Consider the following 70,969-nt stretch of genomic DNA (forward strand, 5'->3'; position numbering starts at 1 on the left):
ATGCGGGAGATGACAGAAAGTCCATGTTAGGATACATATTCACTCTCGTAGGAGGAGCTATATCGTGGAAAAGCTCAAAGCAAATCATCACTACATCGTCCACAATGTATGCCGAGTTTGTAGCATGTTATGAGGCCACATGGCAAGTGAATTGGCTGAAGAAATTAATGTCCAGCTTGAAAGTGGTAGACGATATACATAAGCCACTCAAGTTATACTACGATAATAATCCCACAGTATGTTATGCTCACAACAATAAGTCAAGTGGTGCTGACAAACACATTGACATAAAATATTATGTTATGAACGATAAAGTCTAGGATCATATAATTAGTCTTGAGCATATAAGAACAGAAAAGATGCTCACGGATCCGCTTACAAAAGGCTTACCACCTAGCGTGTTCAGAGAACACTTAGCCGGCATGGGTTTAAGAAAAAGCCTAAGATTCCTGGACAATACGGGCCTAGTTGAGAATCTGTTTCAAAATAGAGAGGTGCATTATAGCTGTTTAATCTAATGGCAACTGACCGTGACGATGAGGCACGCTTTATGCACCGATCTGTGATGTAATGGGAACAAGATAAAGTAAGTAAGTTAAGTTTAAGTCATAAGGTGAGATCAAGGAGGAGAATGTTAGATTGATCCCACCAGTTGACCCAACGGCCAATTGGGCCTTGATCTATGCCCTGATCGGGGGCGCCTAACCCTAACTATGGTTGGTGGGCCCCCGTCGCATAGCGCCATAAAAAGAGAGGTGGGGGTCGGGGCACATGGCACGAGAATCACCTGCGCCGCCAGACACCCCACCTATAGCTCTAACCCTATGTCGATCTAAGTGAGGGGGCACTGCTAGTGATGGGAAGCACCGTCACCGGCCAACGCCGCCACTACACAGCCGCCTTTCACCGCCACGCCTCCACCGAGCACCGTGATGGCTAGCTCGTCTTCTATGAAGGTGGCCGATGGTTTGCCACCCGCATCCCTCTCTCTCTGTTTTGTTCATATTAGATCACATTCTAGAGTTTGCTATTCATTCAAATGTTAGCATATGTGCTAGATCTATGGCTAATGATCCTATTATGCACCTAACATATCCAACCTAACCATCATATCTTCAACACACACATGTGTGCATACAATAAATGTGGAATGGTCGATGAGACAATGCTTACTTTTAACAAAATGCGTCAGCAAGGATTGGTGCCAGATATAGTCAGCTATGGGATGATAATTGATGGTCTTTGTCAGATAGGACGGCTAGATGATGCAATGCTCCGTTTCTACCAGATGATTGATGATGGATTGTCTCCTGATATCATAATATATAGTACTCTGATTCATGTTTTTTCTATGCACGGCAAATGGGAGAAGGCTAAGGAACTATTTTACGAGATTATGGATAGAGGCATTCCTCCTAGCGTCACTGTCTTCACTACAATGATAGACAAACTATTCAAAGAAGGAAAAGTTACGGAGGCCCAAAAACTCTTTGATTTGATGCCAAGTGCAGGAGTAAAACCTAATGTGGTTTCCTATAATACAATGGTTGAAAGGTCCTAATGGCTAGAGGGGGGTGAATAGCCTATTAAAAATTCCTACAACAACACTTAGCAAACCGGTTAGACAAATATGAGGCGAAGCGAGTGTTGCGCTAGCCTACTAAAAATGCAAGCCACCTACCACAATTCTAGTTTCTATAGTCTCTATCCACACAATGGCTATGTCACTATGCTAAGTTAGTGTGCTCTCAAAGGCTAACTAAAGAGCCACACTAACCAAACTAACAAGCTCTCACGACTAGCTACACTAAAGAGCTTGACAACTAGTTTGCGCTAATATAAAGAGAGAGCAAGATGGTTATACCGCCGTGTCGAGGAATGAACCAATCAATCATAAGAATGAATACCAATGAAGACCAATCACCTCGGAATCAAATAATGACACAATGATTTTTTTTACCGAGGTTCACTTGCTTGCCGGCAAGCTAGTCCTCGTTGTGGCGATTCACTCACTTGGAGGTTCACGCCCTAATTGGCATCACATGCCAAACCCTCATAGGGTGCCGCACAACCAACACAAGAGGATCACACAAGCCACGAGCAATTTACTAGAATACCTTTTGGCTCTCCACCAGAGAAAGGTCAAGAATCCCTCACAATCACCACGATCAGAGCCGAAGATAATCACCAACCTTCACTCGATGATCCTTGCTGCTCCAAGCCGTCTAGGTGGCGGCAACCACCAAGAGTAACAAACCAAACCAGCAATGAAACACGAACACCAAGTGCCTCTAGATGCAAACACTCAAGCAATGACTTGGATTCACTCACAATCTCACAAAGATGATGAATCAATAATGGAGATGAGTGGGAGGGCATTGGTTAAGCTCACAAGGTTGCTATATCAATGCAAAATGGCTAAGAGAGAGAGCTAGAGCCGATCAAACGATATTTATAGACACCCCCAGACAATAAAGCCGTTGGCTCAATTATTAGGCTAACTGCGGGACAACCGGACACACAGGTCGTGTGTACTGGATGCATCCGGTCACTGGGTCCGGTCGCAGCCTGACCGCCATGTGTCCTAGCCGTTTGAAATAGGGACGAAGCTAGGAAAAAAATTAGGAGGGGCTGAACAAAAGTGCTACAACGACTTAGCTCTACTATGACCCCTCACAATAGACAAATATGATAGCCAGAAGTAGTCTTATATTAAAAACATTGGTTAACGATGAAATTCACAAAATACATCATGAAAAATAAAGGAAGCAGTTCATTCATACCGAAAGGCCAAATTACGAAACTAATAGACAGCGCTTGACGTTGACACACATTATTCATCCGAAGTAGCAATCTACACAAATAGACATAATTGATTAGTCAAACATATATGGACCTCCAAATTATGAATTTAGAAGAGAATAGAGCATACCACTAATTTTTTAGGCAATAACATGCGACGCTTTTTCATCTCTTGAAACCGCTTTTTGATCTTTTCATTATCAATCTTTCTAAATATCTCCTTCTCATTATAGCATATCATCAAGTCATTGAGCCAGTCATCACCCATTTTACTACGCAAATCTATCTTTATAATAGACATGGCTGAAAATATCCTCTCAACTGAAGCCATTGTCACCGCTAGTATCAAGGTTAGCTCAATGAGATGATAAACTAATTTATAAGATTCGTGCATTTTAGTCTTCACCATAATTTTAGCAACTTTTCTAAGTTCAGTGCATCCAAGAAATTCTAGAGTTCTTCTAGCACGGTTCACAAACTGTCTAAGTTGATTTGGCAAAACAGCAAGTTCACCAATGTCAAAATCCTCAGCATAAATTTCAGCAAGCCTCACAAGTTTGTCCATATCAAAATTAGAGAAGGAGTTCCTTGGGTTAAAAGCAGCCATACATACTAATAACTCTAAACTAATTTCACAGAACCGATGATTCAACTCAGTCAAGATGGCATCAATGGCGACAAGAAAAATCTCAACATGATAGTAATGCATGTTTGTTACCTTTTGCTTTCTTCGTCTAGATGTCCCTCTAACATTTATTTCCTTACCCATATCTGGCACTTCAATCTCATTCATCTCACAGAATGTTTTCACTTTTTTTTTGAATAATGGCTCCCATCCATTTTCCCTCATATCCTGCAAGCTATCTTTCACATCCGTGATCAAATGGATTGCTTCAACTATGTCTTGATCCTTCCTTTGCAAAGCATGTGACAAAATATCTGTCATGCTCAATAATTCTATCATCAAATGCAGGATGACCACAAAATCAAAGCTCTCTATTTTTTCAATTAAACCTAAAGCTCCACCATTACATGTTGGTTTAATAGAATCTTTCTTCACTATCTCAAGGACATCTATGATAGCCTCCCACATGATCAAAATGCGAAGCAAAGTTTTAAGATGTGAACCCCATCTAGTATCTCCAGGCCTAGCTAGGCTGCTTTCTTGATTTAAACCTCTTCCAGTCATAATCTCACAATTCTTAATTTTTTCTAGCAACACATCATGATGCTTTGTAAGCAAGGCATCTTTTCTCATGCAACTTGCACCCACATTGTTGATTATTAAAGGAATATAGTTAAAGAAATCTGCAATGTCTACACTAGAAGTCGAAACGGTAACAACCACTAGTTACAATTGATGGGCAAAACAATGCACATAGAAAACATAAGGATTTTCATCATGAATTAATTTTTGCACCCCATTAAATTCACCTCTCATATTAGAAGCTCCATCATACCTTTGCCCACGGAGCATAGAGATAGACAAATTGTGACTTGAAAGCATACTAACCAAAGTTTCTTTCAATGCAATAGCTGTACAACTCTGAACATGCTGAAGTCCAAGAAATCTCTCCACCACTTTCCCTTCATCATTGACAAACCTGCACGCCACATTTGTTTGTGTTAGTATAATTATAGAAATAATTATAAAAAATATATGCACAAAATTGCAATTGTAAAGTACTAACCTTAGAATCACTGCCATTTGCTCTTTTATTGATACATCTCGAGACTCATCAATAAGCACCAAGAATTTTCTACCTTGAATCTCATTCATAATGACAGCTGTGACTTCCTCTGCACAAGCTTTTACAAGGTCCTTTTGTATATCAGGAGATAACATTTGGCAATTTTTAGAACCTTTGTCATATGCGTCCTTCACAATATCAACCTTATCTTTATACCAATCAACCATCTCTCTGAATGTACTCTTGTTGAGGGAAGTAGAACTCTCATCATCTCCACGAAAAGGTTGCCCTTGTGATATGAGAAATTTTGCAACATCTAAAGAAGATGTCAAACGAATCTCATATCGTTTTTCTTCCTCCGTGCTTACCTCAACTAATTTTCGACCCACACTTGTCCTTTGGTTCATAAAGTCATCAAACTTCAACCTAGCCTCTACATGAGTCTTGCAAGCACTGTGCTTACTCAAAGTATCCTTAGCTTTTTTCCAATTCACATAACCTTGATGTGCAAAGACAGAACTCCCAAAATTTTTAGGCTTTCCCGAATTAAAGAAGAGATAACAATATAAGCAAAAAAATTGTATCCTTGGACTCACTATATTCTAGCCAATCAAATTCATCAAACCAAGTCTTTTGAAATGATCTCCATTGACCACCAATTCATTTACTAGGAAATTGAAATTCACGAGGTTGGGTTGGACCACTCAAAGCATATGCTCTCTTTACTTGGTCTCTAATTTCAGGTTCATAATCATCAATTGGTTTGCGATTTCCAGGGTCTGCAATCATGTTCGATTGACTAAACTCTGCTCTAGGTTTCTTTGGTTGAGTTGTGCTCTCATTAGTTGATGGACCACTACCACTAGAACTTGAAAAGTAATTGCACAGAGTTCTTTTCGACGACATACTGAAAATTTGAAAATTAAAATCCATCAAGAATCAAACATTCCATCGTTCAATCACAGTCACAGACTTAATTTCATAATTAAAAAATCACCTGCTCCGACGCTGCTCGGCTGCTCCTCACCTGGCCGCTGCTCCCCACCACGGCGCTGATGCGGACTGTGCCGCCTGGCGCCTACAGCCTGCTCACAGCCGCTAGACGCTGTGTTGCTGCTGCCCGCCGCCCCGCACCCCTCGGCCCTCGCTGCGGCGTGCTGGGCCTGGGCGTGCGGCGTGCTGGAGCCGCCGAGGAGCCGCGTAGAAGCAGGCTGCCGCCTCCGGGTCTCGGGAGTCGCTGATTCAGGACTCAGGACCTCGGGCCGTGCCGCGTCAAGCCGCGTCGTGCATCCTCGGACGCCATGACCCGCGCTCGCTCGGATCTAAAGCGTGGAGCGGCAGCGTCGGTCATGGGGGCGGCGGAGCGGTCTTGCGGGAGGCACAGGTTGTTGGGGGCGGCGGCGCTGTCCGCGGGGAGGCGCAGGTTCTGGGGTGGTGGCGTCGGTCCATGGGGAGGCGCTGGGGTGGTGGCGTCGGTCCGTGGGTTTCCTTTCATTTTCATCAATTCGGCTTGGGCTTCTAAGTTCTAACCAGCTGAGCTATTTCCCCTTTCGGCCCAACAAAGAATAGAGGCTTTTTTATCTTCTCTTAACCTTAGCCCCTCCTACCTAATACATATATGTATAAAATTTTAAGGGATTGCTTAGGGGGGGCTCCACGTGCCCGGGATCGATAGGGGGGGTGGGGCTCGAGCCCCTCCAGCCCCATCGTTCCCTCCGTCGCTGGTTTGAAACTATCCGTTGGCGCGCAATGGTTCACTCGCGCGCGCTCACTGACCATCAACCGGACGCTCCTGTTCAATTGACCGGACGCACCACGTGTCAGAGTTTGATCGTTTCCAGAGAGCTCCTAGAGAGGTAAAATTGTGACCGGACGCGTCCGGTCACGCCTGATCGTACTCGCCCAGCGTCCGGTCACTCATCCTCTTCTCTGCGCACCGCCATGTCAGCAGGACCGGACGCTGAACAGTGTTCAGCCAGAGTCCGGTCACTTTTCTTCTTTGAGTCCGGTCATAGGGCAAATCGAGCCCGAGAGCACCACCTTCTTTTTATAATTGACCGGACGCTGGAACCCTGAGTCCAGTCACTTCGAACTCAGTGTCCGGTCAGTGTTTGACAGTGAAAAACACCTCCTTCAATTCACCAACTTCTCCACCCTTGCTCAAATGTGCCAACCACCAAGTGTATCTCCTTGTTCACGTGTGTTAGCATATTTTTACAAACATTTTCAAGGGTGTTAGCTTTCCACTAGATCCTAAATGCATATGCAATGAGTTAGAACATCTAGTGGCACTTTGATAACCGTATTTTGATACGAGTTTCACCTCTCTTAATAGTACGGCTATCGATCCTAAATGTGATCACACTCACTAAGTGTCTCGATCACCAAAACAAAAAAAGCTCCTATCAAGTTTCATCTTTGCCTTGAGCTTTTTGTTTTTCTCTTTCTTTTTTTCTAAGTCCAAGCATTTGATCATCACCATGCCATCACCATCATCATGATCTTCACCATTGCTTCATCACTTGGAGTAGTGCTACCTATTTCATAATCACCTTGATAAACTAGGTTAGCACTTAGGGTTTCATCAATTCACCAAAACCAAACTAGAGCTTTCAATGGTTCATGGATATTTCTTGGCCGGTAAACTGGACAAAGTGATGAAGCTCCTTGATGATATGCTCTCGATTGGTTTGAAACCTGATGTTGTTATCTTTAATACTTTACTTGATGGCATGCTCTCTATTGGCTTGAAACCTGATGTTGCTACCTGTAAGACTTTGATTGATAGCTACTGTGAGGACGGCCGGATAGATGATGTATTAACTCTGTTCAGAGAAATGTTGAGCAAGGCAGCTAAGACTGACACTGTCACGGAAAATATAATTTCGTGAGTGTTATTTTAGATTGGAAGGACTGCCAACTCAGCCTGAAGATGAGGAAAGAGGAAAACAGGTTCTTAATCTTAACTAGGACGCATTATGGTTTCTTATATACCCACTAGTATGTATCTATAGGTCTTGTCTTAGTAAATTTTAGTGTTTGGTTGTTTCAAGCTTGATATTTTGTGAAGTACATGTATGAGGGGATTCCTTGCAATAAGGGTCTATCATCTGTATCCTTAGCCTTTATTTTTGTTAGAACAGTAGCCTTCATTTGTTTGCTGAAGAAACTGTTTTTCGTCTTTGTACTCTTGAGGAGTTGAAGTTCCTTAGTCTTATGATGAAGTAAGCTGATTTTAAAACATGTGTATACCAAGTGTACGCCTCTTGTCACTGTTTCAATGTGCGTTAGAAGTTGTTACACCAGCAGGAGTCAGTTCATACATTTGAGAAAGCATGTCTACAAGGATGCTTACAGCACAAGTTATTATTAATTCAATTTGAGCAGTGCCATTATAATTTTGCAAAGTTAGAGACATGCCATTGGTATCTCACTGACATGTGGGGCTCACACGAGTCAATGACATGTGGGACAGGATGGCATATCTCCAATTTAGTAAAATTATAATGGCAGTCTTCAAATTTTCAAAATCAAATTCAACAGGTTCCAAGAGCTAGTTAAGGGCTTAAGGCAAGACAACTGAAGCATACTAACTGCTACAACAATACAACATGATGACATGACTTTGATGAGCAGAGTTGCGTGCGCAAATTTTAATGAAAAACATCCTTCCACTATTGAATTGCCATCGTTTAGTTTGTCATGGCTCTCAGGCTAATACTGATCGCAACTTGTTGTATGAACAGCTTGAATTGGAAGGGAAGTTATTGGAGGTATGAAATATTTGGTTCCATTTTTTGAGTTATTCATAAGAAACTTGCATTGTGAATTATATTTAATGAGTAGCAGGCTCTGTTAAACCATTGTAGACACCGACGCCTGTGTATTGCTTTTGTTTAGCTCAAAATTGTTATTGTATTAAAGTGACAGGCATGTGCTCCTAATTTGAGTGCCATTTTCAGGAGGTGACTTGGATTTTGCTTTTGAAAGTATTTCAGCCTTCTCAGACAATGGGGAGAATCAGGGGTATATTTTCCTGCTGGAAAGTGTCAAAAACATCAGGTAGGCCGTCTCATTCCTTACAGGAACTGACGAGCTAGTATTCTGTCCCCTGCTTTTATTAGAGCTGCACTTACCTTGCAACCCTTGCAAAAATAGCAGATAACATTTCCCCTTTTTTTAATAATATAGGAATTTGTTCAGTTGTTCTACTCTGGTTTGGTCACTTTCTTTTTTAATGATCTACCCTGACTTGTTGCTTAAGATTCTAAGATTCTAACTAAGGCATCATTTGAGTATTTGACTATTGCGAGTCTGTCTCCTAAAAAAAAGTTCTCAAACATTACGAGTCTGACCTGACTTGGATAACAGACAGTTTATTGGATCATACAGTGTAATGCGACAAGGTTCGCTCAATGTTAGAGCGGATGCTTATCCTGTTATAATAGTTTGTTTTGATCTCTCCATTTATGGATGATTTTCTTTAGTTTTACGACTCAAAACTTGCTCTTAGAGCTGAAGTTTCTGATTTGGAAAAGCAGCTTGCTTCTCTGGAGTGGAAGTTTGATGCACCTACAGCACAAAGCTACCACCATTACCCAGGGAAAGAAGCCCCACTAATCTGCTCATACTAGAGCTAATGGACAGCTTACTGGCTTAGATGAGAAATTTGCTAAGAGAAGTTTGGAGGTAAGGTACCTTGCCTTTGTCCAAAACAAATAGACTATACTACTACACTGCTGTTCTTTATTTTACTGGGATCTATGTTCCATTTTAGTATACACCATGGTACTTATATCTGGTTCAGAACCTGTTATCCATTGTAGTCTTTGGTGATTAACCATGTAGCCTGGCTAGGTCATTAGCTAGTATTTAGCACTTTTCTGAGGGACACTGTTACTATTTTACAAAAGAAAAGACTATCTTGATAGGTGCTGCCTTCTGGCAAATAACATTACTGTACTTCTTCGTCCACAGGTTATTCGTCCATTTTGTGTTATTTTCTTTTGATGTTGTTTTATGTCAATCGGTAACTAGTTGAACTGAAGTTTATGCTTCTTTCTGACAGGAATTCATCCTAACACTTAACAAGAGTATACTTTGCTCTCTATGAATGCAGTTATTGGAAAGCTTCCTGCAACCACCTAGGAGTTGTGTTACAGAAGCTGGTGTTCATGTTCCCCTTAACATGTAAAAATGCAAATAATTTTATCTGGTTGCATTTGCCTACATGGAGAGACATTGTCACCTGATGCTTCCATTTTGACTTGTATTTACATGCAAGTGGAGTTATTGTCTAGCGCACAGCTTACCATATATAACTACATAATGTCTAGTTGTTTAATTTTCTTGTTGATCTTTTGAAACCATAGCATCTTGTTACTGTTCTTATGATGAAGTCATCTGATTTTAAGACATGTGTAGACTAAAGTGTCTGCTTCTTGCTACTGTTCAATGTGATACTTTTGTTCAAAGCTTACGACAGCAGGGGTCAGTCAGTTCATCCATTTGGGAAAGCAAGTCTACAATGCAGCTTACAACACGAGTTATTTTTCAGTAAAAGTGATCTTGCTCTAGGTTCCTGGAACTAATCAAAGCAACCCAGTGAAAGCATATCAACGAGCAAGTAAAGATGAACGGAAGAAATAGTTACAGATAACTCAAGGACAGCAGAAAGCCACTGTCAAGAAGGTTAACAAGCAAAGTTAGGCATGATGCTATCATGCACTCTTGGTTATTCAGTCCTTGTTTCCTAATGATGCTGTGGTAGTGCGGTTTGACATTTCATTCAGTTGTAAATTTGAAGCACCTTATTTGCTTCTGATTTTATGGCTCCTTGATTTAAGTCAATATAATCCACGTGCATTGCCATAGTGGCATGGAAACTTTTTTCTCCGGTGATGTTTGGAAACTGGAATCTTTTTTTCTCCGGTGATGTTTGGAAACTGGAATTGTAAGTCTCTGGTGGATTGTACTAGTCAGTAGTCAAGATATGGCTAGAGTTTTTTTTTTTGCAAGCAATGTACCAACCCACGCAAGCACCTCTTCAAAATTGAGAACTTTATTTCTTTTTTGCCTGAACTGAAGATGCATTTTCTTTTCTTTTTCTGTTTTTTTAAAGCTAAACATCTATTGACTCCTCTTTCCCGTTATAACCAGTACTGTCAGTGACGCTTTAAGCTGGACATGGATATTGCTGCGGAGCTGAAGAAACTGTGAGTTGGACTCCGTCGACAAATGTGTTCATCATGACATCATCCTCGTTTTTCAACTTTGGCATAAAGAGAAAGGGCATTTGGTTGCTCACTACACCTATACCAACCTACCAACACCCGGCCCAATTCCTTGTCGGTTCCAAGAAAACAACAGTCAGTCGTCACACACCTTGCACTTGGGTGTTGCTTGCTCTGTTGTCTGCCTGTCGTTGAGTCGATCAACGATCAATACGCACTGACTGACAATACAAAACTTCCCCAGGTGAAGTTTTAAGGCAGAACGAGAACGTCCCTCCATCTCTGCTGCACACTCGCCCATACACTGATACACCCACCAGACACCGTGTGCATACGCAGTGTACAAAACTACACGAACGTGACACGAACTTGGCCACCTGCAAAGAATAATGTATAGAAAGCAGGCTATTATCATGGGCTCAGATATAGCAACAAGAACTTTGCGTTTAGGCTACCTCTCTCCCTCTGCGAAGTGCTTGAGGAGGCACCGAGCGTTTCAGACTTTCAGAGGCGTTGTCGATCACTAGGCAGATTCGCGCGCTCCGCTGCGCGCGCGTAGAGGCAGGAACGAAAAAGGTTGAACAGTACCAAACAGCGGCCGAAGCCTGGAGGAGAAAAAGAAAAAGAAAAAGGAGAAACCAAAAACAAAAATAAAAATAAAAGGTGGACAGTAACCGAACTTGGGAAAAGGCTAACTGAACAGTGCCAGACGCAAGTAATGAAAAGGGGAAAAAAAGGGAAACGGAAAAGGAGAAAAAAAGAAAAGGAAAAAAGAAAAATGAACTGTGCCAGAAGCAAGGAGGCAAGGACCCGGACGGTAAAAAGAGCAGGGGGGAATTACTTGGGTGCCGTTAAAAAAGATCGCAATACCGTGTGTGTTTTTGAAAAAGTTCAGTGGTTTTCAGCGTCACTGTTCCAACTTTTTTGTGCCCTCCATGCCACTGCCGTCAGTTTGGGCTCTAACGCCGTCAAACTGCAGGTATGAAAAGTCGAAAATACCCTTAAGTCTAAATATGTCATTAATTTTTTTTGAGCATCTTAACAACTTCGAATGAAAAAACTCAAAACTAGAAAGTTGTAGATCTCGTTGAGATCTATAATTTTCATATAAAAATTATCTTCATTTAATTCCGCAAAAAAATATGATTTGATATGATTAATATATCTTAGAAAAATCATATCTTTTTTTGCGAAATTAAATGAAAATAATTTTTATATGAAAATTATAAATCTCGACGAGATCTACAATTTTTTTAGTTTTGAGTTTTTTCATTTGAAGTCGTTAAGATGCTCAAAAAAAATAATGATATATTTAGACTTAAGGGTATTTTCGACTTTTCACACCTGCAGTTTGACGGCATTATAGCCCAAACTGACGGCAGTGGCATAGAGGGCACAAAAAAGTTGGAGCAGTGACGCTGAAGACCGTTGAACTTTTTCAGGGACACACAAGGTATTACGATCTTTTTTAATGACACATAAGGAATTCCCCAAAGAGTAGTTATGAGGCAGCTAGCTCGTCGGTCGTCGCATTGTGAGAATTAAATTGGGTAGACTCTAGGTGCACCCAATTTCTATGCACCCTATGGTGGATGGTTGACACGTTTATATGTAACTAAATCATACGTCTAGCAAAATTTACAACACCTTGAGTCTCTGTATGTTGTCATTGGCTTTCTAAATTTAGCCTCCATTCATGTTGCCTGGTGCCCGTGTGATATTCTGTTCTTCCACGTGTCGATCGTCCATCGTGGGGGTGCACAGAAATTGGGTGCACATAGGGTCCACCCAATTTAATTTCCGTACTTAGGCCAGTCTCAGTGTGACTTTCACGTGAGTTTCATTTACATTAAATAAGTTGCCACATAGACCTTTTTTTTTATGATATGGCAGTGTATTTAAGAAGAGAGAAAAAAAATTAAGAGTTGGCGTTTCATCCAAGTTTTATTGTCTTAGAAACACCGTCATAAAAACTATCTACTTATACTGGTCTTAATAAAAAGCTAAAATTGCTCCTCATAGGGTCATTCATCGAGAAACACGGACATTAGCCAAAAAATTTTTTTTTGATTGGTCCACGATCATATCAGTGTAGGGTCCATGTGTCATCGGGAAACCGCCTAACCAGTCCGTGGAAACGTATCTCGTCAACGGTCAACCCCCCGCACCAGGGCCCCGCCACCAGCCAGCCAAGCCCTCTCCCACCCCTTTGTAAACTTCCATCCGACCCCTCCATTTCCCCCTCGCGTCCCCACTCGACCCCCACGCCGCCGCGCCGGCGATGAGCGCGAAGCAGCTCCGCGACGCCCTGGCCGCCGCGGGGTTCGACGGCGACGACCCCCTCGACGCGGAAAGCTTCGAGTGGGCGTTTCTCCAGGGGGAGGACTCCCGCCGGATGCTCGCGTGGGTCTGCGCCCGCCTCCGCCCCGGCAATGTCCTCTCCGCCACCGACCTCGATCTGTACGCACCGATCCCCGCCGAAACCCTCGCGCCTTCGTTAATTCCATGATATGATATGATCGCAGTTGAATGCGCGTTGCGCGGGGGCATTTTTTCTTTTTTTGGTTGCGAAATTAGTCTGGGCCCTGGGGACTGAATTGGCGGAGACGGGGCTTCCAGATTTCGAATGTGCGATGCGGGAGGTATTAGGGCGTGGCTGGGCTTTGGTTTAGAATTTTGAATTGATCGAAATTATCTTGACAAATTAGTGGTTACGTTGCAAAAATGCTTGGAGGGAGTATGATGTGAAACTTGGGGAAGTGACGGGCTTGCATGAGAAGGCTCACACACTTTGCATACGCATGCTTTGATAACCGTGCATGATTAAGCTAATACGGATCTATCAGAATGTGCTGGCATAACTTATAGTGACCAAAGTTGCGCGTGAAAGTATTAAACGAAAACATCATTTTGCTATTGAATCGTCCATTGTTGAGTCTGTAATGGCTCTCAGGCTAATACCAGTTGCAACTGTTGCATGAACTGCAGGTACGAGCAGCTTGAAATGGAAGGGAAGTTATTGGAGGTATGGGTATTTTGGTTTCATTTTTTTGGGTTATTTCATAAGGCACTTGCATTGTGAATTATATGTTATGAGTAGCGAGATCCATTAAAACCATTGTAGATAGTAGATTCAGAAGCCCGTGCATTGCTTTTCAGTTAACTCAAACTGTTAGCTCTATAAAGCGAGACATACCTGCTCCTGATTTGGTTGCCATTTTCAGGGGGAAGACTTGGATTTTGCTTTCGATCGTATTTCGGCTTTCTCAGACATTGGGGAGAATCAGGAATACAAATTCTTGACGGAAGAAAGTCTTGAAGACATCCGGTAGGCTGTCTCGTTCGTTAGAGGAATTGACGAGCTACCATTATGTCCCTGCTTCTTAGAGCTGCACTTTCCTTACGACCCTTGCAATTTGCAAATATATCCAAATACAGCTTTTCTTATAAGAACTTGCTGTCTAAGTTCCTAACTTAGGCAACAGTTGAGTATTTGACTAACGTTACGAGTCTGACCTCCCCCCCCCCACCAACAAAAAAAAAAAAAAAAAACATTACGAGTCTGACCTGGCTTGGATACCAGACAATTTAGTGGGTCATATAGTAATAGTGTGACAAGGGTTGCTATGTTGGAAGATTTTATCTTGTTAGCAGTTTGTTTTGATCTCTCCATTTATGGATGATTTTCTTTATTCTTCTAGTGAGTCAAAGCTTGCTCTTAGAGCTGAAGTTTCTGATTTGGAAAAGCAGCTTGCTTCTCTGGAGTGGAAGCTTGATATACTTACAGCACAAGCTACCACCATTAACCAGGGAAAGAAGTCCCGCTCATCTGCTAATATTAGAGCTAATGGACAACTTACTGGCTTAGATGAGATATTTGCTAAGAGAAGTTTAGAGGTAATGTTCCTTGGCTTTTGTCCAAAATAAGTAAAACCACACTACTATGCTGCCCAAACCGTACCTAATTTCATTAGATGTTACTGGGATCTCTGTTCCATATTATACCACAGTAATCATATCTGGCTTAGAACCTGTCATCCATTGCCTGCTCTATAATCATGGAAACATTGCAATCTGTGTTGATTATCCATGTCACATTCCTAGGCTACTAGATAGTATTTTGCGATTTTATGAGGGCTGAGGACTATTTCTATCCACTAAAAAACAGGCTATCTTGATAGGTGCTGACAAATAACAGGGTTTATTGGACTGTTTGGTCCACATGTTATTTATCCATTTTGTGTTGTTTTCTTTTGATGTTTTATGTCAGTTCCTAACTAGATGAACCAAAGTTTATGATTCTTTCTGACATGTTCTGTTCTTTCCTATAGAATTCATTCTAGCAATTAACAAGAGAAGACCTTGCTCTCTGTTCTGACTTTTTTAGAACTCTCTGATAGATGAATGCAATACTTGGAAAACTTACTGCAACCTCGCAGGAGTTGTCTTACTATCACTCAGAAGCTGGTATTCTTCTTTCTCTTAACATGTACAATGCAAATAATTTCATCTGATTGCATTTGCTGACATGCATTAATCACCTGGTACTTCCATTTTGACTTGTATATACATGCTTGCGGTCATTGTCTAGTGCGCAGCTTGTCAGATATAAGTGTATACTGGCTGATTGTTTAAATTCTTGTCAATCTTTTGAATGCACAGCATTTTTTTTGTCCTTGCAGATATCGGGGTCTACCTATCATACTGTGACTTCCAGCCTTATGTGAGCAGTGTCCTGGCTTGTACCAAGGAACTAAACAAATGGTTCTCTAAGAAGTTTGAGAAGGTATTTTTTCTTTCGTGATCTCGCCATTCCTATATTAACTGGATTTATGTTTAGAAACTTGAATTTACGATTAAAAGAAAATCCTATTTGACCATACACATACAATGGATACCGATCTACATGATCTGGTGCATATGTGAAGCTATTGAAGCTGGAACAACTATGTGCTCCAGCCCATATTTTGATTGCTATTAAAATGAATTCCAAGTTCAAATTTTTCAAGTAATTATTTTTTTAAAGACAATCACATTTTTACTAAATAGTCTATTGTGAATATTATATTGTCATTTTATATTATATATTGTTGTTTCTCTCGAACGACGCAAGAGAACTGTGTATCATTCCATTAAGTAAAGAAAAAAGAACCAAAGGAGAGGCAGAGCATATATTTGTCATTCTGCAATAGTTTCCTGCACTACTATAGTTTATGCGAATAAGAAATAAGTATAATGGGAAACTACAATAGATTATCACCTTATAAACAAATTACTGGTATTGTATCTAGAGTAAACTAAATTATCGAGGACAAATTTGTTTTTAGTTTGAATAATTTTTCCACCTGCTTGCTGACCAAACTTTTCTTGGCGGTATGGTAGGGACCACTCCAACTTGTTGTTCAAGATGACAAGTTAAGAGGTGAGTCTAGCTCCAGACATACTCTCAGTCTTTATTTTGCCAGCAGGAGCAGCTGAAGTTATTGATGTGTCTCGTTTTTTGCTTCATGTCTTCTATTGGTGAATCCTTTTTGCATACTGCACTCTGTAGATTTCCTTAGCAGTCATACTGTATGCATCTCAGTTACATTTAGTCTTGGATTTGATCTTCAACATGAAATCATGCCTAGTAATTCATATTCCTATGTTCTTTCACATGTGGTTTAACAATTTATGCCAAAGTGGTATTAGACCATTAAGCAATTTATCCTCCCTTCTGCGCAGGAGATTCAGTAAACTCCCACCATTTTGTTGTCGAACTGAGCCGAATTAACTCCATGTAAGTACTTTTTGGTCTGTCAGTGTGGAAATTTTTGGATTACTACAGATCATTGCACCTTCATTTTTCTTTTGAAATGTCTTAATTTTTTTACCATCAGAAAATTTGCGTAGTATTACTGCCAGGGCCTGCTTCCGCCAAAGGATAAATTTTGATGAATCTTAGTTTTGGCAGATGGTGTTGATAGGAAATCAATTTAAAGTTTAATTAACTTCATCTTTTACAGGGAACAAGCGGTATTTAGTTGAGTTTTGGAAGGAACTTTCGCATTGATTCAGCTTATTAGTTTGTTTTCTTCAGCTTGACATTAACCTCAAACATCTCTGTGTAGTGTGGAGTCTTTTATAGATTAGTTTGGCTACTGGTAGGGTGCCATCTATTTCTGGCCTCCCCTATATTCTATATAATCAACCATCCCAGTTAACCCTGTCGCTACTAGTTTCATCACTTCACTGGAAAACTCACAAATAAACTATGCCACAATAAAAAAATACTTGATTTTTTTCATGACATTACCTCAGAATCTGGATTTTTTCTTGTTGATCTTTTAAGATGTACAGTTTTTATCTTTTATATGCATATACTTTATTGTTATCATCTAAGTAATGTCGTGTCTCTTTTCTTCTGAGAGGGATTGCTATTCTGATGCTGCTCATTTGTTGACAGATTTGCTAAAAGTAAGAGACAGTACATAGAAGCACAAGTGGAACATGCTAAAGAAGAGGCTATATTATCAGTTCTGAGAACTCAGTTGGCATCCCAACAGTCATATATTCATCAGGATAGCCATTCTCTAAGGTATGCAGGATATGCTTAATGCCAGATTGACAGCTAGTGGAGCATGATTAGTTGCTTTTGAAAGTTTAACTATAGTGCAGCAGCATGACATTATTCTTATTGGTTTCTTTGAATTTGAACATGAACAAGTGGTCCACTGGCATTTCTCTTATCACTAATATGTCTGATTTGTGGTTTCACTTGTTTCATACTCAGGAGGAAAAACGCCGAACTTGCGGAAGAGCTTAAAGATCTTTCCCATCATGTGCAAAAATACTTATCTGAGGTAATTTTGTTACAAGAAATTTTTTTCATTGATAGAACATGAGCACCCTAAGAAAGGTTTCTCTATGATCTCAATGGATGATGTGGAGTTGCTAGGTTACATTACTTGAAACCTTGGTTTAATTTTTTTGCCTGTCGAAGTGTCATGCACTCAAAGATTTTTCAACAATCTCCTAGCCATATAACTCATTCTATCAAGAGCTCATTCCTGTTTTAGCTGAATTGAATGAACACACAGTAGTGAAGCGAAAGGTTTTCCAAAAAAATGAAACTAACAATCACATACTTGTTCAAAATCATTTTCATGTTTTGAATGTTGTGTTCTACTGTTCTTCATCCTCGACTCCAATACATTGTTTTGCGATATAGTTACTCGATGCTCTGTTGTTCATAGTTTATCTTTTTCTGAGTCAATTTCTGGCGACTTTATCATCCATGTAGCTGTCCTACTGTACTTTACCTGGGTGAGTTCCAATTGTTTTCTGGTGGTGTACAAAGTTAATGTCTGTATTAATCATTGTTTCTTTGCACTATTAACTTCCTTATCTTTATGTGTTGCCCTTTATTCAGACTGTTACAGGCCTGTGTGCAGACCTTGCTCAGCTTTCAGGTGCAAATATTTTGGAAGGTGTGATCTTCATGACACTATAAATATATAAACCTTTTCTTTTTGCATTCTCGAGTGAATAGTATGGCATGTTATAACTATGATTTCATGACCTTCTAGGAGATCACAATTTAAAGCTTCTGCGCCAGGAATGCTACATAAGTCATCAGAAGAAGGTACCTTATGAGTTTGACAATTGTTTGTAGTAACACATCTTTTTACCCAATAAGTGGTCATGTAGACACTCTTTATTTCTTGCAGTTCATCAATCATCTGGTCAATCAACTTGCTGCTCACCTGTTTCTGAAGATAACCTGCCAGCTTGAAGAACAGATAAAAATATCGAGTGCCTACTCATTTCTGAAAGCTGTAGAATTGGAATTACAGGGCTACTTCTCAGCTGTTGATGGCCGCCTGGTATTGTTGCTGAGTTTTATCCGTTAAGTTCAGCATATTATTTAGCTGCTTATCATTTTTCACTTGTGTTCTTACAAAATAGAGTATCTACATCATGGATATATAGGGCCGGTATCATTTAATTGATCAAGCAGCATCTGAAATGTTTGAAGAGGGATCAGTTGACGACAGCGATTCTTATCTTCATGCTGTGAGGGATATCCTTAACAGTCACTCTAGTAAGCTGGCTCTGTTTACAATTCCTATATCCACCACTAGTTGGGATGTTTCTTTTTAACTATCAAGCTGGAATAATCCATTCATCTTTTTAACTTTTTGTAGGTTCCCATGCAATGTCACCAGAATATGTTTCATCATATGGTTTGATCGAGCAGATAACAGAGCTGCAAGATGAGCTCCAGTACCTTCAGCATGAGGCTGAAAATGTTCTTCCACGTGAGCGAGGAAGATGCACTGATGAACTGTGAGTTGTCCCTAGCTCATTGTGCCTTGCGATTCCCCCCAGTTTCAAGACGACAAATGTGTCACAGCTGAACTTGACATTAACAAACCCCTACTGCTCGAATAATATGTTAGCCCCTTGGTCTGATCATCCCATACTTTTTTCCTTCTGGCAGATGCAGGATTATCCAAACACTGGAGCAAATTCTCGCTGTGCCCCTTTCTGATGAGCAACCAAAGCTTACACCATGGGTACTCTGTCCTCTTTTTATTTCATATATGCTGTCACGAGTGGACTTCACAATTTTTTTTTCTACTGCAGCCATTGGCACAATCACTTGAAGACCTTGATTTGGTCAGCCAGCAAGTCTCTACTTCCGTTAGTGAAGTGACACTAGCTAAGGACGAAAAGGCCGAGGTACTCTTAACATTTGGGCATTTGACTTTTCCACTCTTTGTTACAATCTTGGGTTCAGAACACTTCACGTCTTTCCCTGAGTTGGCTTAAAGTTGCTAGCTATATTTACGAATGTTCTGCAGATGTTGAAACAGCCTTCACGCAACGCGCAGCAGGAAAGGCAGGTGTTCTCAGATTTCTTCTGCCACCCAAAACGACTGGAGGATCGAGTGGAAGAGCTGCTTTCCCGCTTTAGAGCTCTACCTGAGTAGTGTCCCATTTCATTTGCCAAGATGGGTGGAGGAACCCGATTTTCAAACTGGCATCGTTTGTTTTTCTCGGGTTTGGACGACTGGAAGTGCAGTCGTGCAATGGTTTATGTATATCCTCACTCCTCAGGCTTTTGCGGTATAGTTTTACTAAGATAAGACATTGTCTATGGTCTGCCCGGCCCGGCCCATTCCATATGGCAAATTAAGTTTGCACAATTATGTTATTTTTCCTCCTCTGTAAAAAATATAAATCTCGTTTTTGAGTAGCCAATTAGTATTAAATTTGTCTAGATTTATAGAAAATAGTATCAATATTTGTATATCCAAATAGGTTGGTTATGAAATATATTTTATGATTAATTAATCTAATGATACTTGCATATCATAAATGTTAGTTTTGTATATATATTTGGTCGATTGATTGACTCCTAAAAGGTGAGATTTATATTGTTTTTTTTTTTGGAATGGAGGGAGCACCACTACCTTTTTTATGCTTATCTTTCTAAAAGCTTTGCAATATATACACCCGGCAGGCTAGCAGTCTATTTGACAAAACAGTTTGAATTCAAGCATGTGTTGTACTGAATCACGTTCCTCTTTCCTGTTCTGTTACGTGGAAGTCGCATTGCAGCTTGGTTACGAAACAGAACAAAAAAAAACGTTTTTTTTGAAACAGAGATATAAATAGTAAACTGAATGAAAAATAAATCTAAAAGTACATCTATAGGAAACAATAACTTTCGAAATCAACCACAGTACGAATCGGACCACAAGCTCTGTTTGGTAGTGACTAGCCAAAGCAAATTATTAGTAGTCAAACACTCACACATCATGATTTTTCTAAAACAGAGAAGAGAACATGCATATAGTGGCTTGTTCGCTTGGCCGATAAGTCATGACTCAAAGTACTGTTGGCTGATTTGTTGTGAGAGAAAAATATTGTTCGTTGGCTGAAAAAATACGGCTTATAAGTCAAGCGAACAGGACGAGACATATATGTCAATCGAAGCAACGGATTCTGCTATGATTAATAGCCAGATTAATTCGTCACCTTTTCTTCCGTATGGTTGAGATCTTCTCAATGAAATATCTCAGGAAAGGCCTTCTCCATGGGTCAAGTTAAAAAAAAACAGAAAAAACTCTAGTTTCTAAATATTTTGGTAAAAAACATCTCCAACAATTTTTTTTAGAAAAAAAGTACCTGCCAAATCATTTATTATTCTCAACAATTATATCTAAAATAACCTTTCTAACTCACTCTCAGCGATTACCTAGTCGGCGGCCGCCTCCCCTGGCCACAACCCCTCTCCAGCCAGCTGGGCATGGCCAGCTAGAGGCAGCAAAGAAAAACCCCGAAACACTGCGGGGACAAAAATAAAAAATGAAAAATCATCTGACATAAAGAGCCGAACGATTCGAATATACGAGGACTCATACGAGGGATTTACCAAGAGTAAGATATACTGTTAGAGGCCCGATTTTTCATGTTTTACTAACAAATAGCCTGTTCGTTAGCTAGTTCGTATCGTTGTTAGTTCATAAAGAAGTACTGCTGGTTGGTTTGGGTGAGAGAAAAATATTGTTCCGACTGAAAATTTACGATCGTTTACGACAAGCCACATGCAAACGAACATGCTGAAAACGTGTTTGGGAGTTGAATTAAGTAAGTGTTTGGAGATGCTCTCAGATCTACAGTGCTAGTAGAAAACTGCAACGTCCAAACGGGTCTTAAATAACTGTTTTGCTATCTGAGTGAAAATAAGCATTGTCTGAAAATGATCACAAATATTAATAAACTTTTAATATGTTTTCTCGGTCTAGAAAAAAATATAAGCGTGTCTAGGCTCAAATCTAAAATTACTTTTTTTTATTTATTTTATGGAGAGAGTAGGAGGTATCGAGGACACGAGCGGGTCCACGGTAGAACCGCTTTACGCAAAGACCTCTGTAGTCTGTACCAGTACCCACCACCAGCATCAACTACTACTCGGCTTCGCGGCAGTACAGATCCGGCCGACACTTCGTCGTCAAGCTCTCGCCATTTCCACCTCCTTCCTCCGCCGACCTCGACGCATCACGCAAACTACAACTTCTCGCTCGCGCCTCTCCAGTCTCCAAGATCTGCCCTCGACATGGTACCGTCCTCTTTCCCGGCCTCTGAATCCAGTCCCCCCTCCCCTCCTCTACTCCCTCCTGCATTTGCTGCCGTTCTTGGATGCAGGTCGCAGGGACGGACCCAAATAGGGGGGCCGAATGTTCCCTTAGAGTTCCCACGCTTGTTGATGCAGTGCTGCAAGTGCAAGCCTGCAACCTGACGGCTGAAGCAGTCACGCTCACGCAGAGGTGCGCTAGTGCCAGGTGCAGCGGGCCAGCAGGTCAGGAAACCGCCCCCAGGGGGCCAGGTCACGGGAGAGCGCGAGCCAATGTGGAACAATTAGTTGGTCGCTGCTGTCAATTGTTCAGCTTGCGGCTTGATTTCCTCTACTAGACTGTAGTGGTTTCATTTCCTCTTGAGTTTTAGGCCCGGGATAAGCAAAGCTTTCCTTTTCACTGCAAATAAGTACTCCTAACCATTGAGAGGACAGATGGCTTCCATTTTCCGCATTTGTGTTGTGAGCATGTAGGCTGTAATAAATAAAGGCCAACCTAACCCATGACTCTGCTTTGTGCTGCATTCGCCTCCTAACATGATGGTTGTCATTGTGACTTTAATTACAGGATAGGGAAGCCAAGAAAGAAGCGTTCAGGAAGTATCTTGAATCCAGTGGCGTGCTTGATACCCTCACGAAAGGTTTGTGTTCCATCCGCTGTGTGCCCCTGTAAACCACTAGAGTTATGTATATGTAACTCGTTAGCTATATCTTCATCTCGTCGTGCAGTTCTTGTTGCGTTGTATGAGGAGAACGATAAGCCTTCATCTGCAGTCGAGTAAGTTGACTCATGTATATCCACTAGTGGCTGAGATTTCCTTTTGCTTATTTCGTTCATGAAATGGCAATCTTGGTTCAGTGATCCTAAGCATTTTTCCTGTAGCTTCTAACATGCTTGTATACCCTTAGATTTGTCCAGCAGAAGCTGGGTGGCCCATCGATTTCTGACTATGAAAAGCTCAAGGCAGAGAAGTTGGATTTGCAATTGAAGTATGATAAGCTTTTAGAAACCCACAAGGAAACATGCAGACAGGTACACAATGTTACTGTGTTGGCAATGTACACTACTCTGTCTGTTTACATGGCATACTTAATGTTCAGTAGCATTTGGTGTTACAACTTTCACCATTTTTTTGTACGCGCATATAGATCTCCACAGAAATGTCAAGTATGATTTAAGAAGTGTTAGTTGTTATGCTTACTGCTTGTTTGAAGTAATTCTACTTATTTCATGTTGAAACTCTTGCATTGCAATAATTCTGTCTTGAACTTAAGTGCTGGTAATGTTCTGAATTCCACTAGTCTGCATAATGTTCAGCTGTACCCAACTGGATGTGTTTGGATGTAGAAATACCAATATACATTAAAAAAACTCCCATTTTCGTCACACTATGATCTGGCAAAAATAATTTGCCCTGTAAGGCCATGTTTCTCTCCTCAAGTCGTCATTCTTGTCATCTTCTGTCCTGCTTTTATGCATAAAAATGTTAGTTAGACTGAAAGGTAAGTAGAATGTGTGGCAAGGAGTTGATATATTAAGCTAGATGGTATTTCTGAACCAGTTTATCCTGTGGATTTCTAAGTTCTAGTTAATTTTTTTGTGTTGTTTCCTCATATGACAGTTAGCATGTTAGACTCAGCAAAGTTCTATGCTTCCAGAAAAAAAAAACAAGAAGAGAACTTGTATGTTCTGAGCACAAGATGGCATTCATCTGGACTGTATTTCAGTTATGGTTTCACAATTTTGTTGTGAATCCCAAGCAAATTTTGAATATGATTTCAACATAAATGAAACTGGCATTGATTGGTTGTGTATCACATTTTGCAGCTGGAGGAACTTAAGAACATGAAGTATGGTGCACCTTGGAACTGAAACGTATGTTGACATTGTAAATGTGTCATCAAGCATGTACTTTTACACCTCTGTCTGAAGCATTGCTAAGCTTTGTATACAATCGAAACATCTCTTACTGAATTCATGTATCCCATTTTAGCCATATGGATCCCTTTTGGATATGAAGGCACCCAACTCACTCCCTGGTCCCGGATATTAGATATCACCAATGCAGGATGGAGGATGTGACAACTATCATAGTTGAACCATGAGCAATTTTTTTGATAACTAAGCCATGAGCAATTGTTTAGCCAGTATCGACAAAGAGACTTAGACTTTTCTTGGCATGCCTTGTAAATAAGATTTGGAGATTTCAGTGGAAGAGATATGGCGTGCAATGATACATGTCAAGATTGTTGGGAAATTTCGAATTGAAACATGCTCAAAGAAATATTATTTTGTGAGTAATGCTGAAGGGAGATAATCGGATTAACCGATCCTCAATAGAAGTTTTTTTTACGATGCAAGAAAAAACAATGCTCCGTGTTTAGAAGAAAAAAAATGTTCTAGATTCTAGATAACAGTCCAGATTTAAGAAAATAAAATTAAATGCTTAGAAGAATAATATTTTGCAATATGTGTCATTAGTATTAAAAGGAGAACATAAACCACCGAACATCACATGGGTAATACACGAACAATCTAAAATACACCGTAGATATCTCATGGGTACCGTGTGAAAAAGTTCAAATACATCATGGCAGTGGAACATCACATTGATACTACATGAAGAACTCAAAATACATTATGAAACATCGCATATGTACTATACGAATATTACAAAATTACATCATTTATGAAACACGAATACTTAAAAAATCAGAATACATTAGGCATGTTCTCTTCCATTTGCATGTTCTCTTGAGGTTCAGACCTACCAGGACCTCCCCCCGCTGCCTTCTAGCTATTAGGGAATGATGATCCAAGACTGGCAGGTAAGTAATTATTCCTGTATCTTTTGGCCGTCGTATAATATCTTACTCGTAGTTAAGCTAATATTTCAGCAGATGACAATATGAAAACATGATTATTAGAAAGGGCTAGTTCGTTTGGAGATAAGGTGACAGGTTCTGGCCTTCTGGGCGTGAATTACCAGCTAGGAATAGGATTCGGCCAGCATGTGTCTGATATGCCTAATATTCCAGTATCTGTTACGTTGTCGACCAAAGTTTTGTATCCCAGTCGACGTCTCGACGACATGGAATACTCAGGGGCGAAGCCAGCTCAAAACCGACCCTGGTACACACTATCAACACATAAAGGAATGTATACATTTGAAGGGAAATATATGAAAAATTTGAGGTAGATGTTAGTAAACTTCCATTTTTACCATGGTGCACAGTGCACTAGGGAAAGCAAACGTGGCTTCGTCCCTGGAATACTTAGCAAATCCGATAGAGGAAGAATCGAGGCGAGAGGTGGGAGAAGAGGGAGGACAAGGTTTAACTTTCTTTTTCTTGGTGGCAGGATAATGTTGGGTGATTATTTATGACGCGGTCACGTGGAGATACCACATAGGCATGCTTGTTTATGTCACCATACCATCCAAGCAAAATCATTTTGAAGACTGCAGGAGTCCATTTAGACGGTTTAATATAGCTTAGGTTAGGATGATACTTAAATTTTGTAGTTTATTATCCATGACACTGAAGGTTACAAATAATATCCCATTAATATTTAGATGACACTATAAGAAAACTTTAAACCGTTTTCTGTGTTTGTCGAACTGATCCTAAATCTGTTACCATTGTTAAGATTGTAACTCATTCTCACTGATTCTAAATCTACTACCATTGCTAAGATTGTAACTTGTTCACATGAATCGTGAAAAAAAAGTTTACATAACAATTCAAGTTTACAAGAAAAAAAATACAGGATTCAGAAAACATTTTTGCATTTCAAAGGAGACCTTAGTCTTTTCATTCTTGTACAGCCTGGCCTGGCCTCTGGCCACACTAGTGTACACAGCGAAGGAGGCAGCTGGTGGAGCTTGGGGGGGCTCTAGCCTCCTACCGATTCTGAGCACGTGGAGCCCCCTAAGCTCTCTCTTAAAATATTATGCATATATGTATTAAGTAGAAGTAGCTAAGATTAAGAGAAAATAAAAAAAACCTCTATTCTTTTGTTCAGTCCCTTCCTATATTTTTTTCTGGCTTCGTCACTGAGTGTACACAGTACCGGGTTGAATGAAGTTAAGTTAAAGAATAAAAAAGAGCAAACATGCGTTTCGTATTTCTTTTCTGAAATTCAATAAGCAAATGCATTCATGTCCGCACCTTCTATTTGATTTTGACATTTTTGGGATGCCGGCACATTTACAAAACCCACCTTAAATCCTGGGCTATTAGAAAGTGTGCCCAGGCTTCTTTCCTCCCAAATCCTCTCCTGCTTCTCACACACGGTCACAGGCCCCGCTGCGAGGGTTTAGAAATCCCCAAATCTGAGTAAGGCCCCCGCCGGCTAGCGCCGTCGCCGTCGACGCCGACCCTCTCCTGCTGCTCACACACGGCCACAGGCCACACGGCGACACCGACCCTTGCCGTCACTGCGAGTGGCGAGACTAATCCCCCCATCTGAGCAAGGTCCCCGCCAGCTAGCACTGCCGCCGTCAACGCCGACCCTCTCCGGCAGCCGGTACGTTCCGTGTTCACCGCATTTCCCACTCCCTGTCTCTCGTGCGCATCCATCCCTAACCTCACCTTCCCAACTCGCAGCTCGCGGCGCGTCCCTTCTCCGCTCCCGGCGGTATGGACTGCGCAAAGGGGAGGGCGGTGGCGGGCCTCCACGACGACCTGATGGTGGAGATCCTCTCGCGCGTGCCCGTCAAGGACCTCCACCGGTCCACGTGCGTGTCCAAACCCTGGTGCGACCTCATCACCGACCCCCTCCACCGCAATGAAGCTGCCCCAGACCCTGGAAGGCTTCTTCCACGGCAGCGCCGGCGGGCGTCACAGCTATGGGCAGTTCACCGGCCTGTCGGGAAGGGGAGAATCTTCTCCTCCAGTCGACCCGTCCTTCTCCTTCCTCACGGCGAAGCTACCTGGGGTTGAGCGTATGGTCCTCTTGGATTCCTGCAATGGGCTCCTGCTCTTTGGGTGCCGCCGGGAGGACAGGTTCGGGTACATCGTGTGCAACCCTGCGACCGAGGAACTGGTGACTGTGCCCGCCAGCTCTGCCTCTTGTCCGCGTCCGCCTCCACTGGAGGAGGGCTATAATGACGCCGATTATGGAGAAGAAAGATTTGCACACACCTTTCTGATGTTTGACCCGGCTGTCTCCTCGCACTTCCACTTGTTCCAGATCTGGGAGAATACGACGGTGGTGGAGGTGGAAACGGTGCACTCTTACTCGTCTGAAACCAGGGCATGGACTGACAGGTCAAGCAAGTGGAAGCGAGGTGAAAAGGGCGGTGAATGGGGATTGTGGGGTAAGGCCATAATCCAATTCACGTACGGCAGGGCTTTGGTCAATGGTCTGCTGCATTTTGTTGTCTCCCGTATTCGGAAACATGAGTTTCTGATAGTTGCAGTGGATGGGGAAGGGAAAACTTGTAGGATCATCGGCTGGCATGATAAGCATGCGTCGGCGGAAGCTACTTTTATTGGTCAATCCCAAGGCCATCTGCACTGCATCAGTATGAATATGCAATCACGACTGCTCCCATATGCACTTCACGCAGCTGTCAGTTTGGGTTCTTGAGGACTATGATACACAAGAATGGATCCTGAAGCACAATGTGAGCACTTCGCGATTATTTGGATTGCTGAGTTGCCCAATCGACGAGTTTGATATTGTGGCCATTCATCCAGATCACAATTCGATAATCCTTGTTCAGGGTTCCAACCAGAAACTGGTATCTTATGACATGGATAGTAAGGAACTGCGTGCTCTGCTCAGTCTAGGAGGGGACTGTCGGTTTATTTTTACCCCGTATGTTCCCTGTTTCATGGAGTCTCTTTTTGTTGCCAACAAGGACTGAGGTGGTTTCTTGTGGGATACTTCTCTGAATGTTCAGCAAGGGCTTGATCTTCCAAGTATGGGGGCAACTAGCAGTGTGTGGAAATCTACTAGAATTAGGTGGTGTAAAGTTGGATAAATCTGTGCTTTAATGTATCCCTTTTGTAATGCTGTGAGAAAGCTGTTTACAAGATACAGCATGCAGGTTAGCATTACATATGCTAGTTATTTAGTTAATGCATAAAGCCCTGAGCTAGTTCGAGCTGCCCAACACATCCAAGTTATCAGTTATGAGTTTGAAACGCTACCCTTTATGTTTCCAGATTGATGTGTCCATCTTTTATATGTGCTTCCTTTTTCTCAGCCAGTACTAGCGAGCAATTACTGACTGAATTTGTGTTTCCTCGATGCTGTATATGTTTATTTATGCTGGAAATTGCATTTATCTTCCATATGTGGAAGAGGTCATGTCTCAGAAATGTTGGAACTGAGAGCTCTGTCACATTAAGCTCAAAGATTGTCTAATCGCTGTGATTGATTGTTGCTGCTGGTTACTTGCATTGACTTTGGAGCAGAAGCTGAATCATAAATGTATTCGATTCAGCTATAGTCAATTGTTCCTTATGACAACCAGTCTAAGTGGAGCTAGTGTTTTTACATATCATATTCTACAACTCTAAGTGGACTGTGGATTTTTCTTTCTTCTGTCCTGTACATGTGAAGAAATGAGAAAATACCTCATATAATATTTCTCTACTTATTCTATCTTGCAGTTTTACAATAACTTAGCCAATTGTTTTTATGCTGAAGAAGGAACAAAAATTGTATCCCATATTTTGCCAAATGCCAATGTCCCTTTGTTTGGTAAAATTTAAAGGTTAAAGAACTGGAGGTATTATCCTTGAAATCTTCCTAGTTGTCTACATGGTATAGCTTGTTTCTAACAAAAGTTTCCATGTATGCTTCTGAAGAATAAGTGGCACTATGTAACAGATGATGGTAGTTGATTGCATTATATACATTCTTTGCAATAATATAAACGCCTGGTTCCAGTTTTGTGAAAACCAAAAGTTAGTTTAACATCAGTTTCAAGATTTGCAGTGTAATACATACAGGGGCAATGTTCAAACCTACAGCTCTGACAGCATTTTTTTTTACTGGATATGATAAATTCTATCTGTCTCGGTAACAGTCCTACAGAGGCTTTTCCTTCTGTTTAGCAGAAGCCTTCAGTTCTCCAGGCCTTGGGCCTTTTTTCAGTCGCTGCCCCTGAATCAACACACCTCCTTCCATGTTCAGGCCCAGTTTAGATGCAATTTTTTTTGCAAAATGAGCACCGTAGCATTTTCGTTGTTATTTGACAATTAGTGTCCAATCATAGTCTAATTAGGCTTAAAAGATTCGTCTCGTGGATTTCGTCTAAACTGTGTAATTAGTTTTATTTTTTATTTATATTTAATGCTTCATGCATGCGTCCAAAGATTCGATGTGATGGGAAATCTTGAAAAATTTGGCAAAACCAAGTGGAACTAAACAGGCCTCAGTTTTCTCATCTGAACTTTGACTATCATAGGATCTTGTACCAGTTACTTGGGCTATGTTTTGTAAGTCCTAGATATACCCCTAAAGCAATCTCCCCATTCAAACAAGTATCCCCCAAAGCAATTTCTCGTGTTCCATCAGATCGAAAGCCTTGAGTGTACCTTTACAGTCCTTGAACTACAGCTGCTGCTCTGTTCACTAGTACTACCTCCGTTCCTAATGTAGGTTGTATTAGTTGTGTTCTATGTCAAACTAGTCTAATATTGACCACGTTTATAGAAGGATGGATCAACATCTATCACATCAAAGTAATTGTATTAGATCAAATTCATTTATTTGGTTTTGCAAATGTCAACACATATCCTAGTTATTTAGTTAATGCATAAAGCCATGAACTAGTTCGAGCTGCCCAACACATACAAGTTGTCAGTTCTGAGTTTGAAATGCTGCCCTTTGTGTTTCCAGAATGATGTCTCCATCATATATATGTGCTTCCTTTTTCTTGGCCTTTATAAGCGATCAATTATTGACTGAATTTGCGTTTCTCGGTACTGTATATGTTTATTTATGCTGAAAAATGCATTTATCTTCCACATGTGGCGGAGGTCATGTCTCAGAAATGTTTGAACTGAGAGCTTTATCACATTAATCTCAAAGGTTGTCTAATCGTTGAGATTGGTTGTTACTGCTCGTTACTTGCATTTGCTTCGGCTGTCGTGCAGAAGCTGAATCATGAATGTACTCAATTCAGCTATAGCCAATGGCTCCTTATGACAACCAGTCGAAGTTGAGCTAGTGTTTGTACATAACATAGTCTACAATTGGAAGTGAACTGTGGATTTTTTCTTTCTTCAGTCTTGTGGATGTGATGAAATGAAAAAAAAATCCCATATCATTTTTCTCTACTTATTCTATCTTGCAGGTTTTATAATAACTTGGCCAATTATTCTTACGCTGAATAAGGAACAAAAATTCTTTCCCATATTTTGCCAAATGCCGACGTCTCTTTCTTCAGTACAAATTTAAATTTTAAACTGTAAGGATTGTCCTTGAAATCTTCCTACAGCCTGTTCGGTTGGCTGGTTCGTATCGTTGCTGGTTCGTAAAAAAGTACTGCTGACTAATTTGTGTGAGAGAAAAATACTGTTCCGGCTGAAAATTTACGATCGTTTACGATAAGCCACAGGCAAACGAACAGGCTGCTAGTTTACGGTTTCCGTAAAAAATATAGTATGTCAAAAATAAATAATTTTGTGAGGAATGTTCGAAAACAAAAATATAAAGGACGACGATCCCGTCGCACGTTTGAGAAGCGTGCGACCCCGTCGGGGTTGTCCTTGCCCCCGGTTTCCACCACCGGCAGCTGGCGGCTCCCAGTCGCCTCACCGCGCCACCCGCCTCCCACCACTACCCCTCTACCCGTCCTCCTCTAATCATAGGGCAGACACCGGTGAGCTTTGCCACTGACGCCTCCACCAGCATCGTCCTCGCCCTCGTCCCCGCCCCTGGCTTCCACCACTGGTGGCCGGTGGCTCCTGTCGCCTCACCGCTCCACCCGCCTCCTTGCCCCGCCTCTCGACACCGCCCTCCCCTAATCACAGGGTAGCTGCCGGTGAGCTTCTGTGACGCCTTCGCTGGCGTCGTCCTCGTCCTCGCCCCCATCTCGGCCCCCTAGCCTCGGTTTCCACCACCGGCAGCCGATGGCTCCCACGTGCCTCACTGTGCCACCTGCCTCCCACCCCCGCCCCTCGACCCCGCCCTCTCCTAATCATAGGGCAGTCCGCGGGTGAGCTTCGTCGCGACGCCCTGCGGCCAACCTCGCCCAACCGTCGTCTCGCCCGTCCACCACCGTCGTGTCACGCCCCTCCCCAAAACCTCTTTCTAGAGCCGCCGGTGAAAAGATCCCCTAACATCGGAACCCTAACGCCGGCGAGGTCCTCGTCTCCCACGTTAGCGGTAGGGTAGGGTTGGGGGACTACTGAGCTGGCTCGTGTCGCGTGGCCGCGAAGGAGCTGACCCATCGTATAATAGACTTTGCAAAATATAAATGAGTAGGAATTTACGTGCCTATGGCAAATGGGCCAAGGCCCAACAAGCCAAAATACCGACCCCAATCAACTCTTTGAGTTTACGCCTTCCCTTATATTTTTATCTCCCGTCACTTTGTGTAGTAAAATTTAACGGACAGACTAGCGCCCAGACGTCCGGCCCTAGGCCTGCGTCCGGACGCTGCTCCCCGCGTCCCGCACCTGCTCCATGCCGCATGCCCCGCTCGCTTAGGTTCTGTGCCACTCAGAATGACTCGCACCCCACCTACGCCGCCCGCTGCTTCCCGTGCCCCACACCTGCTCCATGCCACATGCTCCGCTCACTTGGGTTCTGCGCCGCTCGAACGACTCACACCCCACCCACACCGCCCGCCCCCACATGGGCCCACGCTGCCCGAACATCACCAGCATCAAGAAAGAGGAGACATTGAGGCGAGGAGAGATGCAACACCCGATCTACTTTTGAAACATCCAGATACAACACTTGCAACATACGTATGAAGACAAATGAAATGTTTGAAACATGTGTCTGAAACACTTGCAAAAAACACATAAAACACTTGAAAACCATTGCAACACATACGTAATATCAAGATAAAATAGTTGCAACATATGTGTGAAACATATGCAACATCCAGATAAACACACTTGCAACATACATCTAAAAAACAGATGAAACATTGGGAATAAACATTTGCAACATATGTGTACAACCATTGCAATATATGCAACATCCCGATCTACTTTTGCAACATTCATACGAAACCCTTGCAACATACCTCTGAAACAACCGAAACACTTGAAACATATGCTTACAACTTATGCTTTTAGCGTAATGTCACCTTGCTGCTTGGATGAATGGAGCTCGACACCGGCATGGAACTTGATGCCACATAGTGAAAGGAGGTCACCGGTGCCCGTGATGGACCACCAGCAGAAGAAGGCCCTGATGCGGATGCTGTCGAGGCCCGCGATGCGGCGGTCGTCAAAGCAACCCATGAGGCGGTCGCTGAAGGCGGCGAGGTAGCTCCCCGTGGGCAACACGATGTGGCAGCTAGAGCGAAGGTCGACGGCAAAGTCCCCAGAGCTGGCATCGAGCGTGTAGGCATGCGCATTGGTCGGGGGCAGGCCACGCAGGAAGCCCCGGAGGCAGAGCTCGTTGTACGCAGTGGTGGCGGGTAGTGACGAGGTGGAGTCCGGGTGGGCGAGCGGAAGCGACGCCGTGAGGAGGGCGGCGAGGAGGCAGCGCGCCATCGTGGGTTCGTTGCGCGAGTAAGAGAAGGGGCAGAGCCATAGAGGCCTGGAGGGTGGTGGGGAACGTGAGAGACGTGTGGGGGCGGTGGAACAATCAGGAATGGGAGAGTCGGGGCTGTTGAAATGTCCGGACGGGAGTCACGGGATGGACCACTGCGGTTGCTTAGGCTGCCCGTCTGCATGCCCAGTAAGGAGGCGCTCGGACGGACGTCCTGACCCAACATTATCAAAAATTTAAATTTAAAGAACTAGAAGTATTATCCTTGAAATCTCCTAGTTTACAGGTATCCGTAAGAAATATAGTATGTCAAATTTTTTTTTGAGGAATGTCAAAACAATAAAAATATAAATGAACAGTACCATCTTACGCACCTAAAGCAAATGGGCCAAGGCCCAACAAGCCAAAATTCCGACCCCCAGTCAACTCGAGTTTACACGTTCCCTTGTAATTTTATCTCCCACCTCAGCATAAAATTTTAGTATGTGACTCAACATGTATATATGTGTTAGCACCACTGCTATTCCTCATCTGACAACATCGCCTCGCCAAGGCCTGACTGGAGGAAATGGGCCTGGAGAAGAAGACAGGCGGTCCAAAAGGATTCGGAAGACTAACCTGAAGGTGTTCGGTCCAACATGGCTTGCTTGGCTGATTAGTATAAGTATAGAGAAGATGGGAAAGAGTGGCTTATGAAATTTGTAAACCCAATCCTATTCTGTTATGCAATAGAACTCCTCCGTATTGTATCTTTCTCTGTTCTATTGCTTACTTCTTCCCCAATCCAATTCCCGATTGCCTTCTGCTAACAATTTGGTATCAGACGTCTTCTTCGATCCATCGCTCCTCTACTCCTCCCCTATTCTTCTTCTCCGCCCTGGATCTCACTGCCGCCGCCACCCACGACCACTTCACTCGCCGGCAACAATCTCTCGGCGTCATGGATCCCAATCTAAAATCATCCTCGACAAGCTCGATGACTTTGGCAAGTGGCTCGACAACCATGACGCTCGGCTTCATTAGCGCTTCACCAACCTCGACCGCGACCTCTCTGCCCGCAACAACAACATTGATTGTGGCCTTGCCAATTTAGAGTCGTCCTGCGCTTCGACCGTGGATCCGAGCATCTCCGACGGCCTCGCCACGCTAGAGTTGGCGTACTCCACCTAGGCTTCAGACATCGCCCAACGCATCGCCACGCTTGAGTTGGTCCATGTCGCGCACTCCACCGATGACCATGATGCACGAGTGACCAAGCTGGAGGCAGTGGCGGTTGACATCAGAGCGTGGCGACCGGAGTTGGAAGGCATCGTCGATGACCTAAAGCTCCGGGTGAAGAACGCTGTGAAGAGCTTGGACCACACGGCGTTCGACACAATGTCGCATAGTCCTAGAATCATGGCCTCATCACCGATCTCGGTGCACTTTAAAGGTCCTAATATGGCTAGAGGGGGGTGAATAGCCTATTAAAAAATCTACAAGATCACTAGAGCAATTTGATTAGTATGACAAATGGCGAAATGTAAACTTGCTCTAGCTCTATAAGGGTTGCAAGCCACCTATCCAACAATTCTAGTTACTATAATCACTAGGCACACAAGAGGCTATGTTGCTACTCACTAAGAGCTCTCAAACTTGCTACACTAAAGAGCTCCACTAGATGAACTTAAACTACAAAGTAAGCTCTCAATTCTAACTACACTAAAGAGCTTGCTACAACTAGTTTGTGGGAATGTAAATGAGTGAGTAGGGTGATTATACCGCTGCATAGAGGAGTAAACCAATCACAAGATAAATGCCAATTCAATCACCGGGAGAATACCAAAGGGCAAGAGATAACCAATTTTTCTTCTGAGGTTCACGTGCTTGCCGGCACGCTAGTTCCCATTGTGTCGACCAACACTTGGTGGTTCGGCGGCTAAGAGGTGTTGCACGAACCTCGTCCACACAATTGGACACCACAAGAACCTACTCACAAGTGAGGTAACTCAATGACACGAGCAATCTACTAGAGTTACCTTTCGGCTCTCTGCCAGGGAAGGCACAAGACCCCTCACAATCACCAGGAGATGGCCATGAACAATCACCAACTCGTGCCAGTCCTCCTCCGCTACTCCAAGCCATCTAGGTGGTGGCAACCACCAAGAGAAACAAGAAATCCACAGCCACAACGATCCCCAAGTGCCACTAGATGCAATCACTCAAGCAAATGCACTTGAAATCACTCCCAATCTCACTATGATGATGAATCAAAGATAGAGATGAGTGGGAGGTGTTTGTTTAGGCTTACAAGGATGTCAAGTATGTCAAAGTGCCAAGAGAGTGAGCCCCAAGCCTGTACCTTCCTATTTATAGATCCCTAAGACTCAAAGAGCCATTAGGCACTCTCAGGGTGACCGGACGTAGCCCAGCGTCCGGTCAGCCAACGTCCGGTCGCTCCGATGACCGCCATGTGTCCCCGTTTAAACCTCATCCATCGGATGCCAATAGTCACTTAATGTTTAACGTGTAGTCAAACACTCGAACGGACACGCTGCTCCAACGGACCAGGCATAGAGCCACACCGCGTCCGTTCGATTCTAATAAGAGTCTAGAGACATTTTTCGTCGACCAAACACGTCAGGTCACGAGTGAACGGATACGCCCGAGAGTCTGGTCAGCTCCCTGCGCCTCTGCCTGTGAAAACTCTATCGATGTCAGCGTACGTCAGCCATGACCTGACGTAGCCCCTACGTGTCTGGTCGTGTGCTAACCCCTACGTCCGCTCGCCTGAAAAAGTGACCGGACACGCCGGTCAGGGCTAGAGCCAACATCCGGTCCTTCACTTCGCTCTCGGCCAGTCACTGTGCCTTCACTATAATTGACCAGACACGCGCGGGGTGAGTCCGATCACCCCACGGCCAGTGTTCGGTCATGGACTATCTCCTCCTTTTCTTTTTCTAAGTCCACAACCACTTCGCCCTTGCTTCCAACTTGCTAACCACAAAGTGTAGAACTTGTGTGCACGTGTGTTAGCATTTTTCAAAGCATTTTACAAGGGTCAAAGTTAGCACACTAGGTTCCTAAATGCATATGCAAAAGTCATGTCACCTAGTGGCACTCGATAAACCGTTTGGTAACACCCTCGGTGTTACACTATAAATCATTTGCTAAAACATGTCATGAGCATCATGTTTATGTAGTAATGCATGTAATAAAGTGTGTAGATCAATTTCTGTAACTCGAAACGATCAACTGGAATGCGAAACGAAAGTTAATTCAATAGTCATGTTATATCACTTAAGGTTTAAAACCAATTTTTATTAAGCAAAAATGCTATAGAACATGTATGTGATACTTGAATAAAGTTTGAAGTACAAAATTTGTAGATGACAATGAAATACCTACGGTCGAAAAATGATATTACTAGCTAATATTTCCAATAGCTTAGAAATGCAATTTGAAATAGAGTTCAACTCAAAACTTAGAAAATTTTTCAAGTCTACCGACTGTTAAACACTGCTATGTTTGGCAATTTATTGTGAGAGATTGGTTTAAGGTGTGGTGTAGTGTTATAGCTCTATTTGGTAGTCTTATGTGCCATCTTGTGCATGGTGAAGACGGTTTAGGTTTAGAAGCAACCGTTTGGTCATGATGAATGCTTTAAATTCGTGCGTGTCATTGTCTTGAGCGGTTTGTCGCCATGGGCGCTGTCATCGCGGGGCCACCCCATGCACGCACATTGTTGCGTGCGCGCATGCTGCCACACGTGGCCGACCATGGCCGCCTCTGGCTTGGCTAGGTCTTGGCTACCGCTGGCCTCGTAGTGCGGAGCCACCGCTGCTGCTGCTGCTGTCGACTGCCCTGCACGCACCACGACAGAGCCGCTGCCAGTGCCATCAACTCCCCACCATGTTCGCACTGCCACCCACATCATGTCGCGATGCTACCACTATTGATGCCACTACGACGCTGTACATCGACTGCTTGCCTTGTCCTAGTTTGCACATGGGTGGCCCCGCGCCGTCGTCCTGTCTTAATGGGACTGCGGCCGCGCCTACCGTGCCCCCACCTGCCTCCGCACACGCACGTGGTTTGGCCACAGTGTCACATAGCGGGTGCATAGATGTCGCCTTAAGTTTGGTAGGTCATGTCCTGCCAGGGCGTGGACGAGCCGAGCCCTCTACCACACCGTCTCTCTCTCCCTCTGCTTTTTGCCATCGTCGTGTCGCTCATGGTGAAGCCAGAGAGTGAGCACCTCTCATCAATTCCTCGTGCTTGCGTCACTGCCTTCATGCCCCCTCTCCAGCTGACCCCACCCCACCTTGACTCGCATCACGCCGAGCTCCAATTTTGGAATCTTGCCGCCGCCATACCATTAAGGCCCATCGCCACCCGCGCCGTGGCTAGTCTCCACCACTTCACCTCTCATCAAATCCTCTACACCGCTAGCTCACCTTGGCTCCCTCTTTGTCCTGCGCATGCTAGTCATAGCTCTAGTGTTGCCTCCTCGCCGCTAAAGAGGTTGTGCCATTGCTGTCCGCCATTCACCTTGTCGCGTGCACATGGCCAGCCTCGCTCGAGTCATCTCCGACCGAGCCAGCTTCTTGGTAAGGTCACTGGTGAGTTGTCGTTGCTCACCTGCTACCCTACCGCTTTGATTGTGGCTACGGCTCACCTGAACACTGTCACCATTGTCGTAGGGTGTCTGTCGTCGTGAAGAGGTCCTTCTACAACGTTTTGGCTCATGCTACCGCCGCCCATCGTCTCACGTCAAACCCTAGGTGAGTGTCGGTCTCATAGATCGGTCACTAGGGGTCCCATGTGGCCGGCGTAGGCGCCGGTGCCACTGCTCGCTGCGGCAAAGCACACGGGGGAGGCCGAGGACCTTGCTGATGTAAAGAGGAGGAAGTCCTGAGGTATTCGCTGCAAAGTCGTTGTCTGTAGAAATAGTAACGTGGATTCCAGGTTGTTTTGCTCATAGTTCAGGGGCGTTTTTGCAAGAGTACCAGCGCGCGCGGGCTTCCTCATTGTGGGCCGTCTCTGTGCGTGGACCATGCCTCACCTGTGGGCCACCGCGCGCTTGCACGCGCGCGCATTGCGCCACGTGGGCCGAAATCAGTTTAGATTTTTTGTGAAAAATAGAAATAGCTTTTCATTTGTAATTCTGAGCTGAACTTTGGTAAATCATATAAAATCATGTAGGTATCCAAAAATTTTGAAACTAATTTTGTTAAGTTCCTAAAATTGTGCTCTATATGTTAGTGTATTTAGTTTAGATATATATTTGTTGATACCAGGAACTATTAAATCATTTGAGAGTGCTTAATATTAGTAGGTTAAATATTGTAGGAAATTTTATGGCTAATTGATAATAGCTTTGGATCTAAAATTTTTATAGTAGCTTCATGGTATGGTTCGGTGCTCACTATAATTCTTGTAGCCTTAGAATAGGTTGATAAATAGGGTACCTAAGTACTCCTTGTTTTAGTATATATGAAATCGTAAATAAAGTAAGAAATGCATTTTTGGTGCTAAGATAATACTTGAATGTTTCATACCTGTTTAGTGGAAAGGATGGGTAGCTTAGCATCTTAGTCATTAGAGTTAGCTTAGTAGCTTGGTAGATGTATTGTTATTTTAAGAGCTGTTGTGGCTAAAATGCTAAGTGTGGCATCATCATTGCATGCATGTAGAGAACGTGTTGGTGGAGTTTGTGGCCGCTAGAGAGCAGGAATACGAGGAGGTGATTGAGGAGTACGAGGAGGAGGTCTTCGTACAGGAGGAAGCCTCGAAGCCACCGGCGAGTGACATAGCTGACCACACACCAGCCCAAGGCAAGCCCCGGTGCATAACCCTTATTTTGAATAAGCACTGAATATATATATGTGATGTCCACTTATGTTACAAGCATTTTATAGAAACCACATGCATAAATATATCTATCGTATGAGTCATACTAGTACATGTGTGAGTAGCTGCCATGCTTAGGTTCTTTGGTAGCGTGAGTAACCTACCGTTACTCGCAATAGGTGATTATTATAATCACTCTCATGATAAAATGATAAAAGGAAATGGAGATCGGGCAGGGATATGGTACGTGTATTGGTGGGTGTAAGAGGTTGTGTCCCGCGGCCAACGGGGCATAGCTTGGTTACAATGTTTTCCCTGTCCATGTCGATTAAGGACCGGCCATTGCATTGGGTTCTAGTCAAGTCATAGATTTATTATCCTGAGAACATACTTATTTATCGGAGCAGGGAAGGCTTGTTGCTCTCTTGTCGTGGGTTCCAGCTCTTTTCGGACTGACAGATTGGAGGCGGGGATGGTGGAGGTCTCAGCACCACTCTGAGTCCGGGACTCAGGTGTCGGGGCTTAGAGTCCAAGTTTGGACAAGGACCTGGACCCCTTGACAGGAGAGTGGTGGGTTGGTCCTGCTTGTGGCTGGGGTACAAGCGAGGTGTGTGTTTCAGGGTACCTAGCTGGGCACATTGATTCATGAATCATCGGGTCATCTGGTATGACTTGTCTATAGTCTAGCACCGTAGTAAGAACTGGAAGATGAAAGATGAAAGATGGTGAAATAGATCTGTTTGCTCAACTCTTGCTTAAAAGTAGAAGAGGTGCTTACATAGAATGGTTAGATAATGAACTAATCATGACTGATAATAAGAAACATACATAAGGATTCACTACTAGTATTGCTTTCCGCAACAAGGAAACCCAGCAAACCAAAAAGCTTATCATATCCCTTGGAGTAGGGAAAGTATTCCCACTAGTCGGGTAAGTTTTGCGAGTACATTGTGTACTCAGGGTTTATTTACCCCTGTTGTAGGTGCAGCTTGAGGAATGGCTATTGTGTGTAGGATTCTTCTGGTGGGCACAGATGGATCCTTGTATCTTATCATTAGATGTTTAATTTAATACCGCTGTTAAATTCCATACTCTGAACTTGGTATTGTAATAATGTATTTCTAAGAACTCTTGTTGTATGAAATGGACTAAGTATTGTAAGGTCGTTCTCATTATTGGATCCTAGAGGAAAAATGTGGATTCTTTGAGTTCTCCCTTGGGGTGTGCTCGACGGAACCGTCTCATGTAGCTAGCTTTCAGGGTGCTTAGTGTCTGGTGGAAGACGGGCGCCTCTAGAAGCATGCTATTTTGGGCAGTTTCTGCAACAGGTGGTACCAGAGCCAATAATGACTTACGAGTTTCATAACTCTTTTCAAAACCAAAAATTTGACCAACAAAAGTTTTGCAAAAGGTAGGATGCGAGATAATTATGTTATAAGTATAAGCCCTAGCAATATGGTCTATCTATGATAGCGGCACTGATTTATCTAATCAATTTCTGCAGGTACACTAACTTACGCTGCGTAAGAATCGTTTAGCGTACGGAAAGTGAGTGTGCGATGTGCCAATTTTTTTGCGAATGCCGCTATATTCTGGCTTGAGTGAACGGGTAGGCCGATGCATGCATCATGAAAAGAGAATCTCGCTTAAACTAAACTTCCCCCCCTACACGTATAATTTGGATTAGTGAATTGATAGGATAACCTAAAAATGCTTTAATAAAAGTCTTATCATTTCTCTAATCTCTTGCTCCTAATCTAGAGGGTTGTTCCTAATGGTCGGTTCCTATCTGTTTATAGATGAACCTGAGGTCTGGTATTAGGAGTACCAATGCTAGGATAGACCCTGGTGATAACGGTCACGGTGAGGGCATTGGCAACACCAATGGGGAGAGCCACGAGGCCCCACTTCTGGCTCCTCCTCTGCCACCACCGCCACCTCCAATGACCCATGCGGAGATGATGGCAGAGATGCTGGTTGCTCGGCGTGAGTCACCCCATGCCTTGGAGATGCTTGCCTAGGCCATTGGTGGCTTCACCCATGGAGGCCACGGAGGCAATGGTGGGAACGTGGGTGTTGCCCATGGTCCTGAGGGGCCCTGTTCTTACTAGGATTTCTTGAAGACGCACCCAACCATGTTCACACCGACTGCTGAGCCTCTAAACGTGGAGCATTGGCTTCGTATTCTAGAGCAAAAGTTTCTACTACTCATTGTAACTGAGGAGCAGAAGGTGCGCTTTGCAGCACAGTAGCTATTGTGTTCTGGCAGTGTATGGTGGGACATGTTCAATGCCATGCAGCCGGTGGATCACCATGTGACTTTGTAGGAGTTTACCACTACTTTCAGAGAGTGCTACATTCCTGCTGGTGTGTTGAATAGGAAGTTGATGGAGTTCCTGGACCTGAGGCAAGGGAGCATGTCTGTGATGGATTACGTGAACAAGTTCAACCATCTATCATAGTATGCTGGGACACATGTCGATACTGATGAGAAGAAGAGGGACCGTTTCTATCACGACCTCTCTTGCAGTCTGTAGAAGGAGCTGTACATAGGGAACTACCAGACTTTTGGTGCTATGATGAATGCTGCTATTGCCATGGAGGGACTTTAGCATGACTCTCAGGCTGAGTGGAAGCGCAAGCGGGTGACTACTGGGTCTTCTAGTCACCCCTAGGCTCAGGAGGTATAGGTCAGGTCGGTGCCCTATCAGTCTTTGGGTGGGCAGTCGTTCTGTCAGCCTCAGTAGACCTACAAGGCACCTCTCACTCAAGACCATGCACCTACTCAGTAGGTGCAATAACAACCCCAAGGACAACATGTTCTGCCTTGTTTGGGATAGGGGAACAAGCCTGGTGCTTGTTTCAAGTGTGGTAAGGAGGGCCACTATGCTTGGGAGTGTCCATAGAACTAGCCTATGCAGTCTTCCTAGCCTTCAGCTAACTCATGTCTGATCAAGCGGACGATTATCAAGAAGAAGGTGCCCGTAAGAACGCGCTGGGCAAGTTAACTTCACTAAGGCTGAGGAGATCTTGCAGAATGAACCTGTGATGGCTGGTATGTTTACCATTGATTCCCACCCAGCATATGTGTTGTTTGATTCTGGTGCATCACATTCATTCATGAGCATGGGGTTTGCACAGATGCACAATATATCTCTTATGGCTATACCTATTGCCTATAGAATCAGTACTCCAGGTGTGTAGTTGTGCGTTAATACTCAGATGGATATAGTCGGATTAGTGCTAGCCACTCACACTTACCGCCTCCAGTTCATGGTGCTGCCCGGGCAAGGCATAGATGCAATTCTGGGCATGAACTGGTTGCGAGTTTATGGGGTAGTCTTGGATCTTAAGCAGAGAGTTGTTGTGTTATGGCTTTCTTCTTCCAAGGATAGGATGTCTCTTCTTATGCCCTTAGATCTAGCCTTACCTGTTGCTGCTCATGTTGAAGCCTCTCCTGATCTTGCCTCTATTCCTCTAGTCTATGAGTTTCTAGATGTCTTTCTTGAAGATCTACCTGGGTTGCCACCGGATAGAGATATGAAGTTTTCCATTGAGTTAGAACCTAGCACTGTTCCTATTTCCCAGCGTCCCTACCGCATGGCTCCTAAAGAACTAGCTGAAATGAAGAAGCAGTTAGAGGAATTATTAGAGAAGGGCTTTATCCGTCCTAGTTCTTCACCATAGGGTTGTCCAACTATTTTTGTGAAGAAGAAGGATGGTACTCTACGGATGTGCGTAGATTACCGCCCTCGCAATGCGGTAACCATTAAAAACAAGTATCCTTTACCTCATATTGATACTTTGTTCAATCAGTTGGCTGGTGCCAAAGTGTTTTCAAAGATTGATCTTCATTCTGGATATCATCAAATTAAGATTCGGCCACAAGATATAGCTAAGACATCTTTCTCTACTAGGTATGGGCTGTATGAATACCTAGTTATGTCCTTTGGTCTCACCAATGCTCCTGCATTCTTCATGTATCTCATGAATTTAGTCTTCATGCTAGAGTTGGATTAGTTTGTAGTGGTGTTCATTGATGATATTTTGATATACTCCAAGAACAATGAAGAGCATGCACAACATCTTCAGATAGTACTGACTTGATTAAGGGAACATAAGCTATATGTCAAATTCAGCAAGTGTGAGTTCTGGTTAGATCGAGTGTAGTTTTTGGGACATGTTCTGACACCTGAAGGTGTCTCTGTAGACCCAAGCAAGGTGCAAGATGTGTTAAGTTGAAAGTCTCCAAAGTCAGTGCATCAGATCCATCAGTTCCTTGGTCTTACTAGTTATTATCAGTGCTTCATTCCTAACTTCTCCAAAATAGCTCAGCCGATGACCAAGCTGCTCCAGAAAGATGTCGAGTTTCTATGGAGTCCGGCTTGTGAAGAAGCTTTTCAAGCCCTGAAGCAATTTCTTACCTATGCTCCTGTTCTTGCCCAACCAGATATTGATAGGCCATTTGATGTGTATTGTGATGCCTCAAGGACTAGACTAGGATGCGTGCTTGTGCAAGATGGGCGTGTGATAGTTTATGCTTCACGCTAGCTGAAAAAACACGAGGTGAATTATCCCACCCATAATTTAGAGTTGGCTGCTATGGTGCACGCTCTAAAAATTTGGAGGTATTATTTGTTGGGAAATAAAGTACACATTTTTATGGATCATAAGAGCCTCAAATATATTTTCACTCAGTCCGAGCTAAACATGAGGCAACGGAGATGGTTGGAGCTAATCAAGGATTATAATTTGGAGGTTCATTACTATCTGGGAAAAGCTCATGTGGTAGCTAATGCTTTGAGCCAAAAGTCACACCAAGTTGAAGAAGCACCTTTGTCTCTCAACCATGCTGAGGTGCTAACCCATATTGCTCTGGTCTCGGATTTACTTGAGCAAATTATTATAGAGCAAAGGCAAGACACTTCAGAAATTTCTCACATCAAGAAGTTAATTGCTGAAGAGCGTGGTCCTCATTTTAGTTTTGATGATCATGGTGTTGTGAGGTTCAAGAACAGATTGGTTGTTCCATCAAGAGAGGAGCTTAGAAGAAAAATCTTGGATGAAGCTCATCATTCCAAGTTGTCCATCCATCCATAAAGTAACAAGATGTACCATGATTTGTGCCACTTGTATTAGTAGTCAAATATGAAGCAGGATATCACCAAGTACGTCGCGGAGTGTGACACTTGTGGAAGAGTTAAGGCAAACCATATGCGTACACTAGGATTTTTGCAGCCTTTGTCTATTCCTGTTTGGAAATAGGAAGATATTTCCATGGACTTTATTGTGGGTTTACCCGGCACGTCCAAGGGGTATGACTCTATTTGGGTCATTGTGGATCGCCTTACTAAGTCTTCTCATTTTCTCCTGATAGATATAAGGTATTTAGCCAAGAAGTATGCCAAGTTGTCTTTTGATCAAATTGTGACCCTATATGGAGTTCCTCTTACTATCGTCTCTGATAGAGGGTCAATCTTTGTCTCTTATTTCTGGGAGCAACTTCAGCAATGTCTTGGTACTAGTCTCTTCAGAAGTTTAGCTTATCATCCACAAACTGATGGCCAAATAGAAGGGGTAAATCAGGTACTTGAGGATATGTTGAGAGCTTGTGCCATTTCTTTTCCTGAGAAGTGGGATGAATGCTTGAACTTAGTTGAGTTTTCTTACAACAATAGCTATCAAGAAAGCATTCGTATGGCACCCTTTGAAGCTATGTATGGAAAGAAATGTAGGACACCACTAAACTGGGTCGAAGTAGGTGACCATGGATATTTTGGACCTAATTTTATCGAGGAAGCTCGAGAGCAAGTCAGTATTATTCAGAGCCATTTAAAGGCAGCTCAAAGTCATCAGAAAACTTATGCGGACAAGAGGAAAAGGCCCTTGTAATTTGAAGAGGGTGATCATGTGTATCACAAAGTGTCTCCCATGAGAGGTGTGCATCGATTTGGTGTCTGTGGGAAGTTAGCTCCTCACTATGTTGGGCCTTATTAGGTTTTGGAGCGATGTGGTCCTATTGCTTATCGTCTCCAGCTCTCGGATATTTTGTCAGCAGTGCATAATGTCTTCCATGTTTTCTAGTTAAAGAAATGTTTGTGGATCCCCGATGAAACTATGGAAATTGAAGGACTTCCCCTCTAGCCTGGCTTGTCTTATATTGAGCATCTTGTCAAGATCTTGGACAAAAAAGAAAGAGTGACTAGAAATAGTATGGTGAAGTTTTACAAAGTTCAGTGGCAAAATCACTTAGAGGACGAAGCAACGTGGGAGCAAGAAAGTTATATATTGAAGCATTATCCCCACCTTCTTTCTAGTTAACCGAGGTAATTGTTTAAATCAGAATTTACTTCTTATCTCTTTTCCCACACTAGGCACATGAAATCGTGGGACGAGATTTTATTTAAGGGGGGTAGATTTGTAACACCCTTTGTGTTACACTATAAATCATTTACTAAAACATGTCATGAGCATCATGTTTATGTAGTAATGCATGTAATAAAGTGTGTAGATCAATTTTTGTAACTCGAAACGACCAACCGGAATGCGAAACGAAAGTTAATTCAATAGTCATGTTATATCACTTAAGGTTTAAAACTAATTTTTATTAAGAAAAAATGTTATAGAACATGTATGTGACAATTGAATAAAGTTTGAAGTACAAAATTTGTAGATGACAATGAAATACCTCCGGTCGAAAAATGATATTACTAGCTAATATTTCCAATAGCTTAGAAATGTAATTTGAAATAGAGTTCAACTCAAAACTTAGAAAAAAATTCAAGTCTGCCGACTGTTAGACACTGCTATGTTTGGAAATTTATTGTGAGAGATTGGTTTAAGGTGTGGTGTACTGTTATAGCTCTATTTGGTAGTCTTATGTGCCATCTTGTGCATGGTGAAGATGGTTTCGGTTTAGGAGCAACCGTTTGGTCGTGATGAACGCTTTAAAATTCATGCATGTCACTGTCTTGAGCAGTCTGTCGTTGTGGGCACGGTCACTGTGGGGCCACCCCACGAGCGCACATGGTTGCGCGTGTGCACACTGCCACGCACGGCCGACCATGGCCGCCTCTAGCTTGGCCAGGTCTCGACTGTCGCTGTCCCCGCAGCGCGGTGCCGTCGCTGCTGCTACTACCGACTACCCTGCACGCACCTCGATGGAGTCACTACCGATGCCATCAACTCACCATCACATCTGCACTGCTACCCGCCTTGAGTCATGATGCTACCGCTATCGATGGCACTGCGATGTTGTACAGCTGCCGCTTGCCTTCTCCTAGTGTGCATGTGGGCGGCCCCACAACGTCGTCCTATCTTAATGGCATTGTGGCCGTGCCTACCGTGCCCCCACCTACCTCCGCACATGCACATGGCTTGGCCATAGTGTCGCATAGCGGGCACATAGACACCACCTTAAGTTTGATCGGTCGCGTCCCGCCAGGGTGTGGATGAGCCGAGCCCTCTGCCACACCGTCTCTCTCTCCCTCTGCTTTCCGCCATCATCATGTTGTGTCGTGGTGAAGCTAGAGAGCGAGCACCTCTCATCAATTCCTCATGCTTGCATCTCTACCTTCATGCCCCCTCTCCAGCCACCCACACCCCGCCTTGACTCGTGTCTCGCCGAGCTCCAATTTTGGAATCTTGCCGCCACCGTGCGGTTAAGGCCCGTCACCACCCACGCCATGGCCAGTCTCCACCACTTCACCTCTCATTAATTCCTCTGCACTGCTAGCTCGCCTTGACTCCCTCTTGGTCATGAGCATCCTAGTCACAGCTCTAGTGCCACCTCCTCGCCGCTGATGCGGCCGTGCCATTGCGGTTCGCCATTCACCTCACCACGTGCACATGGCCAGCCTCGCTCAGGTCATCTCTAGCCGAGCCAGCTTCTTGGTAAGGTCACTGGTGAGTTGTCGTTGCTCACCCGCTACCTTACCGCCTTGATTGTGGCTGTGGCTCACCTAAACATTGTTGCCATTGCCATAGGGTGTCCGCCATTGTGGAGAGGTCCTTCTACAATGTCTCGGCTCATACAACCGCCGCCCATCATCTCGTGTCGAACCCTAGGTGAGCATTAGTCTCAAAGATAGCTCACCGGCGGTCCCATGTGGCCAGCGTAGGCACCGGTGCCACTGCTCGCCGCGTCAGAGTGCGCGGGGGAGGTCGAGGACCTTGCTGATGTAAAGAGGAGGAAGTCCCGAGGGATTCATTGCAAAGTCGCAGTTTGTAGAAATTGTAATGTGGATTGCGGGTTGTTTTGCTCATAGTTTAGGGGCATTTTTGCAAGAGTACCAGTGCGTGCGAGCTTCCTCGTCGTGGGCCATCTCTGTGCGTGGGCCGTGCCTCACCTGTGGGCCGCCCGCACGCTCACGTGCGCGCGCATTTCGCCGCGTGGGCCGAAATCAGTTTAGGTTTTCGTGGAAAATAGAAATAGCTTTTCATTTGTAATTCTGAGCTAAAGTTTGGTAAATCATATAAAATCATGTAGGTATCCAAAAATTGTGAAACTAATTTTGTTAAGTTCCTAAAATTGTGCTATATCTATTAGTGTTTTTAGTTCAGATATATTTGTTGATACCAGGAACTATTAAATCATTTAAGAGTGCTTAATATTAGTAGGTTAAATATTGTAGGAAATTTTGTGGCCAATTGATAATAGCTTTGGATCTAAAAATTTTACAGTAGCTTCATGGTATTATTAGGTGCTCACTGTAATTCTTGTAGCCTTAGAATAATTTGATAAATAGGGTAGCTAAGTACTCCTTGTTTTAGTATATATGAAATCGTAAATAAAGTAAGAAATGCATTTTTTTGGTGCTAAGATAATACTTGAATGTTTCATACCTATTTAGTGGAAAGGATGGGTAGCTTAGCATCTTAGTCATTAGAGTTAGCTTAGTAGCTTGGTAGATGTATTGCTATTTTAAGAGCTGTTGTGGCTAAAATGCTAAGTATTGCATCATCATTGCATGCATGTAGAGAACGCGTTGGTGGAGTTCGTGGCCGCTGGAGAGCAGGAATACGAGGAGGTGATTGAGGAGTATGAGGAGGAGGTCTTCGTATAGGAGGAAGCCTCGGAGCCACCGACGACTGACATAGCTGACCACCCACCTACCCAAGGCAAGCCCCGATGCATAACCCTTATTTTGAATAAGCACTGAATATATATCTGTGATGTGCACTTATGTTACAGGCATTTTATAGAAACCACATGGATAAATATATCTATCGTATGAGTCCTACTAGTATAGGTGTGAGTAGCTACCATGCTTAGGTTCTTTGGTAGTGTGAGTAACCTGCCGTTACTCACAATAGGTGATTATTATAATCACTCTCATGATAAAATGATAAAAGGAAATGGAGATCAGGCAGGGATATGGTACATGTATTGGTGGGTGTAAGAGGTTGTGTCCCACGGCCAACGGGGCATAGCTTGGTTACAATGTTTTCCCTGTCCGTGTCGATTAAGGGCCGGCCATTGCATTGGGTTCTAGTCAAGTCATAGATTTATTATCCTAAGAACATACTTGTTTATGGGAGCAGGGAAGGCTTGTTGCTCCCTTGTCATGGGTTTTGGCTCTTTTTGGACTGACAGATTGGAGGTGGGGATGGTGGAGGTCTCAGCACCACTCTGAGTCTGGGACTCAGGTGTGGGGGCTTAGAGTCCAAGTTTGGACAAGGACCTGGACCCCTTGACAGGAGAGTGGTGGGTTGGTCTTGCTTGTGGCTGGGGTACAAGCGGGGTTTGTGTTTCGGGGTACCTAGCTGGGCACATTGATTCGTGAATCGTTGGGTAATTCGGTATGACTTGTCTATAGTCTAGCACCGTAGTAAGAACTGGAAGATGAAAGATGGTGAAATAGATCTATTTGCTCAACTCTTGCTTGAAAGTAGAAGAGGTGCTTACATAGAATGGTTAGATAATGAACTAATCATGACTGATAATAAGAAACATACATAAGGATTCACTACTAGTATTGCTTTCCGCAACAACCACGACAAGGTAGGCCAATGCATGCATCATGAAAAGAGAATCTTGCTTAAACTAAACTCCCCCCCTACACGTATAATTTGGATTAGTGAATTGATAGGATAACCTAAAAATGCTTTAATAAAAGTCTTGTCATTTCTCGAATCTCTTGCTCCTAATCTGGAGGGTTGTTCCTAATGGTTGGTTCCTATCTATTTATAGATGAACCTGAGGTCTGGTCATAGGAGTACCAATGCTTGGACAGATCCCGGTGATAACGGTCACGGTGAGGGCACTGGCAACACCAATGGGGAGAGCCACGAGGCCCTACTTCTGGCTCCTCCTCTGCCGCCCCCACCACCTCCAATGACCCATGCGGAGATGATGGTAGAGATGCTGGCTGCTCAGCGTGAGTCACCCCGTGCCTTGGAGATGCTTGCCTAGGCCATTGGTGGCTTCGCCCGTGGAGGCCATGGAGGCAATGGTGGGAACGGGGGTGGTGCCCGTTGTCCTGAGGGGCCCTGTTCTTACTAGGATTTCTTGAAGACACACCCAACCATGTTCACACCGACTGCTGAGCCTCTAAACGTGGAGCATTGGCTTCGTATTCTGGAGCAAAATTTTTTGCTATTCATTGTAACCGAGGAGCAGAAGGTGCGCTCTATAGCACAGTAGCTGTTGGGTTCTGCCAGTGCATGGTGGGACATGTTCAATGCCATGCAACTGGTGGATCACCATGTGACTTTGTAGGAGTTTACCACTACTTTCAGAGAGTGCTACATTCCTACTGGTGTGTTGAATAGGAAGTTGACGGAGTTCCTGGACCTGAGGCAAGGGAGCATGTCTGTGATGGATTACGTGAACAAGTTCAACCATCTATCATAGTATGCTGGGACCCATGTCGATATTGATGAGAAGAAGAGGGACCGTTTCTATCATGACCTCTCTTGCAGTCTATAGAAGGAGCTATACATAGGGAACTACCAGACTTTTGGTGCTATGATGAATGCTGCTATTGCCATGGAGGAACTTTAGCGTGACTCCTAGGCTGAGTGGAAGCACAAGTGGGTGACTACTGGGTCTTCTAGTCACCCCTAGGCTCAGGAGGTATAGGTCAGGTCGGTGCCCTATCAGTCTTTGGGTGGGCAGTCGTTCTGTTAGCCTTAGTAGACCTACAAGGCACCTCTCACTCAAGACCATGCACCTACTCAGCAGGTGCAATAACAACCCAAGGACAACAGGTTCTGCCTCATCTGGGATAGGGGAACAAGCCTAGTGCTTGTTTCAAGTGTGGTAAGGTGGGCCACTATGCTCGGGAGTGTCCACAGAACTAGCCTATGCAGTCTTCCTAGCCTTCAGCTAACTCCTGTCTGATCAAGCGGACGATTATCAAGAAGAAGGTGCCCGTAAGAACGCGCTGGGCAAGTTAACTTCACTAAGGCTGAGGAGATCTTGCAGAATGAACCTGCGATGGCTGGTATGTTTACCATTGATTCCCACCCATCATATGTGTTGTTTGATTTTGGTGCATCACATTCATTCATGAGCATGGGGTTTGCACAGAGGCACAATATATCTCTTATGGCTATACCTATTGAATATAGAATCAGTACTCCAGGTGTGTAGTTCTGCGTTAATACTTAGATGGACACAGTCAGATTAGTGCTAGCCACTCACACTTACCGCCTCTAGTTCATGGTGCTGCCCGGGCAAGGCATAGATGCAATTCTGGGCATGAACTGGTTGCGAGTTTATGGGGTAGTCTTGGATCTTAAGCAGAGAGTTGTTGAGTTATGACTTTCTTCTTCCAAGGATAGGATGTCTCTTCTTATGCCCTCAGATTCAGCCTTACCTGTTGCTGCTCATGTTGAAGCCTCTCCTGATCTTGCCTCTATTCCTCTGGTCTATGAGTTTCCAGATGTCTTTCTTGAAGATCTACCTAGGTTGCCACCGGATAGAGATATGAAGTTTTTCATTGAGTTAGAACCTAGCACAGCTCCTATTTCCCAGCATCCCTACCGCATGGCTCCTAAAGAACTAGCTGAAATGAAGAACTAGTTAGAGGAATTATTAGAGAAGGGCTTTATCCGTCCTAGTTCTTCACCATAGGGTTGTCCAGCTATTTTTGTGAAGAAGAAGGATGGTACTCTGCGGATGTGCATAGATTACCGCCCTCGCAATGCGGTAACCATTAAAAACAAGTATCCTTTACCTCGTGTTGATACTTTGTTCAATCAGCTGGCTGGTGCCAAAGTGTTTTCAAAGATCGATCTTTGTTTTGGATATCATCAAATTAAGATATATATGGAAACCACCTGCATAAATATATATGTCCTATGAGTCCTACTAGTACATGTGCGAGTAGCTGCCATGCTTAGGTTTTTCGGTAGCGTGAGTAACCAACCGTTACTCGCAATAGGTGATTATTATTATCACTCTCTTGATAAAATGGTGAAAGGAAATGGAGATCGGGCAGGGATATGGTATGGGTATTGGTGGGTGTAAGAGGTTGTGTCCCGTGGCCAACGGGGCATAGCTTGGTTACACTATTTTCCCTATTCGTGTCAATTAAGGACCGACCATTGCATTGGGTTCTAGTCAAGTCAAAGATTTATTATCCTGAGCACATACTTGTTTATGGGAGCAGGGAAGGCTCGTTGCTCTCTTATTGTGGCTTCTGGCTCTTTTCGGACCGACTGATTGGAGGTGGGGATAGTGGAGGTCTAAGCACCACTCTGAGTCCGGGACTCAGGTGTGGGGGCTTGGAGTCCAAGTTTGGACAGAGACATGGACCCCTTGATAGGAGAGTGGTGGGTTGGTCCTGCTTGTGCCTGAGGTACAAGCAGGGCGTGTGTTTTAGGGTACCTAGCTGGGCACATTGTAATCTGGTATGACTTGTCTATAGTCTAGCACCATAGTAAGAACTAGAAGATGAAAGATGGTGAAATGGATCTATTTACTCAACTCTTGCTTGAAAGTGGAATAGGTGCTTACATAGAATGGTTAGGTAATAAATTAATCATGACTGCTAATAAGAAACATACATAAGGATTCACTACTAGTATTGCTTTCCGCAACAAGGAAACCTAGCAAACCATAAAGCTTATCATATCCCTTGGAGTCGGGAAAGTATTCCCACTAGTCGGGTAAGTCTTGTGAGTACATTATGTACTCGGGGTTTATTTACCCCTGTTGCAGGTGTAGCTTGAGGAATGGCTGTTGTGTGGAGGATTCTTCTGGTGGGCACAGATGGATCCTTGTATCTTATCGTTAGATGTTTAATTTAATTCCACTGTTACATTATGTACTCTAAACTTGGTTTTGTAATAATGTATTTCAAAGAACTCTTGTTGTATGAAATTGACTAAGTATTGTAAACTCGTTCTCATTATTGGATCCTGGAGGAAAAACGTGGATTGTTTGAGTTCTTCCTTAGGGTGTGCTCGATGGAACCATGTAAAGTGAGGATCATTTTCCCAAATTAGTTCAATCTAGATCATTTGCAAAAGATATTTAACTCAGTTTAATCCAAGGGCAAGCTTCTTCACACCACCAAATAAGGGTTATCATGCACCATGTTGAGTTAAACACTTATAGCTCATTTTCTAGATCAAACACTAGGTTCACAAGCCCACAAACATGTCATATGCTACCATTAGATTATTTCAAGCATTCAAGCAATAGTGGTACTATACAAGCATCCAATCCATTTGATTTTCATGAATGAGCCTAAGGCATAATAGCAATGACTAGATGCACTAACAAGTCCTTAGCAATGGATGAATGACATATCAATCAGCTTTACCTTGCTTTGCTTGAAGGAGAGGCATGTCATATAGTGGGGGTGTATCAACACATATTTGAGAAGTCAAGTATGTTCAATTCATTCCTTAGCTTGCAAAACCTCTTCTCATCAAGTGGCTTAGTGAAGATATCAGCAAGTTGATCATCGGTGCCCACACTCTCAATGCATATGCCCCATTTTTGTTGGTGATCTTATGAAATAGTGGCGGACATCAATGTGCTTTGTTCTTGCATGTTGAACCGGATTGTTGGTGAGCTTAATAGCACTCTCATTGTCACATAGCAATGGCACTTGTTTGAATTTGATTCCAAAGTCACTCAAAGTGGCCTTCATCCAAAGTAATTGAGCACAACAACTACCAGCTAAAATGTACTCCGCTTCAACGGTTGAAAGTGCTATACTATTTTGCTTCTTTGATGACCAAGACACAAGTGATCTTCCCAATAGTTGGCATGTGCCCGATGTGCTCTGTCTCTCAACTTTGTATCCCGCATAATCGGAGTTTGAATATCCAATCAACTCAAATCTTGCTCCTTTAGGATACCACAATCTAACATTTTATGTATGCTTCAAGTACCTCAAAATTCTCTTAGTTGCCTTCAAATGACTTTCTCTTTGTGAGGCTTTAAATCTAGCACACATGCATACACTAAACATTACATCCATCCTTAATGCGGTCACATAGAGTAGGCTTCCAATCATAGACCAATACATCTTTTGATCCACCATGTTGCCACTACATCACTATCCAAGCTTCCATTTGTCCCCATTGGTGTACTAATAGCTTTAGCATCATCCATTCCAAACTTCTTGAGCATGTCTTTGATGTACTTGCCTTGACTCATAAATGTGTCATTCTTCATTTGCTTGATTTTAAGACCAAGGAAGTAACTAAGCTCTCCAATCATGGACATCTCAAACTCACTTGCCGTCATCTTTCCAAACTCCTCACAAAAATCTTGATTTGTTGATCCAAATATGATATCATCAACATAGATTTGCAACACAAACAAGTTATTGTCTAGCTTCTTGGTGAAGAGAGTGGTGTCAACCTTTTTCATCTTAAATCCTTTAGAGAGTAGGAAATCCCACAATCTCTCATACCATGCTCTTGGTGCTTGTTTCAAGCCATACAAAGCCTTTCTCAACTTGTAAACATGGTTGGGTTTCTTCTCATCTTCAAAACTAGGAGGTTGCTCAACATACACAAGCTCATTGATGTATCCATTTAGAAATGCACTTTTCACATCTATTTGGTACAACTTGATGTTGTGGGCACAATCATAGGCTAACAAGATCCTAATTGCTTCCAATCTTGCAATCAGGGCATATATTTCTCCAAAGTCAAGACCTTCAACTTGAGTGTAACCTTGAGCCACTAATATTACTTTGTTCCTTACTACTATCCTATCTTGATCTTGCTTGTTCTAAAAGACCTATTTAGTTTCAATCACATTATGATCCTTAGGCCTCTCAACTAACTCCCATACTTGATTTCTTATGAAGTTGTTTAGCTCTTCATGCATAACATTCACCCAATCAACATCCATCAAAGCTTCATCTATCTTCTTTGGTTCAATGGAGGACATAAATGAGAAATGTTCACAAAATAATGCAAATCTTGATCTTGTTTGCACACCTCTTGAGATATCACCAATAATAGAATTCAATGGATGATCTCTTGTAACATTGGTTGGTTGGAGCACTTGCACTTGATTGCTTACATTTGATTGATCATTTGGTTGAGATGATGAACTAGCCACTTGTTGATTTTGCACTTGAGATGATGAACTAGCTTGATTTGTATCAACTTGCACATTTGAGTTAGAGAGTACTTGATCTTTGCCATCTTCAACTTCAATCACCTCTTTAGGCCTTATATCACCAACATCCATATTCTTCATTGCATTGACCAATTGAGTGCTTCTCACATCATCTAGATTCTCATCTGCCTCTTGGGAACCATTGGTTTCATCAAATTCCACATCATGAACCTCCTCAAGAGTACCACTAGCCAAATTCCAAATTCTATAAGCCTTGCTAGTAGTTGAGTAACCAAGCAAGAAACATTCATCATATTTCTTCTCAAACTTGCTCAATCTAGTGCCTTTCTTTAATATGTAGCATTTGCAACCAAAAACCCAAAAGTATGCAATATTGGGCTTTCTTCCATTCAAGAGCTCATATGGTGTCTTTCTCCATCATGGGATGACAATAGAGGCGGTTGCTATAGTAGCAAGCCATGTTGATTGCTTCAACCTAGAATGAATGACTCATATTGTACTCACTCAACATTGATCTTGCCATGTCAATCAAAGTTCTATTCTTCCTCTCAACTAGGCCATTTGATTGAGGAGTGTACTTGGCCGAGAATTGATGCTTAATTCCAAACTCATCACAAATTTCAACAATTCTTGTATTCTTGAACTCACTTCCATTGTCACTTCTAACTTTCTTGATGGTTGTTTCAAACTCATTGTGAATTCTCTTGATGAATGTCTTGAAGGTTGCAAACACATCACTCTTGTCAACAAGAAAGAACACCTATGCATATCTAGTGAAATCATCCACAATCACAAATCCATACTTGTTGCCACCAATACTTGTATATGTAGTTGGCCCAAACAAATCCATATGCAACAACTCAAATACCTTAGATGTTCTCATCATACTCTTCTTAGGATGTGTGTTACCAACTTGCTTTCCGGCTTGACATGCACTACATAGCTTATCCTTCTCAAATATGACATCTTTCAAGCCTCTAACTAGATCATGCTTAATCAACTTGTTCAATTGTTTCATTCCAATATAACCAAGCCTTCTATGCCATAACCAACCCATGCTAGACTTAGTGAGCAAACATGTTGACAATTGAGCTTCTCTAGCATTGAAATCAACCAAATATAGATTATCATATCTAAATCCTTTGAATATCAAGTTAGAGCCATCTACACTTAAGATCTCTACATCATCCACACCAAATATGCACTTGAAACCAAGATCATAAAGTTGAGCTACCGACAATAGGTTGAAGTTCATGCTCTTTACTAGTAGCACATTGGAAATGCTCAAGTCATTGGATTTTGCAATCTTACCAAGACCTTTGACCTTGCCTTTGCCATTGTCACCAAATGTGATACTATCAATCCCATTGCTCTCATTTTCATTGATTGAATTGAACATTCTTGAATCACTGGTCATGTGTTGTGTGCACCCACTATCAAGCACCCAATGCCTTCCTTTGGCTTTGTAATTGACCTATAAAAGAAGATCAATTCTTTTTGGTACCCAAACTTGCTTGAGTCCTTGAACGTTAGTTACCAAGGTCTTTGGTACCCAAATGGCCTTATTCTTTGGGCCCACAATTGGTGTACCAATGAACTTAGCCTTCAGACCATTGGCACCCTTAACAAGCATATACCAAGAATCAAATCTAATTGAGGATATATTAGGTTGCTTGTTCTTGTTAGTCTTACAATATTGCTCTATATGCCCAATTTGCTTACATCTATTGCAAAACTGACCATTGCCCTTCATAAAAGCTAGCTTTGGGAGTGACAAAGGCCGCCTTACCTTTCTTGGGGGTATAACCTAATCCCTCTTTGTTGAGAGAATCTTTGGCTACCCAAGCACTTTAGCAAGCGGGCATCTCCACCATAGGCATTGCCTAAGGCACGAGTGAGCTCATTCACCTCCTTCTTGAGGGTCTTATTTTCCACCATTAGTGAGGCATCACAAGTGAAACCATCACTCAAAGGTAAAGTAGAAGTGGTAGTGCTACAAGAAGGGTTAGTGGGAGCAACAACAATGGGCTTATAAAAAGATTCATCAATAATATCATGTGTTAGTCCCACATCACATGTAACAATCACTTGCTCCTTCTTGGCTTGCTCGATGAGAGAGGAGTCAGCCTTTTCAAGCTTAGAGTGAGCTTTGCCAAGCTTCTCATGGGCTTCCATTAGCCTCTCATAAGTGGCATTGAGCTCATCAAAGGACTGCTCAAGAAATTTGACTTTCTTGTGCAACTCTTTGCACTCCTTTATCTTCATCTCAAAGCAAGTGTGCACTTGCTCACACATGTTCAAGAGCTCCTCCTTGGAGTATTGCTCATCATCATCATCATCACTCCTACAAGCATCACTTTCACATTCATCATCATTACTCACATCATATTTTATCTTGGTAGGCTTTGCCATGAGGCATGCCGATGGAGTGTCAAAGATGGAAGGCTTGTCATTCATGGTAATGTTTGCTAGTGCTTTCTTGATGGATTTCTTGTCATCATCACTAGAGTCATTAGTATCCGAAGAGCCATCACTATCCCAAGTGACCACATAGCCTCCACCCTTCTTCTTCTTTTGTAAGGTCTTCGTCTTCTCCTTCTTCTCTTTCTTTTCCTTCTTGTGCTTCTTCTTCTCATCCTCATCATTGTCACTATTGTAGGGACAATCCGCTACAACATAATCGGGGCACTTGCAATTGTAGCATCTTCTCACATATTCTTTGCTCTTGGTGTGATCTCTTCTCTTTCTTGCACCATAGCCCTTCTTCTTCATGAATTTTCCCATCTTGCGCACAAAGAGAGCTATAGCTTCATCATCAATGTTACTAAGATCTTTATCATCACTTGATTCTTTCTTAGACTTGCCCTTGTTTTTGGATGATGAGCTAGCCTTGAATGCCACACTCCTCTTCTTCTTGTCTTCTTCCTTCACAAGTTCTTCACCATCACTATTGTATTGGTCCTCGGTCATCACATCACCAAGCACCTCATTTGGAGTGACATCCTTCAATCCACCTCTAAAGATGATAGTTCTCAATGTCTCGAATCTCTTTGGCAAATATATCAAAAACTTGTGAGAGAAGTCCTCATCCTTCACCTTCTCACCCAAACTCTTGAGATCATTCATGATGACTTGTAGCCTATAGAACATCTCCGGAATAGACTCACCATCCTTCATCTTGAAGTTTGATATCTTGTCCTTGAACATGTAGAGCTTGGCACTTTTTACCATTGAAGTGCCCTCATATGTTTCTTCTAGTCTCACCCAAACTTCACTTGCCTTCTCAAGATCTTTGATTTGCTCAAACACTTTTGAATCAATGCCATTGTATATTGTGTTGAGTGCCATGGTATTGCATTGTTTGATGATCTTGTCAATGTCGGTGAGATTGGTAGGGTCAAGAATCACAAACTCATTCTCTACCACATCCCACATGTTGTCATTGATTGAACTGGTACATCTTCATCTTTCTCTTCCAATAATCAAAAGATGTGCCATCAAAGAATGGTGGTTTGCCCCCAACATTGTTGAACACTATTTGAGCTATATTTTGCACCGAAGGTTGTTAAGCCTTGAATCAAATGGTGACCATGGCTCCGATACCACTTGAAAGGTCCTAATATGGCTAGAGAGGGGTGAATAGCCTATTAAAAAATCTACAAGATCACTAGAGCAATTTCATTAGTATGACAAATGGCGAAATGTAAACTTGCTCTAGCTCTACAAGGGTTGCAAGCCACCAATCCAACAATTCTAGTTACTATAATCACTAGGCACACAAGAGGCTATGTTGCTACTCACTAAGAGATCTCAAACTTGCTACACTAAAGAGCTCCACTAGATGAACTTAAACTACAAAGCAAGCTCTCAATTCTAACTACACTAATGAGCTTGCTACAACTAGTTTGCGGGAATGTAAATGAGTGAGTAGGGTGATTGTACTGTCACATAGAGGAGTACACCAATCACAAGATAAATGCCAATTCAATCACCGGGAGAATACCAAAGGGCAAGAGACAACCAATTTTTCTCCCAAGGTTCACGTACTTGCCGGCATGCTAGTCCTCGTTGTGTCGACCAACACATGGTGGTTTTCGGTGGCTAAGAGGCATTGTATGAACCTCGTCCATACAATTGGACACCGCAAGAACCTACCCACAAGTGAGATAACTCAATGACATGAGTAATCCACTAGACTTACCTTTTAGCTCTCCGTCGAGGAAGGCACAAGACCGCTCACAATCACCGGGAGATGGCCACGAACAATCACCAACTCATGCCAATCCTCCTCCGCTGCTCCAAGTCATCTAGGTGCCGGCAACCACCAAGAGAAACAAGAAATCCACAGCCACAACGATCCCCAGATGCCACTAGATGCAATCACTCAAGCAAATGCACTTGGAATCACTCTCAATCTCCCTATGATGATGAATCAATGATGGAGATGAGTGGACGGTATTTGCTTAGGATCACAATGATGTCAAGTATGTCAAAATGCCAAGAGAGTGAGCCCTAAGGTGGTTCCTTCCTATTTATAGAGCCCCAAGACTCAAAGAGCCGTTAGGCACTCTCGGGGTGACCGGACGCAGCCCAGCGTCCAGTCAACCAGCATCTAGTTGCTCCTATGACCACCACATGTCCCTGTTTAAACCTTAGCCATCGGATGCCAATGGTGACTTAATGTTCAACACGTAGTCAAACACTCGACCGAACGCTCCGCTCTAACGCACCTGATGTAGAGCCACACCGTGTCCACTCGATTCCAGTAAGAGTCCAGAGACATTTTTCGTCGGCCGGACGCGTTAGGTCATGAGTGACCGGACATGCCTGGGAGTCCGGTTAGCTCCCTGCATCTCTGCCTGTGAAGACTATGCTGACATCAGTGTACGTTAGCCACAACCGGACATAGCCCCTACGCATCTGGTCGTGTGCTGACCCCTGCGTCCACTCGCCTGAAGAAGTGATCGGACATGTCGATCAGGGCCAGAGCCAGCGTCTGGTCCTTCACCTCGCTCTCGGCCAGTCACTGTGCCTTCGCTATAATTGACCGAACGCGTCGGGGTGAGTTCGGTCACCCCGCGGCCAGCAGCCAGTCGTGGACTGTCTTCTCCATTTCTTTTTCTTAGTCCACAACCACTTCGCCCTTGCTTCCAACTTGCTAACCACAAAGTGTAGAACTTGTATGCACATGTGTTAGCATTTTTCAAAGCATTTTACAAGGGTCAAAGTTAGCACACTAGGTTCCTAAATGCATATGCAAAAGTCATGTCACATAGTGGCACTCGATAAACCGTTAAGCCAAAGATTTCCCCTCTTTATAGTATGGCTATCGATCCTAAGTGCACTTACACCCTCTTGGTGTCTTAAGTGCCAAAACAAAAACCCATCATATACCTTTGCCTTGATCTTCTTAGTTTTTGTTTTTCTCTTTCTTCTTTTCCAAGTTGAGCTTGATCATCATCATTTCATGTCCACCTTCATCACCATGGACCTCATCTTGCTCTAACACTTGGATTGCACCAACCTAGCTCATATCACAACTCATGACAAAGGGTAGTGATAGGTTTCATCAATTATACAAAACCAAAGAAGGGCTTTCAGCACATGAATTCCCCATCGCTGATCACCACCGAACGGCCCATGGGGCACGGTGTTGCAACCTCTCAATGGGATGCAGGGTTTGGGTCTTCTTAGACTCATGCTCTCACCCCGACCAATGGTACGCACCTTCCCCCTCATCTGTTTGGTGCTATGCGTCTATATCCACCACCTCGTCCTCCCCCATTGTCGACAGAATATCATCGGTAGTTCTCTGAGGGGTATCTCACGAAGGTAGATTGATCGGCAGAGGAGCGTGAGATCAAGAACAAGAAGGCAACAGAGACACATGAGTTAGATAGGTTCAGGCCGTCAGTATGACATAATACCCTACTCTATGGTCTGTTGATTTGTATTAGCTATCGTATGATATTGTGTGTGTTTGGAGGGGGTCCCTGCCCACCTTATATAGTCCGGGGAGCAGGGTTACAAGTCGGTTAGATCTAAGAGATAACCAAAAAGTAATAACTGATTACAGGAATCTTAGGATCATACATATACTAATAGATCTTGTAGTGTCTTTAGGATATCTTCTAGATGTCTCATGGAAGGTGCCGACCAGGATCATGCCCCGCAAGGCTTCGTCTTGTGGGCTGGGCTGCCCCTGAGAGCACAACCCATATGGTCTACCGTGGGTATCCGAGGTTGTACCCCCACAGCTAGTCCCCGAGTGCCTTGTACTCGTTGAACAACACCGTCTTGTGCTTGTCTGAGCGGGTGCGAACAAAGCCGAGCAGTCAAACTCATGGTCCGACCACCATGATGAGTTGCTGAGCAGTAGCAAGCAGTTGCGAGCAGCGAGGACCACAGCCGAGCAGTAAGATCCAAGCACAACTTGTCATAAGGGTGTAAGAAGCTCAAGTTCAGAATAGAAAATTTCCTCATAGTGGACCAAGTGTGCCCACTTAGAGTCTTACCATGGGAGAAGGAGTCAATCTTCTTCAAGAGGCATGTAGTCTTCGAGAAAAAATCCCACACATTCACCACGAGGTGAAGTGTGCCTACTTAGTCCCCGAGCCTAATAGTAGATGATGTAGTCATGTGGTGCCAGGGTTAGAAAGTAGAATAATAGTAGAAGACCAGCCAAGCAGGCAGCCAGTCCTCGGGCGTGGCCTTAAAAAGAAATAAAGCACATTCATCGCAAGATGAAGTGTGCCCACTTAGTCCCCGAGCCTAACAGTAGGTGACGCAGCCATGTGGTGTCAGGGTCAGAAAGAGTTAAAGACCAGCCAAGCAGGCAGCCAGTCCCTGAGCTGCAAGCAGAGATATCAAAGAAATCAAACCGTGGAGAAAAAACTGGAGTAAAGGTTGTATAGTGACGGTTACTAAGCCTCAATAAATGGTGAAGAAGTCGGCGATTATTCAGCGAGTAGCAACTGATGGCGGCGATAAATGAGCGACGTGGGTTGTGGTTGCGCAAAAGCCTAGGTTACAACCCACCTTGCTATTGCGGAGGATTCAGAGAGGCACAAATCGTGGGAACGGTTTCCCAAAAACCCTTAACTACAAAGAGGTGGGGAAAGTGCTATATAACTGTGCCACCACATCCCAAGTTTCTACCTTTGCCACTTTGTCATTTCATCTTCCTCCACAGTCCTCCCATTTCCAACTTCACATTCACACTTGCAGCCACCGCCAAACCCTAATTGGATTTGAGAGATGGCGCCGAAGAAGGGAGTGGCCAAATCGAAGAAAACAAGCCCCAAGAAGGTGAGCGCCGGCGTCCGACGTGACGAAGAGTGGGTGCCATCACGAATGGGAGAGGTGGAGCTGAACAGACTGATGGAAGCTGGCGTTCTCCCTAACCGTGCCACCGCCGGATGGTGGCCGGCCCTCGGTGAGTCCTTTCCGATGCCTCATACTAAAGAAGCAGTGGTATTTGAGGATTATTTCTGGCACGGGTTGGGATTCCCTGTTCATCCATTCCTAAGGGATCTATTGGAGCTCTAGGCGGTTAGTCTATGCAACCTCCATCAAAACACCATTCTTCACATCTCAATCTTCATCCATTTCTGTGAGGCATATCTTGGAATCCTACCCCACTTCAACCTCTTCCATCACCTATTCTGGCTGAAGAAGAGAGGTGGCCCTGGTTCCAAGGTGGTCGGTGGGGTGTACCTCCAGTTGTGCGATGGGATGGCAGGCGAATACCTTATTGTGATGCTGAACATGTCACTAAAGGGGTGGAACACCAGGTGGTTCTACACGAGACAAAGCCACCCAGCAATCCACTACGACGCTGACCACATCCCGAAGAACCAGAGGAGTTGGTCAGAGATACCGAGCAGCGATGATATGGAGCAAGTGAAGGAACTCCTCGGCTTAATAAAGGGTGTAAGGACCAATGGCGGATTAGTAGCAGCGAGTTTCATAGTGCGCCACATTCAGCCCTGTAAGGAGAGAGTGCACCTAGGCTTCGAGTTCAAAGGGGAGACCCACGGTACCTAGGAGAGGCTAGAGATACTATTGAGGAACATTGTTGAAGAGCGAACTGCAGAGTTGTTCGCTCCACTTGCTTCATTCAGCTTGTTAGGGTATATAAAGCCCTTCAACTGCAAAAATTTGCCTCCTCAGGTAAATATCACAGCTGTGTGTTTTTGAGAAGCTTTTTTCTTTTGTCATTGCCGAGCAGTATACTAATTCACTCATGCGACGATCCACTCGCAGGATAGGGCTGCGTACTTCTTGGGCGTGCCGAGAGGCGATTGGCCGCCAGCAGTGGATGCACGACCACCAGCTCAAACTGAAGAAAGTTCCGTCAGCGTTTCTTCAGAGTCCGAGGGTATGGATGTTGGTCAGATGGAGAGTCCTCCCCTGGTGTCAAAGAAAACCCAGGGAAAGAGGGCAGCGACAGACGAGCCAGCTCGAAAGAAGAGGAAGACGGCGGCTACTGCTCCCCGCAAACCAGGCGGCATCTCGCTTGGCGATGATCAGATCACTCAAACACGAAGTACCACGGTGTTTGATTGGTCTAACGACGACGAAGTTCTGACGACTCCTCCATCGAGCACGAAGGAGCCTCCACAAAGCACACACGCGGGGAATAAATCAGGGGAAGGTGGAGAAGTCCCTGAACCGCAGACAAGGGGAGTCCCTAAGCAGCGGGCGAGGGAAGTTCCCTCACAGCAGACGACGGGAGTCCCTGCGGGGTAGGCGATGGAAGTCCCCGAGCAACAGGCAGAGGCGAACCCAGAGTAGTAGGCAGAGAGGGCCCAGAGTGGTAGGTAGAACAGAGGTCGATCAAGGAGGAGCCGAGACCTCCCCCACACAGCACGAGAGTCGACCCAACGGCTGTGCCTGGGGGCTCAGGTAGGCACCGCTGGTTCAAGAAATTGAACTGGCAGAACAAGTCGTAAGTATCCTTGTATTGAAGTTACTTTGCTATAGTTTCTTAACTTTTTGTGGTGATTGACGAACTGTTTTGATGCAGTGCAAGGCGAACGATGGATCCAACCCCACCCATCTAGCTTGAGCAGCAGCCGAAGGCTGGCCCCAGGACGGGGGAGATGCCGTTGGACCCCATCTCGGAGTCCCCAGGTGCTCGGCAGCACGTGGGGGAGCCGATCGCTGCCGTTAATGGACTTGGCAGCGACGAACAGTTATCATCAATGGCGAACAAGTCGGCAATAGCCCCCTCAGTAACGGCGGGCACCACCGGGTCCTCGGGAGTATAAGCTGTAGTAACTAGCATCGTGTCGGGATCTAGAGCGGAAAATCTTATGACACCAAAGGACCAGACAACACCCCCTAAGGTGTCAGAGGGCATGGTCGGACCCGCCATCCAACCACTGAGCCCCCAGGCAGTGCCTCCAGCTGCAGCAGAAGATGACGAGGTGGAGGAGATCGAGAGTGAAGAACCTCGAGCTTAAGCTGTCCGAATCCTCCCAAAGCGCAGCGACAATATAGTAATTGTCAAAGAGGAGGACACCACCAGGGAGTTCAGGAGACTAGAGACCTCCCTTACCAGGGTGATGAAGCAGATCAAGGTTAGTACTGCATCTAGAGTGCTCCTCTTTGATGTTAGGAATTGGATTTTGACATTGTCATTGTGAATGCGCAGGAGATAACTCGGATTGCCGAGTAGCGCCACTAGATGATAAAGCGAATGGAGCCCCTTACTGAGGAGAACGAAAAACTCAAAGAGGCGATGAACCTCTCGGAGAGAAATATCCAGAGGGCTCGACATGAACAAGACCTTGCAGAGTCCAACACAGGACCTGGAATACCAGAAGGGGGTCATGACCGAAAAACTGGTGGCTGTGTCCGAGCAGGTGCGGAGCCAGTCCGAGCAACTGGCCATTGTCTCCAACCAACTGAAGAGTGCCTCCGAGCAATTGGAGAAGAAATCCAAATAACTTAAAAGTGTATCCGAGCATAAAGTAGGTACGGTATATCGACGAATGTACTTTTGCATTACTGAACAACCATATTTTTGGTGTTAATTGTTGTGCTTGTAGAGCAAGACGTAGAGCTCGACCAACTGTGCCAGGCCATCGAACAACTTTGCCAGGAGAAGGCGAAGGAGTCAGAGCGAGCAGACAAACTGGCCAAGGAGCTAAAAGGTGAATACCTCCTGGTCGGAATTACTGTTGAAGTAGCTTTCTTGTATGATGGAACATTGTAACACTTGCAGGCTACCATCATAAAGCCAAGGCACAGTTTGATGTGCTAGTGCAGGAGGCCAAGACCCAAAGGGAGAACTTCGACGCTGTAGTTGCCGCAATTAAGCCAGTGCTTGATTGCGTCAACCTGGAAATGGCTACTCAGCCCGATGGCAGGCGGCAACATTCGGACACCATCATCCAGAGATGCAAGGTAGTGTGGGAGAACTTTGAGAGCTTCAACCACGATGCCATTGTGTCTGTCGCTACTCATGTCCTCGTGGTGGTTCGGTCCCATTACCCAACTATCGACTTTTAGTTGATAGGGGGCAGGTTCACCGAAGGACTGAGCGATGCGGAGACCCAGCAGCTTGAGGATGACGTGGAGGACGCAGCGAAGAATTTGGCCAGCGATATAGACTTTTTTGGTGAGATGGCTGGTGAAAACGGTGCACGGTGACTGTCGATACGGGACCCATGGGATACCCCACAAGGAAGGAAGAAGATCTAGTCTAACTAGGATTTCTTTCCCTGTAAACTTAGTAGTAGTATTATTCTGTAATCCTACTAGGAACCTAATTGTAAACCGACTAGGACTCAGACCTCCTGACTATATAAAGGAGGGTGGAGTCCCTAGAGAACAGATAACACAACGCAACACAAAACTTTACAATCAATCCAACACAAAGGCTAACGCCGACTGGACATAGGGCTATTACTCGATCACGGTCGAGGGCCCAAACCAGGATAAATCGACTGTCTCTTGCATTTACCATCGAGTTCTGCATACGCTGAAGCCCGAACAAACTGCCCTGGGTACCCCCGTGGCAGGCTATCGGTGGTGAAACATTGACAGCTGGCGCACCAGGTAGGGGACTTTCGATGAAACTGCATCCGAGAGCTCGACGGACCTCGACAATATGATCTTTGTGATGGGATCAACCTTCATCTTCGATTCGTGGATCTGCGAGGCAGATGACGATGGCAAGCTTCGAAGCCGTCTCCTTGAAGATTCAGATCACCCTGAAGACTTTTCTATTTCGGCGACTACGATAGATCAACTCGCTGGAGGATTCACGCAGCTCATAATGTCCGATCGAACTCAGATTTCGTAGCTTTGCGCATTCAACCCAAACTTGGGCTCTGCATCCGAGATAGAGTCTTTACCGAGTTCTTTTGAGAAACCAAGTTCTTTTTCGGTGGGGCTCCAGAACATGGCCTTGGCCTATCAAGAATACAACTCGGAGTACACTCAGAATCCTTTCAAGAAGTCGACTCCTTTTCTGTTCAAACTCCACAAAATGGTAAAATCTTATCAGGCACGGCCCAAAGGATCCCTCGATCCGGTGCTTAGAATGCTACTGAAAGGAGCTCATAAAGGCCTGGTATTAACTATAACATCTGAAAACTGCATCGTCCACTGGCCAGGTTCTATTCCTGAGGATAGCGGAACCCGACTAGTCGGCACGACGATGACAGCGATTCTACCCTACCAAGAAGGAGACCCAATCTGCGACCTTGAAGCCTCTACTAAAGTTGTCAGCGACTCCGATAGTATGGAAACCAATGTCGATAATAGAACAATTCACGCATGAGAAGTATTCATGGTTCACCGTCCTCGATCGCCATTGGTCCCCCCAGAAGCACCCGACATCAAGTCATCAGATGAATCCGAGTCCAACATATCACCCTTTATCCAGGGGCACGATGGTGAGACCGAGAATCAGAAGCAAGCTAGAGAAAGAAGAAACAAAATGGCTGAAATTACGCCTGAGCATACCGGCTGAGAGCAAAAGAGCTGAAAAGATGCTTGAGCCCACCGATGAGGGTAGCTAATAAGCTAACACCCGATCCAAAAAGCAAAATGGCTAAAATTACGCCTGAGCATATCGGCTGAGAGCAAAAGAGCTGAAAAGATGCTTGAGCCCGCCGATGAGGGTAGCTAATAAGCTAACACCCAATCCAAAAAGCAAAATGGCTGAAATTACGCCTGAGCATACCGGCTGAGAGCAAAAGAGCTGAAAAGATGCTTGAGCCCACCGATGAGGGTAGCTAATAAGCTAACACCCAAACCAATCCTAAGATGTTTCTACAACCAGGTAAAGAGCTAGATGCTGGCCACAACTCGAGTTAAGCAAAAAGCTAAAAAGAAGAAGCTAAAGATGCTTGAGATCGTTGGTCCTAAGTCTTTTCAGTACTAACAAGAACAAAAAAATTGTAAAGACAACGATCTACAAATATCGAGTTGGTTACACGGCGCAGATGAAAGCCAGACAAGCACTCGACAAATCAAGAAAGTTTGTCAAGACAACGATCTACAAAAACCGAGTTGTTTACACGGCGCAGATGAAAGCTAGACAAGCACTCAACAAATCAAGAAAGTTTGTCAAGACAACGATCTACAAATACCGAGTTGTTTACACAGCACAGACAAAAGCATGACAAACACTCGACAAAATCAAAGACATCCAGGCAAAGAAGACATCAACGAAAAATAAAGGATCTTCATTCAAAAAGAAGTATAATATCCTATTACAGAGGCTGGAGTACTAAGGTCAAAATACATCAAGCATCGTCATCAGGAGAAGAAATATCAATATTAAGATTATCTACAATCCTCCTAGCCAGATCTTCGACCTCAGGCTCCATCTTTTCAACAGCATCAAGATATTCTTAACTCTTGGCTTCCTCTGCAATCTTGGACAGAGGCATCTCCGGAGCAAGAACCCGGACCTGGTCAAGAACATTTCTGGTACATAGTTGGGCGCACCTCTTCACGAACTCCTAGAAACGGGTCAGAACTTGGGGAATAAACTGAGCCCAAGATTGACCATCATTCGATGGAGTCCGGAGAAGATCGGCTACTGACCGAAATGATTTCCACAAAGCATTCCAGTTCTCAGTAGCTGTCGCCAACTTACCAGTTAAGACTTCAACCATTTTTTGGACCTACACAAGATCCCTATCAGCTCCACGCCTAATCAACTTGGCAAGCGAGTTCTTCTTCAGCACGAGTAATTACCTCTTCATCCCTGTTGTGACTATTGCAAGCAAGTGTCTTCATTTCCTCAATACCCTCCGAGAGCTTCTGCTTTTCAACTCAGAGAGCTAAACTAGGCACCAAAAACAAGTCAGTGGAAAGGAAAATTTGAATACAAGAGGAAACAAAAAAGAACCCGCAATACCATTGCACTCATTCTTCATGGCCTCCACAGCTGCATCCCTCTGCTTTTCTGCCTCAACCACCCGGGCATAGAGAGCCTGTTCCTCCCTTTGGTGCGTTTAATGCTCGGTCTCAATCTCAGCCCGATAGAGGTCAAGCTCCATTTTTAGGGCACTAACCTCAGAAGACAACTTTTTCTCGGTTTCAGACGAGAAAAAGAAGCCAGTGTGATCCCAAGAAAAAGACTGAGCAAAAGAGAGAAAGAAAAACAAGACATAAGAACATAAGAAAGACGAACATCCAAAGAAAGAACTTCAGAAAAAACTTACCTGGAGTTTTTCCCCAAAAGAAGTCACAAAGGTTCCCTAGGCAGTGGTCAGTTCTGATAACCGATGAGTGGCATCGAATTGTTGCACCACATCATCATCCAAACGTTGAACGCCACTAGGAAGAGGAGCAGAGGGAGAAGCCGGCCGAGGCAAAGAAGACAAGACCAAGGCCGTACCCTAGGAAGCCCCGGCTACCTCCTCAGATGGCTCCATCGCCACGGCCACGGTCACCTCCAGAGCCAGCAAATCAATAGCTGCGGGATCACCAGAGAACCCTATCACCCTCACAGCCACCTCGCCGACCGCACATTCCGAGTCTCGCGACTCAGAATGCAGGGGCGCACTAGAGGACTGACAAGAAGTTGACTGAGGGTTAAGGGGAGGCGAAGGCCTACAAGATGATAAAGAAAATCGATGATAAGAATATGAATCAGAGAAAAGGAAAACAAAAGCAAAGAAACTTAACCAAGATTCACTCACTTAGCTATCTTCTTCATAAAACCCCCAAGACCAACAGAAGACCTTAGAGGGGGAACTATAGCAGCAAAAATATCACCACCACTTTGCAACTGGAGGGGTGTGGTCGGTACCGGAACTCCAGAAGAACTCGAGGTCGACGACCGCTTACTACAAAAGAACAAGGTCAAAGTCAGAACAAAAACAAGTGTTCAACAGCAGAAAAACAAGAAAACAACTCACCGACGCATAATAAGGGCCGCATCATCCTCCTCCTCTTCCTCACTCTCAAACATGGCAACCACAGCGCCATCTAAAAAAGAAGAAAAGTACTCAGTTAAAGGCAAAAGCAAACAACAAAAAGACAATACATATTAATATGCTCACCTAGGAGCACGCTACCTATAACTTGAGTACCTGGACGAGTACTCAATTGATGAGACTTCTTGGTGGCAGACAAATCAGAAGAAGAACAATCCGCCCGCCCCCTTTTCCCAACACTGCAAGGAGCTTGAGGAACTGGACGAGGAACATACTCTACATAGGTGTCAAGAACTATGGAAGAAACACTAGGAAACATCATGGTGGTTTGAAACTTACTGGTTAAAGATGCCCCAGCAAGATTCTCCCCAAACTCCACAATGGTAGGGCAGTTGTCGGTGTTTCGTACAAGCATCAACAAGTAAATTTATAGTGATGCGCATTAGGCTCGGATGGTGCGCTAAAGGACACAAGATTTATACTGGTTTGGGCTAAATGTCTCTACGTCCAGTTTGTTGTTGCTCGTGTTATTAGCACCAAAAATGGTTCGTAGTAGGGGTACAAACAATCAAGAGAGGGACTGGTCCCAAGTCTCTGATGGAAGGGTCGAAAGGAGGCCAAGAGCTTGGTAGCAGCTTGACTGTATGTGTTGTGTGTTGTGCCGTCAAAAGTTGGTCCCTCTGTTGGAGGAAGCGCATCCCCTTTTATAGATGAAGGGGACGACTTTTGCAAGTGAGAGGGCTAGGGTGCCTATACTACCTTGCCGTGTTGCTCATGTCTACCTAGTCTTGTTGCCCATTCTGGTGGTGCAAAAGGATGATAAGCGCCTACAATACTATCGATGCCTTTGTAGAATGTCAGGATGGTTACAGAGCACTGTCCCTCGTAGGGTATGGACTGTAGTACAGTGGCTTTGACTTATGAGCCTCGCCCAGCCTTGCTCCGCATGCCATCTGGTGCCCATGAGTCTCTGTCGGAGGGACGCAGGGTCGGGGTCCGAAGTAGCGCTGCGGGCAAGGTCTTCCGATTTGGTGCACTCGAGGGGCAGGGAAGCGGACGCCGCTCCCCTGTGAACATAATGTGGTGACCACATGTCTGTCATTTGTGGAGGATGCAAGTCCTTTCCTAGACCATAGTGGTTGTCATATATCTTTGTCGGGTTCGGTGTCCCAGAGCTGAAGGCGGTGCCTACAACTCTACAGGGCGAAGAGCACACACCTGCAATACTTTTCAGACTCTGCTATGCCTGGAAGGGTCTAAAGCACCCATCCCATCATTCCCTGGCAGTACCTTTCGTACCAGGGCGCTGGGTATAGTCCTTGAAGTAGTGGTTGACCCAAACGTCCAGTCTTGCCCTATACCTATCATCATGAGGCAACGGGGAGAGGTTGTCAGGCTAGATGAAACTAGTCCTTGGACATCGGGCGAGGCAAGGTTCATCTTCGGATGTTGGGCAAGGTGGAAACCATTCCTTATCCCTCAGGTGAGACCGAGCCTGTCCCTTGGGGATCGGGCGAGGTAGAGACTTGTCCTCAGCCCTCGGGTGAGGTGGAGCTGGCTCAAAGGCATCGAGCGAGGCGGAGAGTAGCCCTTAGCCCTCGGGTGAGGTGGAGCTGGCTCAAAGGTGTCGGACAAGGCAGAGACTAGCCCTTAGCCCTCGGGCGAGGTGGAGCTGGCTCAAAGGCATCGGACGAGGTGGAGACTAGCCCTTAGCCCTCGGGCGAGGTGGAGCTGGCTCAAAGGCATCGGGCGAGGCAGAACCAAACTCCCATCATTCGAGAAGGAAACATAGCGGCGCCCTTGTCCATCCAGGAGTTTTTAACGTTCGATGGTTATTGGTTCCACCTCCTAGGGTACCCCGATATTAGGTCCCCGATAGCAGTCATCGAGGGGGATCAGGTCAACGAAGTTACGCCTCAATTCCTATATAGGGGTAAAACAACCAAACGAGAAAGATTAAGCTAAAAGTGGAGACAGCAAAGGAAATACGAAAAGTACGAGCATAAGAAAAAACAACTCACAACAGGAGCCGGGTTGTTTGCACAATACTCTAGGATAGTATGCGGGATGACGCTTACTCCCTTCAACATCTTCTAAAGGTGCTTGAGCACCTCCTCACCAGTCAACTCAAGGGCAGGGACCATACAAGAAGGGTCCTCCACTCCAGAGTATTCAAAACCGTAGTTCTCTCGCTCCTTCAAAGGAGTTTTTAACATTCAATGGTTATTGGTTCCACCTCCTAGGGTACCCTGGTATTAGGTCCCCGATAGTAGCCCCCGAGCCCCTAGGTGATTCGGACAGAATCGGCCGAGGGGTGTTTTTTATTTCGTCGGAGTTAATTTGCCAGAGGGTGCGCGCGAGAGCACCCGATGGGTGTAGCCCCCGAGCCCCCGGGTGACTCGAGTAGAGTCGCCCAGGGGGTAGTATCGGACCCTTCACGGGTAAGGCTGAAAGACTTGGTTTTTCGTCAACTAGACATTTTTAAGGGAATCATGGTATTCTGTTCGCGGGAATTATATTCAGTGCCGGCCCAGCTGGGACCGGACTGCGGATCAAGGCCCTGGTGATGCTTGTGTCCTTGAGTCCCAATATTTTGCGGGCCTATCCCTTGTTGGGATGGCCTTTT

The 70,969-nt window shown here is 44.1% G+C and overlaps 5 protein-coding genes and 1 pseudogene across 6 annotated transcripts; 3 read left to right on the top strand and 3 right to left on the bottom strand.

Moving 5' to 3' along the window:
* Window positions 1–2,833: 2,833 nt before the first annotated feature.
* On the bottom strand, window positions 2,834–4,720 carry LOC136543418 (uncharacterized). Its single transcript, XM_066535873.1, has 4 exons — window positions 4,494–4,720; window positions 4,263–4,406; window positions 2,933–4,124; window positions 2,834–2,854 (listed from the first exon to the last, which is right to left on the bottom strand). Exons 1-4 carry the CDS (start codon window positions 4,718–4,720, stop codon window positions 2,834–2,836), a joined length of 1,584 nt encoding a protein of 527 aa, XP_066391970.1.
* Window positions 4,721–12,966: 8,246 nt separating this feature from the next.
* LOC136545343 (AUGMIN subunit 3-like) lies at window positions 12,967–20,014 on the top strand. Its single transcript, XM_066537368.1, has 18 exons — window positions 12,967–13,186; window positions 13,715–13,751; window positions 13,951–14,054; window positions 14,428–14,623; window positions 15,127–15,193; window positions 15,409–15,512; window positions 16,109–16,148; window positions 16,451–16,505; window positions 17,172–17,303; window positions 17,499–17,568; window positions 18,138–18,195; window positions 18,295–18,350; window positions 18,436–18,591; window positions 18,698–18,809; window positions 18,913–19,054; window positions 19,209–19,284; window positions 19,355–19,450; window positions 19,573–20,014. The coding sequence occupies exons 1-18, from the start codon at window positions 13,008–13,010 to the stop codon at window positions 19,699–19,701; spliced, it is 1,809 nt and encodes a 602-aa protein (XP_066393465.1). The 5' UTR covers window positions 12,967–13,007; the 3' UTR covers window positions 19,702–20,014.
* Window positions 20,015–21,658: 1,644 nt separating this feature from the next.
* Window positions 21,659–24,127, top strand: LOC136545344 (uncharacterized). 2 transcript variants are annotated; one of them, XM_066537371.1, is made up of 6 exons: window positions 21,659–21,836; window positions 22,420–22,492; window positions 22,581–22,629; window positions 22,761–22,884; window positions 23,680–23,727; window positions 23,846–24,127. In XM_066537371.1, the coding sequence occupies exons 1-5, from the start codon at window positions 21,834–21,836 to the stop codon at window positions 23,722–23,724; spliced, it is 294 nt and encodes a 97-aa protein (XP_066393468.1). In that variant the 5' UTR covers window positions 21,659–21,833; the 3' UTR covers window positions 23,725–23,727; window positions 23,846–24,127. The 2 variants fall into 2 exon arrangements, with proteins under 2 accessions (XP_066393468.1, XP_066393467.1); XM_066537370.1 differs by having other exon boundaries at window positions 23,680–23,848.
* Window positions 24,128–26,154: 2,027 nt separating this feature from the next.
* On the top strand, window positions 26,155–28,024 carry LOC136545345 (F-box protein At2g23160-like; annotated as a pseudogene).
* A 4,087-nt stretch (window positions 28,025–32,111) lies between these two features.
* Window positions 32,112–32,546, bottom strand: LOC136543419 (uncharacterized). Its single transcript, XM_066535874.1, has one exon. The coding sequence runs from the start codon at window positions 32,544–32,546 to the stop codon at window positions 32,112–32,114; it is 435 nt and encodes a 144-aa protein (XP_066391971.1).
* Window positions 32,547–32,684: 138 nt separating this feature from the next.
* LOC136543420 (protein pxr-1-like) lies at window positions 32,685–57,370 on the bottom strand. The gene is made up of 2 exons (XM_066535875.1): window positions 56,314–57,370; window positions 32,685–32,758 (listed from the first exon to the last, which is right to left on the bottom strand). Exons 1-2 carry the CDS (start codon window positions 57,368–57,370, stop codon window positions 32,685–32,687), a joined length of 1,131 nt encoding a protein of 376 aa, XP_066391972.1.
* Window positions 57,371–70,969: the final 13,599 nt, after the last annotated feature.

The sequence above is a fragment of the Miscanthus floridulus genome, chromosome 3 (assembly GCF_019320115.1).
Source record: "Miscanthus floridulus cultivar M001 chromosome 3, ASM1932011v1, whole genome shotgun sequence".
NCBI lineage: Eukaryota > Viridiplantae > Streptophyta > Magnoliopsida > Poales > Poaceae > Miscanthus > Miscanthus floridulus.

Bases quoted from the DNA above. Each gene is read 5' to 3' on its own strand.
- LOC136545344 (XM_066537371.1), top strand. The intron at 22,630-22,760 runs GTAAGTTGACTC...GTATACCCTTAG, and splicing joins AAGCCTTCATCTGCAGTCGA to ATTTGTCCAGCAGAAGCTGG. The intron at 22,885-23,679 runs GTACACAATGTT...CACATTTTGCAG, and splicing joins ACAAGGAAACATGCAGACAG to CTGGAGGAACTTAAGAACAT.
- LOC136543420 (XM_066535875.1), bottom strand. From the start codon at position 57,370: ATGTGGGATGTGGTAGAGAATGAGTTTGTGATTCTTGACCCTACCAAT. The intron at 32,759-56,313 runs GTAATGATGATG...ATGTTGGGTCAG, and splicing joins CAAGATAAAATATGATGTGA to GACGTCCGTCCGAGCGCCTC.
- LOC136545343 (XM_066537368.1), top strand. From the start codon at position 13,008: ATGAGCGCGAAGCAGCTCCGCGACGCCCTGGCCGCCGCGGGGTTCGAC. The intron at 16,149-16,450 runs GTGAGTCTAGCT...CCTTCTGCGCAG, and splicing joins TCAAGATGACAAGTTAAGAG to GAGATTCAGTAAACTCCCAC. The intron at 19,055-19,208 runs GTGAGTTGTCCC...TCCTTCTGGCAG, and splicing joins GGAAGATGCACTGATGAACT to ATGCAGGATTATCCAAACAC.
- LOC136543418 (XM_066535873.1), bottom strand. From the start codon at position 4,720: ATGGTTGATTGGTATAAAGATAAGGTTGATATTGTGAAGGACGCATAT. The intron at 4,407-4,493 runs GTTAGTACTTTA...TGTGGCGTGCAG, and splicing joins CAAATGGCAGTGATTCTAAG to GTTTGTCAATGATGAAGGGA. The intron at 2,855-2,932 runs GTATGCTCTATT...CTATTTGTGTAG, and splicing joins TATTGCCTAAAAAATTAGTG to ATTGCTACTTCGGATGAATA.
- LOC136543419 (XM_066535874.1), bottom strand. From the start codon at position 32,546: ATGGCGCGCTGCCTCCTCGCCGCCCTCCTCACGGCGTCGCTTCCGCTC.